This window comes from Camellia sinensis, chromosome 8, assembly GCF_055761805.1.
Source record: "Camellia sinensis isolate YWXY chromosome 8, ASM5576180v1, whole genome shotgun sequence".
Taxonomy (NCBI): Eukaryota; Viridiplantae; Streptophyta; class Magnoliopsida; order Ericales; family Theaceae; genus Camellia; species Camellia sinensis.
The window spans coordinates 19333488-19405576 of NC_138968.1; the positions used below are offsets into that span (position 1 = coordinate 19333488).

The 72089-nt window shown below is 37.5% G+C and overlaps 1 protein-coding gene, 1 long non-coding RNA gene and 2 pseudogenes across 2 annotated transcripts; 3 read left to right on the forward strand and 1 right to left on the reverse strand.

The window, feature by feature from the left end:
- The first annotated feature begins 15934 nt into the window (after positions 1–15934).
- LOC145796842 (uncharacterized) lies at positions 15935–17608 on the forward strand. The gene is made up of 3 exons (XR_014337425.1): positions 15935–16029; positions 16112–16216; positions 17302–17608. It is a non-coding gene; the product is annotated as an uncharacterized LOC145796842 (long non-coding RNA).
- A 5989-nt stretch (positions 17609–23597) lies between these two features.
- LOC114259746 (ABC transporter C family member 10-like) lies at positions 23598–29198 on the forward strand (annotated as a pseudogene).
- A 3327-nt stretch (positions 29199–32525) lies between these two features.
- Positions 32526–34429, forward strand: LOC114259771 (uncharacterized; annotated as a pseudogene).
- Positions 34430–50419: 15990 nt separating this feature from the next.
- LOC114259744 (uncharacterized) lies at positions 50420–51118 on the reverse strand. Its single transcript, XM_028199769.2, has one exon. The coding sequence runs from the start codon at positions 51116–51118 to the stop codon at positions 50420–50422; it is 699 nt and encodes a 232-aa protein (XP_028055570.2).
- Positions 51119–72089: the final 20971 nt, after the last annotated feature.

Below are 72089 nucleotides of genomic sequence, written 5' to 3' on the forward strand. Positions count from 1 at the left end.
TATTCGGAATCCATAGTGACCATTCCAAACTAGGACAGGTTGCTCACCCGATGTTAGGTTGTTTGAAACCGCTGCGTGCGTAGTGAAACCCTAGCTCCTGACAAAATAGGACAGGGAAACCCTACCCCAACATAGGGGTGTTTTGGCTCTCTCTTACTTGCTATGTGCTTTTAGAGTGTATCTCTACAGGAATGTACATACCAGTTTGCAAGTTTGGGGCATCAGGCCTAAGGGCATTGGTATCAGAATTTGAGAATCAGTTATATCCGTGGGTATCAGATTCAGTATTTTGGGAACAGATATTTGGGGAGCAGTGATCAGTGTTGAGCACAATCATTCCACTATGATTATATCCGAGCTGAGATGCTGTCTGTTTTCTCTTTTGCAAGGTAGTCCTGGAACCATAGCTTCAGAAGGCTCCGATATCCCCCGGGTACATTGGACTAGTGCTGATAGACTTTGTTAGGTCAGAAATTCAATTCAAGGGCAACCAGTGTTCTTTTGCCGAGGCAAGGCAAAGAAGGGCCAAACAGGGCTCATTGGTTCATCTGATCCGACAGTCACCAGCCACATCACCTTTGTTCGGACTCAGCAGACCATGACGGCACAGGGTTCAGAAGAATTTGTGGCCGTGATAGCAGCGTTAAATCAGGGAACTGCCATGCAGGCTGAGACCAGTATTGAAACGCAGCGCCCACCTGGGGTATCTGCCTTACATCCAGCTTTGGAACCCCAGCCAAACTTTGACCCACTTCCGCCGGTTAAAGATTTGCAGTGTTTGAATTCTCGGGAAAGGTTGACTCAAGCTCAGGTGCTCAGACCCCTGGTGCAGCCCACTGAGAGGCTTCGACCCTTTCATGTTAATGAGCTCAACCCGACTACAGTGAAGATTGCGAACCTTGAGAAGCAATTCAAAAAGGCCCAGGGCCTTAACTCCATTCCCGACATTGAGGATGGGCACACCGAGGCTGCTGTTCGGCTCCCAGACAGATTCAAAATGCCATGTATTGACCGTTTCGACGGGTCTGGAGATCCAATGGTACATATCCGACTTTTTTTGGATGTCCTAAAGCCGATGGGATTGACTAAGCCACAGAAACTCTCTCTATATGGAAGAACCCTGTCGGGTGTAGCAGCCACTTGGTACACTAAGTTGGAGGACAAAGTGAAGCAAGACTGGGAAGAATTGGCTGAGGCCTTTGTTGATCAGTATTCCTACAATACCCAAGTTGAAATGACCATGCAAGAGCTTGAAACAACCCGCCAGAACGCAACAGAACCTTTTGTGGAATTTGTTGCAAGGTGGAGGGCAAAGGCAGCACAGATGACAGATCGCCCTTCTGAGAGGGATCAAGTGCAAATGATGGTGCGAAACCTCGAGCATGATATGTTGCAAAAGTTGATAGTCGCTCCATTATTCACTTTCAAAAGTTTGCATGAACTGGGGGTTCAGGTCGAGAATGCGTTCAACAGCGGGATCATTCCCAGAACAAGTGAACCGACAAGGAGGGCGATTCCAGGGAGTACCAATGTTGGTAGTAGCGTCATTCCCAAACCCACCAAGATCAATGCAGTCGCCACAGCCAACCCTTTTGCCAAACCAAGCCTACAAACAGCCGGTCCAGCCCGAGCTCAGGGCAGAACTTTCACTCCCCTCTATATGAGCTTGACTAGCGCACTAAAAGCCTTGATGGAAAGAGGGCATCTCAAACCCCTCGATCCTCAACCTCTGCCTGACCCACTTCCAGCCAGACATAATCCCTCCAAGTACTGTATGTACCATCAGCAGCGCGGTCATGGCACCGACCGTTGCTACCGCCTTCGTCATGAGGTCCAAAATCTCATCGACAACCGGACGATAGCTCCACCTTCAGCCCCCGATGACCAAGTACCTCATCCACATCTCAATCTGATCCACACACTGGCCGTCCCTTACGACCCCAGCGTATACATCACCCCGGCCCATCTACCCAAGCCTGAGGTGTTTATCCCGGAAAGCATGGACTTATGCATGATGGGTGCATCTGAACCCCAATTATCTCAAACCCATGAACCCACTACTTCTGAGCTGATGAAAATGATCGAAGATCTTCAGAGAACTGTGGCAGATCTGGCCTTTGGAGTTTTGGCCCCGTCATCAACCGCATCGCATACCAGGGAGTTCATGTCAAAAGGCTCCTCAGGGCGGGCTGCATTGGGAGAAGGCCAATCTTTTAGCAAAGTAGAGGCAAGTGGTAAGAACAAGATAGGGGCAGGCATTGGTCCCCATGAACACCTTCGGTGGGATATTGAGGCTTTGAAAGCTGAGGGACTGAACAAAGAGCAAGTCCTCGCAATTGTTACAAAAACTGTGGATGACACTTTCGCCACTCAGAATGAGAGCAGTCTGAATCAAGGGGCAAGCCAGGAGAAGGGCCTTTGTACGAGGAATGTTCCTTTCAGCCCTAATCCCGTGCTCGGAAACGATCAGAAAACCCAGTCAACGCCTGCCAATCCCTTTGCTGGTGCATCCAGCAAAACTCCACAAACCTCAAAATATCCACCTCGAGCCAAGAGGGTCTTCACTCCAATTCATATGCCTTTGTCAAAGGCTCTAGAGGTCTTACTCCGGAAAGGACATCTGAAACCGTTGGAACAACGGCCCCTACCCGATCCTATCCCTGCAAAGCATGACCAGACTAAGTACTGTGCGTACCACCAACAAACCGGTCATGAGACCGATAGCTGCTTTCGTCTGCGCCATGATGTACAGGATTTGTTTGACAACAAGGTCATTGCCGCGCCAGCTCAGCAAAGTCTATCACCACTGGATCAGTGAACTCGAGGGATAGTACGAATATGTGATCAGGGGATGAACCACCTGTGGGCGGCACTCAGTTTACTCCAGATGTGGCGTTTGGCACGCACTGTTTCGAGCATTTTACGAATGCTAGTTTTTGTGTTTTCCGACTTGGGTATTGGGTCAGTTTTCTCAATTTGTATTGAGTCAGTCTTTTCATACTGAGTCAGTCGGGTCTGTCTTGTTGTATCGAGTCAGTCCTATTGTACAGAAGTCGGGTGATTCCGGGGGTGTTACTTCTGATATCACTATTTTGCTTTGTGTTTGTCCTTTTGAGTCTGTTTCTGCCTTGGAGCCAGTTATGCCAACAGATTTGAATGGAACAGCAGTGATTTTCACACTCATGTGTTTGCTTCCGCCGTGTGCCAGTTGTGCCAGAAGTTTGAATGGAATGACAGTGCTCTTCGCCTGCCTTTTCTGTGCCTTGAAATCATTGTATCGACCTAAGTTTTTTTTCAAAACTTTTTTTGAACACTGCGGTGAAAACGAAGAGGAAGGAATTCCTCGGGATTTGCAAAATTTTGATCAATTGAGAGAAAGAGAGGCGTGCTAAGCCCTTAATGAATGAAATCATGCTTGTTAGCGTGAGTACTGAGAAGGACCCTGGCTTGATCCAGACTGGTTTCACACTATCTTTAGCGCGAGCGATTTGTCGTTTTCTTAAAAAATTTCAAAAACAAAATGTTTTGCGCAGTCCTGCGAAGACCTGTGTGGAATCGCTCTTGAGATTGTGCAGCCTAGGATCGCTCTCAGCCTCGAGACTCAACCCCTTCGCTTCCAAACCTTGAACTTGAATTCAGAAGGTTCAACGGTCAACTACGATGTGAGGCCTGTGTGGCCGAATTTGAAGCAGCCCTCGAACAAGAGGCCAGGAAAATCAGATCAAAAAGATCAGAAGATCAGAAGAAGCTTGCAAAGCTAGAACAGAAGTACCCCTCGAACTAGGGGCAAAGATATCAGACATGCTCGAAGAGCTGAAGATGAGTCCTCTTGCAAAACAGCAGCCATTCTCCTGGATTCAAATGACTTCAGGATCTCAAAACCATTTGACATGGACAAAGCTACACTTTTACCCTTGAGAGGCTCGCTGGGTCGAAAACCCGGAAGGGCGACCCAGGCAAAAGTTAGAGCAAGAAAAAGAACCAAAAAAAAAAAGAACAAAAAAAGAAAAATACAAAAAAAAGAAAAAATGCAAAGAAAAGAACAAAAAAGAAAATCAAAAAGAAATGAAATGAAAAGAAAAGAAATGAAAAGAATTGAAAAGAAAAGAAAAACAAAGCTTGCAAGGTCGAAAACCCGCATCGGGCGCCTTGGCAAAAGTTAGAGCCTAAAAAGGAGAGGTTAATACCCGAGTGTACCTTAACCCCGAACTACGTAAGGCTTGATTCCCATCTTTGGGATACGTAGGCAACTTCATTCCGAAGTCCAGCCATAAAACACTTCAAAATCAACTGTGTCCATGTAATGGTTTTGATTATCTTTGCCTTCTCTGTATCCGAGAGTTCGGTTGTCATCGTTACTCTAAGGACTGATTGCAATGCGCTACGATGCCATCCAAACAAGGGGCAACTTTCCGTTGCCATACAGTGTGCCGCGGTGCCATTCAAACAAGGGGCAACTTTCCGTTGCCGTGCAGCTCTTTTCAAGCAAGGGGCAATTTTCCTTCGGATCTGAAGTTGCGCGTCTTAAGAGTAGGTTCCGTGCTTGTTGAGCATTGGCCGTTTGCAAAAATAATTTTTGAGAATCTTTATTGAGGTTGACTGATCTCTCGAAAATTATTTCGTCTTTTCCAAAACTGGACCATTTCTTAGACCCAAAAAGGAAAATTTTCAGTGCTCATAACCTAACTTGCATGATTTTCAAATCAAAAATTGAACAAGTATGTTAATCTGACTTTCATATTGGTCAAAATTGTTTCAGTAGAAAGCAAAAACAAAAAATGGTCAAAATAATGAACTAGGGGCACAGTTGAGTCAGGCTTCCTGTCTTTCTCCCGTTGTCAATGCATCTACCAAGAAGGGCACTCTACCTGCCAGAAAAGGGCACCACTGAAGCTGACCGCAAAAGGGCAGAAGGCTCTCACATCCTCCACGCAACGAGGTATCAAGCCAAGTGCGAAGCACGAACGGGAACGGATCAAGATATTCCACTCCTTTGTTTGGACAGATCTAATCACGTCCAAACTCCCCAGTAAGAGCATCGTCGCTGCACATCCAGCCGCATCGCATCCCCTCTGTGGGAGAAAGTTCACTATTGTGAGCAGAAGAAGAGAATCTAGCAGAATGCTTGGAGCCAGAACCCGCAACTTCCTGTTTATTCATCAACCACCCTGGGGAGGGATGAAAAATGAGAGATTAAAGAATAGAGAGATGTGCATTGAGAGAAAAAGTGAGAAAAGGGCTTTTTCAGAAAAACAGAGCCTGAGGGCCGAGCGATGTGAGAATCACAAATGAGAAAGGGTGGGAAACAATACCCGGGGAAACAGGCTCCATGTGCACATTTGAGTCTTGTGTTTTTATTTTGTCTGTCTCGATTCTTGTTTTGAGTCGCTTCGAGTGTTACTCGATGTGTTTAGGTTGTTTACCTTTGTTTTTCCCTTGTCAAGTCGTTTTGGCTGTGGCCAGTCGTTGGCTCAATACCCGGTTAAGAACTCATTTCTCAATTTCCAAAAAAAAATCATCTTGTGCTCAGAGTGCTGTGCCATTCTCCACATTTGTGCAAAACAGTATTTGTTCTTTCATAAAACTGCAGGGTCCACCCCCGATAAGTGTGAACAGTAGAACAAGGACCTATCTGAAGCTATGAATGTTCCAGACTGCAAAGCAAAAGAAAAAAAAAGGAAAATTTGAAGCATCTTAGGGTGTTCCAGCTTTGGCAAGATCCGAGACTGCATTTCGGGTGCACCTTTCCAAACCTTGCCATTTCTCTGGAGTATGAGTGTATCTCGACCCCGAGTGTAAGCCTGCTTCAAGTCAGAATGGCAATTAAAGCAGCAGCAGATGTTATCTCTCGTCAATATAAACAGGGTGTCCCTTTTTGAGCTGAGCGTATTGCCAAGTCCTCCGAAAGGTAAATCGGAGGCACCAGAGTACATGTTTGATGCCTTTCCATTGCATAGAATATGTTTTCTTTCGATTCTGCATAGAATATGCTTTCAATATTGCATAGAATATGCTCCTGTTTCTTGCATAGAAAATGCTCGTATCTTTTACATAGAAAATGCACTCTTCCGTACTTGCATAGAAAATGCACCTCATTTGCATGGAACATGCATTCACTCGCACTATCTTGTGCACTTACACTTTGTATCTCACTAGCACTGTCTTGTGCATCTTGTGGTTGTATCTCACTCGCACTATTTTGTGCATTGCATTTCAATCGCGCTGTTTAGCGTATCGCACTGTTTAGTGCATTTCAAATCACTCGCGCTGTTTAGCGTATCGCACTGTTTAGTGCATTTCAATCGCGCTATTTTGCGTATCGCACTATTTTGTGCAACTACATTCGCGCTATTTTGCGCACCTCAATCGCACTGTTTAGTGCATTTCAAATCACTCGCGCAGTTTAGCGTATCGCACTGTTTAGTGCATTTCAATCACGCTATTTTGCGTATCGCACTATTTTGTGCAACTACATTCGCGCTATTTTGCGCACCTCAATCGCACTGTTTTGTGCAGTTTATCATTCGTGCTATTTTGCGCATTGCACTGTTTTGTGCAGTTTATCATTCGCGCTGTTCTGCGCATCGCACTGTTTTATGCATTGTATTGTTCGTGCTGTTCTGCGCATCGCACTGTTTTGTGCATTTCAAAGTTGTTCGCGCTGTTCTGCGCATCGCACTATTTTTGTGCATTTCAAAATTCGTTCGCGCCGTTTTGCGCATCGCACTGTTTTGTGCATTTCAAAGTTATTCGCGCTGTTCTGCGCATCGCACTGTTTTGTGCACCTGACTTGCATCTTGCATGTATCCTCTCGCGTTATTTTACGCACCTCACTTGTACTTGTTAGTACATTGCATTGTTTTGAATACAAACTGGCTTTGCGTGGCGTATAAGTCCAATTATCAAAGTCTTCCTGCATATCATTTGCATCCTGCCCCTGAACTACGCTGGTTTGATTCCTTGCAAAGGGATACGTAGGCAGCCTGTGGGCACAACCATTTATTTATTTGTATTTCGTTTGTTTGTCCAAGTCTTCGGCCTTGTCAAAAATGGGTCGTCTCTGGGCTTTGACATTCACTCCCGTCATTGTTATGACTTTCGAGTTCTGTCAAAGAGGGGCAACTGTAGACACCCCATTTTTGACCGCCCTTAAGACTTGGGCACTACTGATGGTTTGCTCGGTGTTGAGAGATATGCAGGGCAAAGAATCAGTTTCTTCGGCAAGAAGAGAGGCAAATCTTTCAAAACACTTTGTTTAGGGTTTTGGAGTTGAAGAAAAGAGGAAAGGAGAGGAGAAAACTAGTTTGGGAGAAGTTCGGCATGAATCCGGGTAGAAGCGAGTCGAGCAGCCCTCGCTGAATCGGGCTTATCTATCTGTACACTTGGATTTTAGCTATGGGGCCACCACTGTCGGAAAGCTTACTTCCGGGGCTTCATTTTGCACTCAAGAATCTCCTAGAGCCAAGTCCGGGTGGGGGAGATATGATCAGTTGAAGTCGGGCATCATCCCGGTTGGATCGAATCTGCGCGGCTTCACGGAAAAGGGCATAACTTTTTGCACAGGAGGAATTTTGATGCAAGGTTTGCGCCATTGGAAAGCTAACTTCCGGGGTTTCAATTTGGACACCAATCGGAAGTTTTTTGACCTTACCGGCCATCCACCGGCACTATATTTATCCGGCCGGCAATTTATTGTGCCGACCGGCACTTTATTTTGCTGACCGGCAATTTTTGCTAGCCGACGACCTTCCGGAGCATTCTGCAGATTGAGTGGATTCCAGCTGTGCCAGCTGGAATGCACAGAATCGATCCCCCACGTGCATGTGTGTTTGTTTTGCACCTTGTGAGCCTTTGAACCCCTTAACCTTCTAGAAGCTTGAACCTTTTGGCCAAGCTTGGCCAGCTGTTTTAGCTTCCTCTAGAAGCCTTGCACCCCCCTTGAACCCCTTTGACCCCTTTCCCTTGACTTAGCTTGTAAGTTAAGTGTTTTCCTTGCCTTATATAAGCACCTCTCCTCCTCCTTTGTTAGGGTTGGATTCTTGGAACAAAAAACCAGAGATATATAGATATATCTGATATATACATACATATATCCATATACCTCCCTCTATCTCTCCCATTCAACCATCAAACACCCTTGTTCTTGGGCCATTTCTTCATCAACTCATAGCACAAGGCATCCAACGCCTATTCCAGCAGCTTGAGGCTGTCCTCCAGAGGTTAAAAGCTCCCAAACTCAGTCCAAAGGTTGCTAAAGATTGGTTCTACAAAGGTGAGTCCTACTTTCCCTCTTTTGCGCATTTTTTTAGCCTATATCTTAGCTCCTTGTGGTTACATCTTTGGGCTCCGACCCAAACTTCAAATCATCATATTTTGTGGTCCTCTTCATGTTTGATTGAGGACCTCTTGCTTTTTGAGGACAGTAGCTTGCACTTGCTTCATTACCCCTCTTAAATGCCATAATCTCGCATGTATTTTTTGGCCTGTGTATGATCTATTTTAGAGCCTGATGTAAACTGAAAATAGGCTTATTTTGAGCCCCTCTTAAACATTGAAGAAGGGCTCAACACTGTTTGGGACTTCCATGTTGTACTTCCCTTTATATCCTCTTTTTGGTCCCATTTTTGTATGTCTTGGCAGCCCCTGATGTTGCTGTTTTTGGACTTTGGTCCGAACTAAAAACAGCCATATTTTGACCCCGTTGTTATGTTTCATTAAGGGTCTTTTTCTGTTTGATGAATATTTTGTGTACTTCATGTTATAGCCCTCTTGTGGCCTTAATCTTGCATAAATTGTTTGCCATGCTTGTATCTGTTTTCGAGCCTTGTAAACTACTGAAAAACATCATATTCTTGGTCCCTCTTCAGTCTTGTAGAAGGGTATTTTTCTGTTTGGGTTTTTCATCTACCACTTGCTTCATTACCTCCCTTGCGGAGCCATTTTTGCATGCCATTGTTGCCCTATCTTTGCTTGTTGTTTGGCCATGACTTGTACTAGAAAAATGCTTATTTTGAAGCTGTTTTGCTTCTGTCTTCATGCTCCATGTCCATATTGTGCATGCTTTGTATAGCTGTAAGCCATTTCGGGTGCCAAAAGTCCATGTTTCGGGACTATTCCGTGCATCGGGTGTGTTTTCGCCTCATTTCGGGGCTGTTTTCCCCCACATTTCAGTGTTTAATACCCATTGGTATGCTTGCATATCATTTTCCGTGCCATTGCATTGCATATGCCATTACCTCGGTTTGCGTGCCCGTGTGCACGCATTTCGAGGCACTTCATTTTCATCCATCGGCCTCTTATGTGAGTGTGGCTGAGGCTCTCTCATGTTAGTATAAGTCCATGTTGCATTCTATATGCCATTTTAGCCATTGCATTGCATATGCCATTGCCTCGGTTTGCGTGCCCGTGCGCATGCATTTCAAGGCACTTCATTTTCTTCCATTGGCCACTGTTTTAGGCCTAACTAGAGCTGCCTAATTCATGTTTAAGACCATCCTTTGCTTATTTGCATGCTCACCTTGCATGTTTGAATGTATCGGCATGCTGCATCCTTAGCTCGTATGCCTAAGTTGCATTGCATCTTGCATGCATCACCTTGCCTCTTGAGATGAGTATGATAGAGGTTAGGCCCCCTTGTGTGTTTATTTGGTTTGCATGCATTTTGAAATTGAAGTTGCACACTTGATTCTTTGGGCCATCATGCATGGAAATGCGTGATTGGTGGTCCGAGAATCGGGGCACATCCTCCTTTGAGTCATTAACATGATAAGGAATGTGATTGGTGCATAAATTGTTTGAATTGCATTGCCATGCAAGATTTTGCCCTCTGCTGCTGTGAGTTGCAGGTTCTGCAGGAATTTATTGCCGGCCGGCAGTATTTAATGCCGGCCGGCAGTCAATTGATGGCTGGTGGATCTATTTTGTGCCGGTGACTAAATTCTATTGCCGGTGGAAATTCTGCTCGGCCGATGATATCCCCCAGTGTCCTGAGAGGTATCCCTGAGACTTTGGCAGTTTTCAGAGGAGCAGAGCAGGGAAAACAGAGGCAAACTATGCATGGCAGTGCGATTCCGAGCCAGTCCCGAGCATGTGTTGCATCTGGCCCTCGCCCCGAGGCGGTTTACTGTTTTTCTTTAGTTTAGTTAATTTGTTAATTAATTAAGCAATTTGTAATATTTAATTAGCTTACGTAGTTAATTAATTTGTATTATTATTTTGGTCCCTCCGAGTGAGGGTGTGTCTGTAATAAGTGTGTGTGCGTGGTGTGCATGTCTTCCAACCTCCACTTCTTTCTTCCCTTTTATTTACCTGCTTATGATGGTAGATTAGGGCACATTTATTTTAGCATACCTTATGCTATGCATGCGTGCATTCATGCATTTGTTGACATACACCAGGCTCGGTACATCATACAAACTACATTGTACTTTTCAATTCCAAATTGAATACATGTTACTTGTAGCATTTCACATGCCATGTTAGGGTTAGCCGAGTCTGTTAGATTGCATCTTTGCATGTGTTGCATTAGCCATTTTTAACATGAACTAGGATCATGCATATGATTACTGACTAGTTTCTGTTTTGGCTCGGAGTACTAGGTAAGCTTTTATGCTTTAGCATATCGCATGCGTGTGAGTGTTGCCATGACAATATGATTACCATGAGGCTAGCTGCTTATGTGATATAACTTCTTGAATGCCTGTGGATGGAGGTTGAGTTACCTAAATTGGAATAATGCATTAAAACTGTGAGTTTTAAGCCCACTAGATAGTGGCAAAATTATCTTTTCTAAAAGCCCACTTGAGGGTGGCAAAATCTGCATTTTAGCCTACTTGCGAGTAGCAAACCATTTTCAAAAACAAACATGAAATGTTTTGTTCCAATTTGGGCGATTTGGTCTATACTTGTTTGCTGCGCGCACAAAATAGTAACTCTAGGCTAATAACCGGTTTAAGAACACATAACGTTTTCAAAATTGGATATCACGGTTAGTAGAGGCCGGTCTTCAGACCGGGCGAGAGGGGGTGCTCATAGCTGACCTTCCCCGATCGTACCCAAGCTCCCGAGCCGAGACAACTCCGGTGATGACGGACATGTGGCCTTCAGCACCGAGTCAGGGTTTCCTAAATTTTCCCATTTTAAAAATATTTAGGTGGCGACTCTGTATCTGGCAAAGCAGTCCATGTTTGGCACTACTTTTTCAAAAATCTGTTTCTCAAAACGATTTGCCAGATTTGGACTCTTTGGTTCAGATTAAGAACCGTGACACAAATCGAGTCCAAACTGTAGCAGCGAGGCCCACGCGGGCGCGTCTACAGCAAGAGAGGCTAGAATCAGAGTTCCATACATGGTTTCTAAAATACGTAAGAGTTATAATTTTTGAACATTATTTGTGTATTGAAATAATGAATTTAAGTGTATGCTAATGCGTTTCATATTAACAATGGAATTAGGTCACAAAGCTGCAAGTTGAAGGGACAATGGATGCTTCCAATCAACTTATGAACTTAGCTCGAGGTCCCAATTACCGAGTGACATGCTACAATGGTTGTATCATCAACGGGATTCGGTTTCGCACTCAAGATTGTAACATGTACCGAAAAACTCAAAATAGTGGCATGGTTGTGAAGGGAGATCATAAAGGGAAACCTATTGATTTTTATGGTGTTATTAGAGAGATAATTGAGTTGAAATATCTAGGTGGGAATAGTGTGTTTCTTTTTAAGTGTGATTGGTGGGATGTTGGTAACGAAAAAATTGGAATAAAAGTTGATGAGTTTAACTGCATTAGTGTAAATGTTACGAAGACTTGGTACAAAGATGAACCATTTGTGTTAGCATGCCAAGCGGAACAAGTGTTTTATTTGAAAGATACGAAGTGGGGCAATAATTATCAAGTTGTACAAAGAGTATTACCACGGGCTATTTATGACATCTTAGTGAAAGAGGATGAAGAGGAAGCGGAAGAGGAAGACAAAGACAAAGATGAACCATACCAACAATTTGAGTCGTATGGACTTGGGGATGTGGTGCACATTGATGATCAACCCATAGAATTATGCAAAGAAGACATGGAAATGACATGTGTTGATATTACTAGCGAATTTCACGAGGAGGAACTTGAAGTTGATGATGAAGTGCTCATTAATGATAATAATGCGGATGATGATGACACTAACATGGATGATCAAGTTGATGATGATATGATTGATGATGATAGTGATCCGGAAGATGAAATTGATGAAGATTATATCTATCGATGAATATTTTGTCTTATTTGTCCTTTAAGATGGAAAAGCTTGAGAAAAGATACTGTGTGCTTCTGTTTCTAACTACCTTATTTTGAGGATGTATGCTTTGTTTTGTTGTTTGTTTTTAGTATCATATTTGTCCTTTAAGTTTTTAGTTGTATTGGAAGAGTCTTTAACCAAGTTCTGTGTTTATGAATCATTTGAAGCGTTTATGGTTCAATAATTGTTATGATGTATGATCATTTGACTATCAGCAATGAAATAGGCTTTACATTTTTTTTATCATCTATTCAGCCTTTAATGTAATGTTATCCTTTTTCAAAACAATTTGACTAATTTTCTTGCGGATTTTAGGGATCTTGCGGATTTTAGGATGGGCATCAATCTTGGACCCCCCATCATGAGTAGAGAGGAATTTGAAACTTGGAAAGCTGATCTATGGAGGAAGCATGCAACGGAATCTGTTGCTGCAAAGGTACTATCAATAAGCATCATTCCTTATTATCTATTAATAAGGAATCTTTAGTAATTGCTGCAATTTCTTCACTGGTGTCATATTTAGACTGTTTTGCAATTTCTTCATTTTTTGTCTTCTTTTCTTAATTTCAATGTTCAATGGTTCAATCTTTAGTAAGAAGGTGTTATGCATTGCTGAAATGTTCATTTTGTTAAATATGTGAAATGTGAATAGTTAAAGGCCAATTGAAAGACGTACTTGTAGCCAACAACAGTTGATGACCTAAGAAAATAAATGGATCTGTTGTTGTTTTCTGCATTTCAGAATTCATATGAATTGTAATGGCATTGTATGTATTATTTGTGGCTGTTTTGTTATTTATTATCCTCACTTGGCTTTTGTTGTTTTTCATGTGATATGTTCAGGCACTTGCACTTGCACCTGCAGCTACTGCAGAAAAGGTCCTCAAGAAGACAAATGCAAAAGCGAGTGTACAGAAGGGAAAAATTCTTGAAGTAGTGAAGGAAGTGCCACTGGATCCGATGGCAGAAAAACTTCGCCAAGAAAGGTATGGCAGAAAGAAAAAAAAAAAAAAAAAAAAGACAGCTGAAACCATTTTATAATTTGGTTTTTAAAAGTGGGCCTTAACAATCCCATACGACTCTTAGTCCCCCCATTATTTTTTCCAACCAACTGTGATTTATATGGAGTTAACTGGTTTCTAATCCGATCCCACCTATGAAACTAAATAAACACGACTTTCAAATTGTTGGGTTTTTTTTTGTTTTATTTTTTGAACTGAATACCTTCTTGGTGCTGATTGGTTAGTTCATCTGACACCAACATTGGTGAAGGTGAAAGTAGAGCTAGTTAAAGCTAGATACAATTAGATTAGACTAATTACTTGGAGTTGAAGTGGCTTTGCAACACTAATTTCCTGCACAGACCTGGCCTCTATATCTTATTTGGAATTCGATACAGTAAAGTAATGTTATGTATTCAGAATTTTCATTTAAAAAGTATTCATAATTTAAAAATGTATAAATTAAATTTATTCTAAATGCAACTCACATTACATTCAAAATAAATTTGAAGAGCCTTGTTACAGCCACATTTTTTTTATAATATTTTTATCACTTACTTACAATGAAAGTGGACCCACATGTGATAGTTGTAATCTTACTCAATTATAGTTAAAGCTGATCACAAGGATGAAGCACCAGTTCAAGTGTTATGATAAAGATATAGGAGATTCAGTCCAAAGTTTTGGAAGTTAGCAATAGAATTGGAAAATAGAGCATGAAAATGTAGAGTTTATCTTTTTCTTCTAAGTAGAAGGCTGCAAAATTTGTTCAGAAACTTCATTTCTATGTAAGACAGCTGAAACCATTTTATAGTACTAAACCTACTAAGATCATCATTTAGATACACTAGACATTTCTATGTAAGACAGCTGAAACCATTTTATTGTTCTTGTTATTGATTTTTAGAGGTAGAGGACAAGGAGGCTATGTGCCCAACAAATTAGCAGCTACATCTTTTGCATCCACATCTACTCAGTCAATTCCTTCATTTACGTCAAAGTTTGTGCCCCCAACAACATCTGCATCAACATCTGCAGCTGCATCAGCATCAGCATCAGCATCTATGCATGAAGTTACATCACAAGCCTCATACTTGGATACTTTTAGCACGGGTTGTTGTATTGCTGGTACGTTTGTAAATATTTTAGTTTTATATTCTTTTTTGGTTGGTTGTTTATTCTTTTCATCCAATGCATATGTTAGACATTGATGTGTTTTTTCTATATGTTATTTTTAATAGATACAACAGAGCGTAAGAAAGGACGTAGGAAGTCACGAAGCCTCGCATTACTCAAGATAAAAAGTCAAGGGAAGCGATTGGATGTTGAAATTTGTAGGATTACTGGGAATCCATTGGGACCATGGTCTGATAAATTCACCACCGAGTTGGGGATCGTCACTAGGCAATTTGCCCCACAAAATGTGCCTAAGTGGAGTTTTTTTAGCCCTGGGGATAAAGAAACGCTAATTGCATACCTTCGAGTAAGATAGTTTGTTTTTAGTCTAGTTTAATATTCCCTTTTAGTTTATGAATTATGTTGCTTAATGTTTTGAAGTGTTTAATTTTATTGGTATGGCAGGAAGGTTTCATTTTTAGTAATGAACCTTATGCTATTGCCTCTATCCTTGGAATGATGAAACTCCGATACAAGACCTACCGCTTTAATCTACGCCAACATTTTAGAAGTTTCCCTACGACGGAATGAGCCCTTGCAAACCCACATGAAGATATCAAAAAAGAGGTGTGGCGATACCTGTGTCAATTATGGGATGATAAGACGTACCAGGTAAATTAAATAATAGCACATCCTACATATTTCTACCCCTGGTTGGACGGCAAACATGATTTCGTTTAGAAACAAATGAGGTTAAAAACATGGTTACTCAACATATGATGGAACAAAATGTGCAAGATTGTACTTGTAGAATCAAGCATCTTTTATTAATTGCATATTCTATTTTTGGTAAATATATTTTAAATTAATCATTGCAATAACATCACTACTCAAAATGAATGCAATTCCATGACAGGAGAAAAAAAAAACACCTTACAAAAATACCATGTTGTAGAAACTATCAAGCATTGAGATAAAATTTTCATATATGTCGGTTGGATAAGAAATATGGATTATATGATTTAGTTAGAAACATTGAAAAATGAACCAAGCTTGAGATAAGATCGGCTCATTATGTAAGCAAATCAAGCTTGAACAAGTTTTGAATGAAAGCCACCAGTACTTAAATGATACCTTTCTATACACTAAAGACTTTATTGGTTCCCTATCCATGATTTAACATCAAAAACCTAATGTTCTTGGTTTAGTATAGAAAAGACAGAGTAAAACACACCAGTCGAGAGAAACCATAGTTAAATATGGTAAGAACATTGAACTGAATGCTTGTTGGCAGCTGATCTATAGTGAGCATAACAAATGACCATAGATAAACCAAGAAATAGGAAATCAACAGTTTCATTGATGATTGCAATACTAAGACATTCTTGCACATTTTGTACTTGGGCTGCTGATGATGCTACAGCTGCTGCTGTGGCGGAGGCTGCTGCTATGCATGTAACTGCTGCTGTTACTAAGCATTTGGGCACATGGACTTGATTTCTTTTGAATATATTTTTACAATTCATGCAGGAGAAATGTTAGAAAAACAAGGAAAATCGGTTTGAGCTTAAAGTCCTCCATACAGCTGGCTCAAAGCATTTAGAAAGGTGCAATACGATGAGGTAAACAACTGACCTTTAAATCATAGGGTCTACATGGTGATGTATGTACTCCATAGGATACTAACTATAAAGGTTTTGACAGCGAGACAAGGATGGAAAGGAGCTTGGACTTGTTGATTTGTATTACAAGACACACTTTAGTCAGAAAAGGCAAGCATGGGTCCATAATGAAGCTGAAATTAGACGTGTAAGAATTTTCTAATGTTAAATATAATTATTTTCCTGTTAATGATTACTTGTCTAAGGCTCATGTGTTGTGAATCTTTAGCACTAAGAACGAACAATGTAAATGATTATGAATGTAACTGATTAGGACTAGATCAAGCGAATATTAGAAAATTAGAGTAAGATTCACAAAACAATTGATGTTGACTTTTTTTGGTCTCAATTGTCTCAATCAGATTCATAAAACAATAATATTATGATGGTATGTTTTATTATTTGATGTATAAGCGTGTTGTCGTTAAATAGATATAATGTGACATAAGATGATAACTCTGTTTCATAAATGTGGGTAATTATATATTACCTTATTATATATGTATTATGGCCGTCGATTATGCCACAAAAATCTCAAAACATGATTGCTTATATTTTCTGTTTAATGTGTTATTAGCCAGATTTCAATGCAATTCTATCGATGGGGTAGTTTATTTGTCCCTAGTAATTAATCTGATCATTCAGCATGATCCGAAAAAAGCAGAGTGATGCTTTCTGGGTTTTAATGAATTTAACCAACCAAGGTAGCCCAATTAGTTGAGGGAGGAAAATTATGGGATGAGTAAATAGGAAAATCAATGGGTTCAGTTGATTGTTTTTTGGGATTTGGGTGGCTTAATGTTGCTGCTCTCCATGAAAATGTTTCACTCTTTATGTTCAACTAGATTGGACTTGGAGCCTTTTAGCGGTGGTGACTGACCTCAGGGATACCAAAGGGGGCTTCAAAATATATACACCTGCTATTAGACCTAGTCCTAATCATTTTCTAATATTAGGACTAGATCAACTGAAAACGCATGTTTGAAGCGAATATTAGACCTGTTAATACTTTAAAGTTAGAAAATTCAAGTTAGAAAATTCAGCTTTTGGGAAATGCTACTTTGAAGTTAGAAAATTCAGTTAGAATATTAGACCTGCTACTAGATTATGGTGCTTTCTCTACCAGTTATTATGTTCTCTCTAGGATAAGTAAATAGGAAAATCAATGTGTTCAGTTGCACTGTTACAATGTATATATAAAATGACTATATTTAATTTCATGAACAATTGTAGAAAAAACTTAAAGAGCGGGAGAATGAAGCTATAGAAGATAGATCTGGCCCGCTATCTGATGAGCAGCTTTCCATTGAGGTGTTTGGGCGTAAGTCTGGCTACATAAGTGGTTTAGGATGTGGTCCTAAACCTAGTACAACAGCATCTGGTCGACGTACTCGTGCTGCTCTTGAGATAGAAAATGAGGAAACTAGAAGGGAGCGCAACGAAGAATCAATAAGGAACTGAATGCAAGAGTGCACAACTTGGAGTCTAATAGCGTGGAGGTCAATGCCAAGATTGATTTGGTGCTGCAACAGATTAGTCGGGGAGGTTTAACTATTGATTTACCAACATAGTAAGTACCTTTTGCTCTAGATAGATCTGTCATTGTTATAAATTTAGTGTGTTTGTTATTTAGAACATTTGATTATGATAACATGCTTAGATTATGATAGCCTTATTGTGTTGATTCTTATTATAGCTCACTAATACTTCAAGTACACTGAGATAACGTGTTTTTTCATTATTTGTAACTTGTTTGATTATGAATGACTATTGATTATTTAATGAGGTTATGTTGTGTTGATTCTTATTATTTGATTCTTCTTTTTGAATTTTGGGTTGCAGGGATGTCCAAAGGGTGTCACGCCTAAGTACAACTTGAAGCCTCTTGTGCCAAGCCTGTCTGATATAAAGCCTGATATTGATGTTGAGAAAATGCTTTTTTAGATATTTTCTTTGAAGAAACTATTGTTGCTATTCTTCATTTGAACTGTTACTACTTTGATTTGAATTTGGAAACTTTCAGTTTTAATTTTTGTCAAATTTACTTTCTATAAACTCATTATGGTTTGGGAATAGAGTGGGTTTGATATGTGGATGTCATTTTTTTTTAAATATGATTGGATGACATTTAATTTTGTGCATTTTAGCTATGAGATTAAATGATTACAAAATTTAACTTCGATTTTTAGCGACGAAAATGTGTTGTAGAGAAAGTTATATGTCTTTTAGCGACCAAATATCATAGTCGTTAAAAGTGTCATTATTTTGTTTTTTGCGACCAAATTGGACATTTTATGACGAAGTATTAGCGACCAAATGTTTAGTCTTGTAAAATTAAACATTTTGTGACAATATAAAATTGGTCGCTAATTGTTATTTTTGGGGACATTTTCAAAAATTGGTCGCTAAAGACTTTTCCAGACGCACTTTTAGTGACTGTTTTAGTGACGAAATTAATTTTGTCACAAAAATTATTTAGAGACTAAAATAATAGTTTTAGGGACCAAAATAATTGGTCGCCAAAAGTCTTATATGTTGTAGTGTAATATATCTTTTTAAAAAAAAAACTCACTTTAAAATAATCCCCACCAATTTGAAATAGGTTGTATAAACTTTTCTTAATTTTCGCTTTGAATTAATAAGTTTTATTTATTTGATAAATTTTGACATTTTTAATTTCTTCTTTTTTCATAGCTAAATATTTTAAATAACTCTCAAATTTTAGTTATGAAAATCGAAGAGACATGAATTTTATATGATATAATTTACTAAAAATAATAAATATTATTTATATTTAAGTTTAAAATATCAAAAGTCTCACAATAAAATTTTACTTTAGGCCTCATGGAAGCTTAAGATGGCCCTGGTTTATTTCTATTATATCAAACATATCAAAAATTCATTTATATTTTTTTATTAATTTTTTTTAAACAATTTTGAAGACTTTTATGTAAAAGAATTAATTGAGATATTTTAATTTGTAAAAAAAAATTACAAAAATATATTATAGTGGTATAATGGACAAACAACTTGAAATTATGAATGAACATAATTATCATAACGTTTTTTTTTTTTGGGTGGGTAATTATCATAACGTTGCTAAAGCTAATTTCCTCGAATAAGCATGACATAACTTCTAATGTTTTATTGAGGTATGTTTTGGATCGTTTGATATAACTTATACGAGTTATTTTTCTATACATATTAGCGGTTGGCATACGTGTATAATTTAAATAAATAATAATAAAATAAATTATTCACCATATATTATATCCCATGCAAGTGTTAAGAGTTTTCTTCATTTGAGTCTCACTCCTTTTTGTTTATCTAATTTTCTATTTTACGTTTAGTTTGTTTTGGTAAAAAACATTTTTCAACAAATGTTTTCCGTATTTTTTTGTATTTGGCACAAGAAAAAAAAAAGTCAATGAAAAATATTTTTCATAATCAAGGAAAAATATTTTCTATGGTTAACGGAAAACAATCCTACTTAGGCAGAAAATAAAATTTTTCGAACTAAACTTTTACTAATGCCATCACATTGCCACCACCGTCACCACCACCATAACACCACCACCACCACCACCACCACCACCATCATCGTCATTGTCACTACACTTCCACAACCACCACCACTACTACCTCCACCCTATCACCAATACTACCACCACCACCGCTACCCCAACGCCTCCACCTCTACCTCTATCACCACCTCCATCCCGCCATTACTACTATCACCACCACTAATGTAACTATTAATGTATTAGTTTTAAAAATGCAACTAAATATAGGAAATCGTTTTCTATAAACAAAATAAAATAAAAAATTGGAATTTTTTTTGTAGAAAATATTTTTAAAGAGAGAGGAAGTTTTAGAACACCAATTGGCTTCGTTTGTTTTCAGAGATAAAATGGAGGGGATTGATAGTGAGGGGATTGTTGGTGAGAAGATTAAGTAAAATTATGTTTATTTTGATGGTAGTTGTTAATGTTGAGATTGTTAAATTATTACTCTATAAAAGAAATATAAAATATTAAACAAATAAAATTATGATTTTTACTTAACAAAAAATACAAAAACATTAAACATTAATGTTAAAAAAAATGCCCAACATGTAAATAAAAAAATAAAAAAACCTAATCCCATGGGACTAATTTCCTAATATCATCTCTACCTCCATCTCAATCCTAACACTAAGGCCTATCCTAATCTCATAGGATTATGAATCTCATCTCCATCTCCCAAAACAAACACAATATATAATGTATCTTACCTTCATCTCAATCTCAATCTCACTCTATCTCTCAAAACAAACAGAGCCATTAAGTTGTTCACTTTATTAAGTTTTAGAACACCAAGAAGCATGAGAAGTGCTTTATTTTTTATTTTCTGATAGACCTACAATTCTGTTTCCTTTTTTTTTTTTTTGTGTGTGTGTGTATATTCTTCTATTTTAAGAACTTGTAACATATTTTAGGATAATCTAAATTGAAGTTTGGAGAAAATATTATAAGTCTTACAAATTTAACATAATTAAATATCTCTTTAATTTTTAAAATAAAAATAAATAAATAAATAAAAGTGGCATCGACCTCTTCTATAATAAAATCAACTAGAGTATACTGATACTATTAAGTAGCATAATTAGAGATCATCTCATTATATATTGTAAAAAATTAATGAAGTAGAAAGTTAAAAGAATGGTTGTTTTTAAAACAAAAGCTGTAAGTGTAACTATTTACATTCAAAATTGTGACATGTGTCACACTTCGGATTTACAGAGGTCAGCCCATGTGAAAATATCCAAAGTCGATAAGTAAAAAGATGACAATTAGATAGAAATAAATAATATCTCTCATGCAAATGGGTAAAATAGTGTCACACAATACATGTGTTATTCCGATTTCATACATTCTACATTCATATCTACGTAGAATGGATGTTCTTTGACTAAAACGTACAATAGATGATATATATATATATATATATTTCAAATTAAAATGCCCAAAAGCTTACGTCATTTACAAAGGGTGTAATCCTTACAAGAATGACACATGACCAAATAAAGGAACAAATGGCCCAAGGCCTATAAATAATGGAACCACCCTACCCGGCTCTAAACACAACTTCGAGTCCACATCCACAAATGTCATATACCTGAAAAATATTTTCAACCACGTAGGGTGAGTATAAAGTTCAGTAGATAATATTTTAAAAACTAAATATGCCCCACTAGCATAAATGATTATGATGTAGTACATATGTACAATATGCTCAATGCATTGCCAAAAACCGTTTGATTTCTCAACAAAAATCCTTTTGTTCCAATCATCAAAACCATTTGTTTATTCAAAATGTTTTCGAGTTCAAAACATTTGTTTGAATAAAAATCCATTTCCAAAACAAGTTCGGTAGACCACAAAACCAACCAGCAGTTACATTGCTAAAACCAAATGCGAATACATCACTAAACAACAGCAAATACATTGTTAAAACCGTTTTGAAAACATCCTTTTCAAAACCAAAGCGATAATAAATAAAATGGGTAAATCTCCAAAGCTAGTGTTCATAATAATATGCTATACAAGCCACTATGCCATTTTATCGGGATTATACGGATGGGATCAGCACCTACTATGCGGGTTTTAGGTCTTTCACCATGGACACACAGGCCAACTTAATTCTGCTTAACACCCCCTTAAAGCTTTACTACTTTATTCAACATTTCAAATTACACAATAAATGTGTTCCAAAAATAACATTTTCAAATGATGATTAAGGCCGAATTGTGCAACATTGAGGCTATTAATTAGGATCTTTTAACGTACTTACTTGTCAAACTATATATTTTATGTCTGTTTAAATGTCAATCAAGTTGTACATAGTCGGAGCATAAAATGGACAAAAATACAGAATTTGGAGAGAAAAGAGCTTCCCGCACGTGCATTGACTTTTCCCGCACGTGCGGCCGTACCTCGGAAAATGGGCCCGATGTTTTGAACCTGTTTGAAAGACAGCAGAGATATAAAAAGGCAAGAAAGAGGCTGGATTAGGGTGATATTTTTCAAAGGAGAGAGAGGCTAGGGTTTGGAGGAAAGGATTCTCAAGCTTTCAATCCAACTTCCATGGGGTCTTCCACCTCTTCCCACTCCTCCATGAGTGGCTAGGCTCTTCTCTTCTAGGGTTTTGATGAAACCCTAGCTATGTATTGAGGTTTTCTTTTTGATTTTTGATTATATAAAGGTTTGAACAATTGTATGGAGCTGTAGAAGTTTCAAATACATATTTTTCATTATTTCTTTGAGTATTTGGCTTTCTGTGATTGTTGAATGCTTTCCATACAATTATTTTCTTTTGTTTCATATTCAAGGTATGAGATGAGCCATACAACGAGGGACGAGTCGTTTTCCTACCCTAGTTTAGAGCGAACAATTCGTACTACTTGAGATAGTTCGTGCCTATACATTAAACGTGATGATTTTCTTGATAAATGCTTTGAACTTGTAGTTTTGAAGTATTATTTAGTTCGAACCGTAGCATAATTGACTTCAAATTGAATCCTTATTTATGTAGCTAGTGGTGAACTCATTGCCCTAGGTTTTTCCCAAATCAGTAAATTCCAATTTTATTTATAATTGCTAGTTTCATCGCTTTGCTTAATTTAATTATTATTAGTTTATGAATCCCTCATCTTTTTCATCAAAGTTAAATTAGGAATTTAACAATTAAATTAGTTTAATTTCACAATTGTCCCTATGGATCGATACCTGGACTTGCCATTATTCTAAAAGAATTTGGTATAGTTTAGTATTTAATTTTAGTGTGTGTAACGTCCCATCTAATGATAAGTAATGTTTTCAAACACAATGTGACAATTCTAAAAAATAACCTTTCCAAAACTTACAATTTTGAGTTCCAAATCCATGACATGCATCATGCTATGTACATTTTCCGAAAATATTCCAATTTGCCTAATTCACATGTAATTTCTAACACAGGGCAATGCTATACTCCACCAATAGCCAAAATAGTTATCTCTAATGCAATAATTAAAAGATAACAATACGGATATACAATCTAATATCCCAAAACTCATATATATGTATTTCCTAATAACCCAATGTTTGTCCAAAAAGTAACGACACTGGTTGTTTCCAAAATCTTAGACTATTTTTTTTTCCAATCAAATCCTTTTCTGAAAATCAGTCCAACTTCCAAAAACAATATCATTTAAGGTTTTCACAAATTGGGGCTTTTCCGCTTTTAGAAACCCACATCCAATTTTATATATCAAAAATAGATTTAATAGCAAAACTATAGCCCAACAACCTCCAATTTAGCAAAACACTCAACTCACAAAACATAACTCTAAAATCAACCAAATAATCACCAAAATCTAAATATAAAATACATCATAATTACACTACCAAACTCACATCGAGTTTAAGAAATAGACCCTACCTCTTGAAGCGAAGAGGAGACAAGCCGGAAAAACCGCCAGCGACAAAAATACGAGCCGCTCAGATTAAATGGAAGCTCTTGTTGAGCTCTACGTTTTGGTATATGGAATTAGGGGGCAAAAAGTGGGTAAAAATAGATGAAACCCAAGCTTAAAAGCTTAAAAAGGTTAAAAATGGTGAAGAAGAGAGAGAGGAAGGAGATGGAATCAAGAAAAATAGATATTTTCATCTTTTGGAGACTTTTATAGGCAGACAGGTCGCGGGTGTGAAAACTACACCACGGTCGCAAACAAACCGACACAAGTTGCGGGCACGACCAAAGCAACCACAGGCGCGATGTGGACTCGCCTTTTTCTACGGCCCCGCCTTTCGGAAAGGGTTTGAAAAGAAAGGCCTCACAGTTCGGACTCCCATAGTTCTGAATCTAGTCTCACGAGTGCAATGTGAAATTGATAATCACCAAAGAGTCCAATCCGGCAAATTTTTTTGGAAAATCGATTTTAAATCAAATAATGTCAAAATTGGACTGCTTTGCCAGATACAGAGTCGCCACCTAAATATTTTGTTTTGAAAAAATTTAGGAAACCCTGACTCGTGCCAAAGGCCGCATGTCCGTCATCACCAAAGTTGCCTCTTCTAGGAAACTTAGATACGAAAGGGGAAGGTCCTGAAATGAGCACCCCCACTCGCTCGATCAAAGATCGGCCTTTACTAATCGTGATATCATTTTTTATAAACATTATGTGTTCTTATTTCGGTTATTAAACTAGCTTTACTATGTGACGCACACATGCAAGTATAGACTAAATCGCAAGAATTGGAACATTTCAAGTCATGTTTGTTTTGCAAAAATGGTTTGAATTTGCCACCCTCAAGTGAGCTTAAAACATGATTTGCCACAATAAAGTGGGCTTAAAACGCACATTCAATCGTTCCAATTCAAACAACAAAACCTTCATCCACAGGCATTCATACAGTTAATCATTTAAGCACATAGCCTCATGACAAACATGCTATCATGGCATCATGCACACTCATGCAAGTATGCTAAAGCGAAAAAGCTTACTGCGTACTCCAAGCCAAAACAGAAACTAGTTAGAAAGATGCATGTTCCCTAACTATACAAGATACCTAATGCAACACATGCGATAATACAATTAATAGGCTCGGTTACTAATATGACATATGAAGCATTTGATAACATGCGGTTAAACACATATTAAAAGAATTATTGAAATTGCAATGCAGTTTGAATGATGCGCCGAGCCTTGGTGCATGCAAGACAAATGAATGGATGCAAACATGCAAGCATAAGGTATGCTAATTGAAAATGTCCCTAATCTAACCATCAAAATAGGATAAATAAAAGGAAGAAAGACGTGAGGTTGGAAAACATACACATACGCACGCACACTTATTACAAGATTATGCCCTCGCGAAGGAGGGTCCGAATAAATAAGCTAAGCTAGTCTAAGCTACGCTAATTAATCTAATTAAACTAATTAGACTAATTATTACAAACCAATGAATAACTAGCCAGCTCATTACTAATTATTACAAACACTTTAATCCACTAGTAAACTAATTAATTAAATTACAACATTGAGGCGAATAAACTAAGCAATTAACATATTAAACTACGTTGCCACTGCTCCGCCTTAGGAAGTGGAATATGCATGCGCTTGGTTTTCTCCCCAAAAAGACCTCCGCTATGCTCTCAAGAGGCTCTGTTTGCAGGGTTGAGCACACTTCAGAATCTTTTTGCTCCAACTTACTAAGGATTGCATTAGTGGCCTGCCGGCCATGGATGGCTATTGCCGGCCCTCTGCCGGCCAAAAGGGTGCCTTGCCGGCCATTGATGAAGCCTTGTCGGCCATTAGTGAGGCACTACCAGCCATTGATACTCTAGAGATTGTTTTGTCTTCATTGGGTTTGTGCTTTGAAGCATAACTTGGTTCGTTATTTTGGGTCTTCTACAACTTTGGTTTTGAAGATTTTGGTTCTTCTATTTGGTGAGGTCTTTCCTCTTATTTATTTGTGATTATTTGGAATTCACCTAAGGATGGTTTTGTGAGACCATTCGTGTCTCGTTTGTAATCATTTGAAACTATTTGGTTGATAGTGGAATCGGATTTCGATCCCGTGGACGTACCTCACATTGAGGGAACCACGTAAAATTCTTGTGTTGTTTTTAATTTAATTTTTCCGCATTAGTTTTTATTCCCATTGATTGATTTACTTGTGGGGAATCATATATTTTCCCTAACTTGTAGAAAAGGTAAAAATGTAAAAGCATAGCTTGTCATAGTGATGTTTTTCACCAATTCATATGTTAACATTATATTTGACATTATGTTTGCTTGAAGTTAAGTATGCATCAAATTGGAACTATGTAAGTTTCAACTATTTTGTGACTACAAGGTTCTGGGGAATCCTGTTGGATCCATGGAAAAAAATAAAATTAATGTTGCATAAAACTCATTTTTATTTTTATTTTATATAAATCAGATGGTTTGCATTAAATATGATTAAAATGGTAAACTCGCATTGATTATTGACGACAGAGATAATACTTTAGCGCTGCGAAAGAATTGATGTGAATCAATGGCACAACAAAGTCTTTTGTGGCAAACCATCTTGCTGAATCCATAGTAGGATTTATGACAATAAGAGCTTTTGGGGAGGAGGAACGATTCTTCGTAAAGAATCTTGACCTCATTGATATAAATGCCAGCCCATTTTTCCACTGTTTTGCAGCAAATGAGTGGTTGATCGAACGGCTTGGAGTACTTACTGCAGTTGTTCTCTCCTCATCAGCACTCTGCATGGTTTTGCTTCCTCCTGGAACTTTCAGCTCTGGTGGGTGGTACTTTTCTAATTTTTTATTTTTATTTTTGTTTTATATATAGTTATTATTGCTATATCCCAAGCAAATTAGAGTTCATTTGAAAACAAAAAGTTATTTAGGGTATGTTTGGTTACATTTATATTTATGGTTTTCCTTTTAATATTTAAAAAAGAAAATTGAAAATTGGAAACAAAAACTAGTTTGGCATCTATTTTTGTTTTCAAAACTTCACAAAATGTACTAAATTCTTGTTTTAAAATAAGAAGTTAGTTTCACTGGTTTAGAAGGAAAAAAAAATTCATTCTTTCGTCCGGCTTTCATCGCCTCTGGCCACCACCCATCACTCATCACCCCCACCCCTACCGGCCACCCCCACCTCTAGCCACTGTCACCAGTGAGGTCTTTTGACAATCACCATCTCCTGCAGCTGGAAACTACCTCTCGCCTCTGCCAACCACTTCCCACGGGCATCAACCACCTTTGATCACCTTCTCGTAATGAAAATCACCTTTAGCCACCGCCACCACCTCCTACTAGTGGAAACCTTCTCTTGGCATAAATGTTGCCAAACAACACATTAGGGTACTGTTTTGTACTTTTATTTTTCAAAAAATTTGCAAACTATTAACCTAAATGAAAACTGTTAACTTAAATAAACACGTCTGATAACGGATTTCACTTCCCCCCAAAAAAATGTAAATAATTTTTCAAAATTTACAGTGCTGCTCTTTTCATAAGCTGGAAGTGATGGAACTATAATCCACTAATGATTCCTTTTATATGGAATTTCTCATTACCTCATCTTATTTGCAGGATTTGTTGGAATGGCATTGTCTTATGGTCTCTCATTAAACATGTCCCTTGTTTTTTCCATTCAAAACCAGTGTACTCTAGCAAACCTCATTATCTCTGTAGAAAGGCTCAACCAATACATGCACATTCCAAGTGAAGCACCTGAAGTAATCGAAGCGAATCGCCCCCCGGCCAACTGGCCAATAGTTGGTAAAGTCGAGATTCAAGATTTGAAGGTAATTTTTTTTGTGTACATTAACATTAAATCCGACAGATTCTTAACGTCCCAACTGAGAAAATCTGATGTTGAAACAGATCAGGTATAGGCCTGATGCGCCAATCGTTCTTCGTGGAATAACTTGCACATTTGAAGGAGGGCACAAAATTGGTATCGTTGGAAGGACTGGTAGTGAGAAGTCTACACTGATCGGTGCTTTGTTTCGTCTGGTGGAGCCTGCAGGGGGCAAGATTGTCATAGATGAGATTGATATTTCTACCCTCGGACTTCATGATTTGAGGTCGCGGTTTGGGATTATACCTCAGGATCCTACTCTTTTTAATAGGACTGTGAGATATAATTTGGATCCATTGGGTCAGCATACTGATCAGGAAATATGGGAGGTAATATATCAATCCCTCTTGTTTATTCAAATTAGTTTTTCAATTTTCTTAAATATGTGATTGTTTTTACTGTTTTAACAGGTTCTTGGAAAATGTCAGCTTGGAGAGGTTGTTTAGGAGAAAGAAGCGGGCATGGACTCGATGGGTAAGAAGCCAAAGATTTTTACTCTCCATTTACCAGGAATTATTGCCTTGTTTTTTGTTTCTCATTTTCTACTTTTGTTTTTAAATTTCTTGGAAACAAAAAAAAATGAAAAAAAAGAGGGTGTTTTCTTTTGTTTTTAAGACTGATTCACTCCTTCCTCCCTCTCCCACCACCTTTGGCCACTATCCACGGTCGACCACCAAATAAATAATCATATGGGTCCCACTTGGGTGGACCAATCCCTTTTTTTTTGGGGGTGAATAGGCGGACCAATCCCAAAACTATTTTCCCACCAGCAGATCATGGAGGGTAGGGTCAGGTCAGCTCTGCCCATGTCATGACTATCGATTTTATTAGTCTGAGTGCATTATGTCACTATGTTGAGTTGGTTATACATTTCCTAGTAAACTACGAAGCACAAATACTCCAAAAAAGGTGTCGTACGAGTATCAGATACGTATTGGATACAGATAGGCGTTTGATATGGTGGGAAACGTATTGAATATGACAAATAAGCATCTGATTTTAATTTTTTTTTTTTTTTAAATTTGGATACAGTAAGGATATGGCAGAATACGTGAGGGATACACCAAAAAAGTATTTAAATTTTTTTATATTTTAATATGCCAAATAAGTTGGATGCTGACCTCATTTCTATACCCCTTTCTCATTTCAGTTGTGCAGGATGGTTCAAATTGGAGCATGGGACAAAGGCAATTGTTTTGTTTGGGCCGTGCCCTCTTGAGGAGAAGCAAGATATTGGTGCTCGATGAAGAGACTGCCTCAATCGACAACGCAATAGACTTAATTTTGCAGAGAACCATTAGGATCGAATTTGCTGATTGCACTGTGATCACAGTAGCGCATAGAATACCAACCGTCATGGATAGCACCATGGTTCTGGCCATCGGCGATGGTTAGTTACTTAAATTTTGTTCCTTTCTTCCTCACCCAATAGTGGTTCCTGCAAATTCTGAAGCAACGTGCTTTGATTAATTTTTTCCAGGAAAATTGGTAGAGTATATTGAGCCATTGAAGCTGATGAAGCGAGAAAATTCACTGTTTGGGCAACTTGTGAAGGAATAATGGTCTCATTATCAGTCTACAGAGTCACATTGAAGCTTATGGTAATGTCTTATGTTTCATAATGGGGATTTTGCAACCCCATAGAAATGGAGAAGATTAGAGACTAGAAATACCTAATCCATGCTATGCATCGCCCCGTGCCTATTTTTCGAAAGGCAATAATGATCAAGAGTGCTTTTATTAAAATATCTTGAGAGCAAGAACTTTTACAACTATAAATTTAAGAAAGATGAGGTGCACACACTATGCATGTGTAATTATATATAAATTTATGGGTTGATTTTGAAAATTAATCAGAAGTTACTGCGAGTAAGTGTCAAAACAACATTATTGCAAGTTTAATTTTGTTAACTCTATTCTAAGGGCATCTATTAACATGTTTAAAATGGTTGTACATTATTTATAAAATCATGTATTGTAAAAAATCTATAATCATTGTAAATTTTGTTCTTTAATGTTCTTTAGCCTTGCACCATCGATTTCATGTTTGTGACACGGCCTTCTTTGTGTATCAACCACACCATGATTATTTGTTTTGATATACTGCTCGTGGTCATGTTCTTATTCAATGTCATTCGGAAGAAACCATCAAATCACTTTCGTGGTGTTACGCGTTTGCAAATGATATCTGCCATTTTCAATGGGGTTTTGGGATTGGTATACTTGATTTTGGGTATTTGGATGTTAGTTGATAAAATCAGGTTGTCCCGGTCTGTTTCACCTCTGCATTGGTGGTTGCTAGTTTTGTTTCAAGGACTAACATGGTTGCCAATGGGCTTAATGATTAGCCTTAGAGGAAAACATTTCCCAAAAGCATCATCGTGGGTTTTGTTAATTCTTGCCTTCTTGTTTACTGCAATTGCTTGTTGTTTATCCCTCGTCACCGCCATTTTTATCAAAGAAGTTTCAACTAAGGTAGCTTTGGATGTACTGTCCCCTTTTTAGGGGCAAGTTTATTGTTGCTACGCACTTACAAGGTTACAAATATGAAGAAATTGATGAAAATCTATGTACCCCCTTGAACAGTGAGGTCAATGGAAGTAGTAAAACTGAGTCTGTTGTCACCATTACTCCATTTGTGAAAGCTAGGTTTTTCAATAAAATGACCTTTTGGTGGCTGAGCCCACTGATGAAAATAGGGAGGGAGAAAACACTTGAGCATGAAGATATGCCCAAATTGCGCGAGGAAGATCAAGCACAAGCTTGTTACTCGCTATTCACAGAGAAATTCAATAAGAAAAAATAACTCGACCCATCATCCCAACCATCGGTTTTGTGGACAATAGTTTCATGCAATTGGAAGGAGATTTTGATGTCGGGATTGTTCACGCCGCTAGCAGTCATTACTCTATCTGCCGGTCCACTTATTCTCAACACCTTCATTGAGGTTGCTGAGGGCAAAGAAAGTTTTAAAAATGAGGGATATGTGTTGGCCATCTTACTTTCCTTTTCAAAGAGCGTTGAGTCCTTAGCACAAAGGCAATGGTATTTCTGAAGCAGACTTGTCGGTCTAAAGTGAGGTCTTTGCTAACAGCAGCCATTTATAAGAAGCAATTAAAACTATCCAATGCTGCGAAAATGATGCACTCAGCCGGTGAGATAATGAACTCTATTTCCACTGATGCTTATCGGATTGGAGAGTTTCCTTTTTGGTTTCATAAAACTTGGACAATGAGCCTCCAGCTATGTCTAGCCTTAATAATCCTATTCCGTGCAGTGGGCTCGCAACAATCGCATCCTTGGTGGTGATAATTCTTACTATGCTTTCATCTCACCTCAGCTTATTAACCAATTTGTTACTAATTTTTCATTTTAATTATACCCTGCAGACCCTGTCTCTCTCACTCACCTCTCTGTTCTACTTCTATTATTTTTCACTTGTATGCTCTTTCTCATTACTCAACCGCAGATCTCGTTGCAGCTCTTCGTTGTTGACAGATTCACCAAGGATTTGCCAAATCTCATTGCAGGTGGTTTGTTTATGTGTGCAACTTGAGCTAATCAGAGTGTTAATCATGATGTAGAAATCATTTATTGAAATAATATTAATTGAAGACTTCCTTGTTTGGCACTGTTGGTTTAAGTTTCAAGTTGGTTTATAGTATTAATCCAAGACTTTTATACCTGTATTTAAGCTTGTGAGTTTGGGAATAATTAAAAACTTATAGCCTGTGTAGCTATAGATGTTAGCTTAAACTGCTTAGTATTTGTATATCCTAAAATAACTGTTTCACTGGAATAGTCCTGAGATTTGTTTAAAATACGAATTGCCCCTTATAGTTTTGGAAATTATATCCCGCCCCGTGAAGTTTATAATTTTATAACAAATGGCCTCTTTTATCAATAAATCAGCAAGTCAATTAACAGTTTTTAATGATATCATAAATATATTTCAATTTTATAATTCAACTAATTTTATTATTGTATATGAGAACAATTAAAAATTTTATTTCGTCAATTAATTCTGCTAAATAAAAAATTCTTACAATGGGGTATTTGTAATTTTCCAAATTACAAATTACAAGGGGCAATCTGTATTTTAAGTAATCGTCAGGGGGTATATTTCTAATTCACCCTATTATTAGGCAATACTAATTGGTTCTTAGTTGGAAGAATATTAGACATGTATATAATGAATAATATATATGACATTTATTTTATTTACTTACTCTTCTAGTCTCTACTGCAAAACTGTCCTAGCATAAATATTGTCAAAACTAAGTTTAGCAACAAAATGGAAGTTGATTTTATTGAAAAAATTAGAATAAGGTAAATCATCGAAGACTGTTGGGATTGGAAGGAACATTGAGTTCCATCATTTTGAACGATGATTAAGTTGAAATTTACAAAGGGCAAATTGTTGTATGATAATTCTTTTATTAATTTGTTGTTAATGTGAATAGATAATGGTTTTATCTTTTATGTAGTAAACTAGCATTAGTTTATTTTCCATTCTTGAATTGGAATCTCATAGCTTATATCAATTGGTAAAAAAAATATTATGCATGTCTTGTTTCACAGAGATGAAGTGCAAGTTCTGTCCCTGAGTGCACAGTTAGAGGGAAGGGTGAAAATTGATGAGATCAACAAGAAAAATTCTTGCATTTTCAATTCGGGATGTGCTAAATACACCCAAAAAAAATTCTCTCCACATCCATCAATTCGGGATGGTTGTTTGGGTTAGTAAGAGTGTCACCGTAGAGGTTGGTGGTAGTGGTGGCTTTCAAGTGGAAAGTGTTGGAACCACTGATAGTTTTGATAATCTTGGGGTAGACTAGATATTGCGTGGAACGGTTCATACTTGTTTGATTGAAGCGATTACGTGGCATTAAATTACTAGTTATTGTAAATCTGGTGTAGTTTATATTCTGACATTCCTGAACATTTCCTTTAATAAAAAGATTAGCGTCATCAGCAATGAAAATGTGGGAGAACAGTGGGCAAGATCTCTTAATTTTGAACAAGAAATTGTGTTGTTGAAAACAATTTAGAAGGCACATTGGCAACAAGCAGAAAAAAGTATGGGGACAAAGGGTCTCCTTGACGAAGACCTCTGGAGGGAAGTAAAGAAGCTTTTCTCAATGAGCAAACACCAAGCAGGAAACTGTTGAAACACTTTACATAACCCATTGCACCAGAGCTTCTTCTATGTTCCTGGGGCCAGAGCTTTGAAGCAATTGGAAAAGAAACCTGGATATGCACATTGATGTCTTCATTCAAATTGAACCAAACTCCACTGCTATCATTCACCCTGATTAAATGATTCTGCTGACATCTCTAGGTTACAACTGCATGAAAGAAGGGTCATACTTTAGCCATCAGAGCCGAGAGCATTGATGAAAAAACATTTCTTTCCTTTTCATAAGAGTCTCCTTTCAGATTTCAGCATCTCTTGGGCCTGAAGGTTAGATTCCATAGGGGGTTGAAGCTGAATATCAGCGAACTGAGACTTTATATTAGCAACTTTAATCTTGTTATTTCCAAAAGTCATCTCAACTCCACGTTTACGGCTGCTCTGACACCTTTTGAGCTTTTGAGATTGTCTTCACCCAACTATAGCAAAAGCACGATCTAGTTATTCCTGAATATTATCCTTCTCATTATTTTATTTTATATTTTACCATGTGTATGAGGGCCCTTGAACAAGTCCATAAAAGCACAATGCAAGCAAGAGCTTTTGAAAATGTTCAGTCTGTCCTTACTTTTCCTGCACCGAGCCAACTTCATTGAGATCACCCAAACATAGCGAAGGGTGTTGATTCTCAGCCGCAAAACCTCTAAGATAGTCCCAAAACTTCATAGTTTGGTTCGAAGCATATTTTTGTCAGGCAAGGTTCATGATTTCCTTCTTGTGTAACCCTTTGTTTTAAATAGATATTATTTCCTCCTTTATGCCCTTCTAATAAACAGTTTCCTTGCTTTTTAAGTAATACGGTTGCAGGAGGGAAATCGTAGCTGGGATTTAATGAGTGTTGCATCAGCCTCTGGTGGCATACGGACGGCTTTCTCCTACTGTGTACAGCAAATATGAAATTATGACTACCATCATTATCTCTGCTTTCTTGAACTTCCCCCGAACATGCGAAAGGCTGCATTTGCTCTCCGTGCTTTCAATGTTGAAACAGCAAGAGCCATGGATATTGCTTCCGATCCCAAAATCGGCCTTATGTGCCTCCTCTGGTGGCAAGAAGCTATAGACAAGATATTTGCCAACAAATTAATTGAGCACCCAACAGCTCAGGCCCTGTCATCAGTAATATATGAGCATAATATCAACAAGGGCTGGCTGACCCGATCCATTGAAGCTCGAATGAATGATGCAAAAAGAGAGGTTATTGAAATCCCAGAAACTATTGAAGAGTTGGAGCAGTATGCTGAGGACACTGTTTCAACTATCTTGTACAAGATTCTTCAAGCAGGTGGTATCAAGTCCACTGCTGCAGATCATACAGCTTCACATATTGGCAAGGCTAGTGGCCTTCTTTTGCTGCTTAAGCCGTTGCCGTACCATGCCAGCCGCCGCCGTCAGTTTTCTTACATACCTGCTAAAGTGGCAGCCAAACACGGGTTGTTGGTTAACCAGGGAGGCCAAATGGAGATTTGCGTGGACTCTCGCGAGCGTTTGTGTGATGCTGTTTTGAGATGGCATCTGTAGCTAATTCGCATCTCCAGAAAGCTCGTGAATTGCTTTTGCCGGCTGTGCCTGCCTAGGTTCTTTTGGATTCTCTGAGACGTGAACATTTTGATGTGTTCGATCGAAGATTGGCGCGAGGGATTCTGGGTATTCCTCCTTTGTGGTACCGGTTGAAACTAAATTGGAAAGTACTGCAAGTTTGTTCTGTTTTTTTTCCAATTGGTTGGCAGAGTTCAATAGAAATTTTAAATTCTTAAAAATGTTATGAAAAATGGAGAGACTGTATATTGAATTGAATGAATAATATAATAGGAGAAGCTTGTATATATAGGCAGAAAGGAAACCTAGATAGGTACAGAAAAGGATAGAGATAAGACTAGAAGGAGATAGAGATAGAGATAGAGAGAGATACAATACGAATAGATAAGATACATCTATAATAATATACGGCTAACAAAAAATAAATGGGTTTGCCACTTTCTTTGAATGCATTCTTTGACCTCTCAAGACCACTTATGTGTGTTCTTGATATTAGCATGCATGGAATGGTCTTGAGAACTTTTAGAAGCGATTAATGTGTAGTGGGAAATTTTGATTTTTGCAATTTACTAACTCGTAAGCATATGAACAAGAAATTTTGCGTCAGAGAGATCATTGTATTTTTATTGGCTTTGACTACGTCAAACTCTTGTTGATTATCTGCATGCTTGTTGATATTCCAAGTGAATCTAATTCTCTATGTTCAGTGCCAGTCCGGGCATGGGCCAACAAGGCCATGCCTAGAGCCCCTCAAAATAGACTTAAAAAATTGGGGCCTTTTCTATTATGGTTTAGTGTAATATATTAGGTATATTTTAAATTTAAAAAAATTAAAGAAGACCCAAATTAACTTAAAATAAGTTGATCCATTAAAAAATTGAAAGGCTCATTCAAAAAAATTAACATTAGACCCAAAAAAAGGATCCCTCCTATTATAGTTTATTGTAATATATTAGGTATATTTTAAATCCAAAAAAAAATTAAGGAAAACCCAAACTAACTTAAAATTAATTGACCCATTAAAAAATTGAAATGCTCATTTAAAATAATTAACATTGTTATCCATTGAAAATGATTTTGCAAAAAAATTAGATTATGCAAGTATGTGTAACAACCCTTGCTTTATCTTGGTCATGCTCACATGCATACACATGAATTTGTTTTGTTAAGTTGCATTTACAGATCTTGATTTGTTTTGTCTAAGTGTTGCTTGCATGTTTTGTTTCTCGCTTGGTGTGTGTTAAGCCGAGGTCATCTTAAGCCTAGGTCACACATTCGAACCTCTTATACCTAGGACCATCTTGGAACCACTTTGGTTGACCTCCATCTTCACCCTAGCGTCTTGGCCGAGATGTCATCATCTAGGCATCCGACATCCTTGAACCTTGCACCTAGTGATCTTGTACCGGGACTGGAATGACCTAGACCGAGGTGTGGCACATCTAGGCCGAGGTGTGGCACAGCTGGGCCAAGTGTTATCCTTCCTAGCCGAGATCATTGAGACCTTACTTGCCGAAGCCTTTGTCCTAATCTGAGATCATTACCTGCCGGAGTGCCCATGTCACCTTGCTTGTTGTATACACTTTGTCATGCTCATGTCTTGTCAGTCAGTCACCTTTTGAGAAGAGCCAACCAGCCGTTGCCACGTGTCCCAGCAGAGGGTTAAGTCAGCCGACAGTAGAGAAAACACATCTTTTGTCATATCTTTGTTCTAGAAAGAGAGAGAAGCTCTAGGAAGAGAGGAAGAAGAGTTCTTAGAGGGAGATTAGATTTCCAAGCTTAATCCTTAGAGTTTGAACCGTTGGATTCGTGTTTTGAGGTTAGATTCTTGTTTTGCTCTTATTGTTCTTTATGTTCATCTAACTACATTGCATGATCTAGCATGATTCATGAGCCATGCATTGCTTTGAAATTCGGTTTTAGAAAGAGAAAATGATGTTCTTGTGTTCTTGAAAGAAAACCATGTTTTGATCCGAAAGTTTGTAACAAGTTCCATCTTTTTGTGTTTATTTTCATAAGATCTTTAAGCATGGTCCATGTTTTCGAACTCATCTCATGAAATCTCAGATTTTGAATAAAGAAGTTATGATTTTTAGCATTCACGTTCTTCAAAAAGAAACCCAGAATTTCCAGACTCCATTTCTGTAATAACCCTCGTCACTGTTTACCGAATAACCACTGATTACCGTTAAACTGAACCGATTATGACTGATAATTGAACTGATTAAAATACTGAACTGACTGACTGGAATCTGGAATTAATTGACTGACTGTATCTGTTTAAATACATAATCTATCTATTTGACTGTTTGACTATCTGTTCATGTTTTATGTTAAACTGCTAATCGAAGGCCTTATCGGCGGCCGAACCGGGAATTGGTTAGTGTTTTATGATCATTGTGATTTATGTGATTTTATAGTGTAACTACCTGAAAATTGATTAGGTATGATTAAATTAGATTAAATATTGGTTAAATTGCATTGTTACACTTATTTACCATTAGTGCCATTTAGTGGCCACTACCTTGCACATTATGAGACTTGTATACACATTGAATCAAAACATTTCACCAGCTCATTTCATTGTTTTGCCGACTAGAGAGAGGGAGATAAGGGAGAGAGTTAGTTTTCATCTCATTTTGCTTGCCCTTGCTTGGAAAATTAAGAGGATTGAAGTATAGATTGCATATTTGGGCTCCCTTCTTGGACTACAAGACCTAAGGTAGATCATTGACCTTCTTTATTGTGTATTTGAACTTATTCTTGCATAATTTATGAGCCTCTAGTGATTTAAGTCTAGAATTGGTTCATTATTGTTGAATTGAAGCTTAATTGTTGCATGCATGGCATACTCTTGCATTTTTGAGCTTGTTCTTCATGAAATTGTACATGCATGCTCATATTTTTACAAGAGACCATGAACTCATCATGTTTTTGAAAGATTTGGCTCACTAGAGCATGAAATTGAAGCTTTGAATTGGTTTGAATTCATGCATGTTTGCATGTTCTCCATGTTCATGAAATTAGTTTGAAATTGAGTTTGAATTAAACACCCTTGGGCTTTGATTTCTCAAATTGAGTTTTGAATCATGTTTAACTATGAGTTTATAAGAGTTTTCCAGAAAATGGGCCTAAGAGGATCGGTTTTGATGCATTTAAACTTGAGTTTGAGCTTGGAGGTGCAATCTGGGTTTTCCAGATTTTGCACTCTCGCTCGAGCGGGGAAAGTGGCGCTCGAGCGGGGAATCCGAGCATCCAGCATCTTGCATTGTTTTACAGTCCACTCGAGCGGAGCATTGGGCGCTCGAGCGGAGGCATGTGTCTCAAGCTCAAGCGGGCGTCGAGCGTCCGTCAAGCGGAGATTTCACCCATCCAATACTTTTACAGTACGCTCGAGCGGGGTATTTGCCGCTCGAGCGTGTACCTTTGTTGCATGTCCGCTCGAGCGGGGAAACCTAAGCTCGAGCGGGACTCTGTTTTTCTGAAAATCCTGAAACTGTTTTCTGATCACATCTTTGCATCCTCATTCCATTCTAGGCATTTTTAAGCCTAGTTTAAGACATCTTGTTGAGGATATAGATGTAGAACATACCGAGACAATTAGGGATTAAGTTATTATTTTCCCACCTGTGTAGCTTAGTGTGTGTTCAATCTGTAAACTGTGTAGGGTTGGCGACTGGGGACGCGCTCTAGCTTACTGTAGCCCAGAACTCTATGAGTAACAACTATGTAAAGATATGTTCAAAAATGATTATCTTCTGAACAATTGATTGTACTGCTTCCTGAACTGATTACTGTTAACTGATTGAATGTATGTCCTATATTCTGAACTGTATTGTGGCATCCTTAGCACCTACTGGTTACTGTTACTGTTATAGAGATCTCTGTCGGTTCCCTCGTTGGAACCACTACTGTTTACTGACTGATGGCCATCATTTACTGTTCGGTCTTTTAAGACCTACTGTTTACTGTACTGCTATGCTAAGGGATGTACCACATATGACTGAATGACTGATATACTGAATCAATGAACTGTTTTCATTGCTGTAAGGACATTCATTCTTAACCCCTTTACGCACTGTGTTATTCACTGGGCTTTAGCTCACTGCTCATATATATATGTAGGTGTACAGGCACCAGAACGCGGCTAGAAGCGTCAGGGTAAACTCCAGTTTTGTCAAGCCAACTACTATGCCTCACTGCGAGGTTCCGAGCCTGCCATGCTATGGCTTAGGGGTCTTTTATTTCCCCCTTCTGTCTCTGTACCTGTTTTGTAAACTGTATAGACCGATAGCACTGTACTGTACTGTTATATTAGGGATTGAGTCCCTATTCTGAATGATTATATATATTGTGTATACTTTCCTGTACTGAATGTATATATGTATGAAAAGTCTTTTTGCATACAGACTGTCACAGCTCATTGGACATTGTTTATTTACTGTTTTGGCTTCCGCCAGGCCCTGTACTTTGTTTTACTGTATTACTGTTAAGCAGGCCTTCGGTAATCTCGGATTACTGGCCGGTTACGGTGCTAAACCCATAGGGCCGGGTTTGGGTCGTGACAATTTCCCTGAATGTGGTCATCGGGACCACACCTCGGCCAAGAGGTGTGGGATCTCGGCCAAGACCTGGTTGGTACCCAACATGTTTTCCCGAGATGAGAAATAGTGTTTTAACTCCTAGCGCGTGTTTTGCTTTGTCTTGACTTAGTTTTGAAAGAAATGCCAAGATCATTTACACTCATGAAAAGCTTGTTTTAAGGATGCATTTCATACCCATCTTTGAGCATATCTTCTTGTTTTTTTGAAGTGCATTCAGTGGACTTTGCCATGTATTTGTAGGTCTTGGATTCTTGCCTTAATCCCTACACCCGAAGAGCTATGTGAGTGGTATTTTTAATAAAGCTATGTTATAAAGTTTTGATAAAGCTTTGTTTCGTTTTGGAAAAGTATTTGATCAAGCATGAATGATTATCCCTAGTTTTTTATCAAGTATTATCTTGTTTTGATGACATTCTTGGAAAGTCCTTACTGCTAGGGGACTATAATGCAACTAGAGCGTTTGTCTTGGAAAGTCCTTAGTGCTAGGGGACTATAATGCAACTAGCGCGTTTGTTTGAGATATCTCCTTTGTTTTGCCGCCGACGGTTTTCCGCGTGGATTTGTCCGGAATGTCATCCCTTGTATTTTATTGATGCTAATAAGCTTCCCTTGAAGTTTTGAAAGACTTGATAGATGAACTTGATTCATCCCTTGATTTTGTACAAGCTATGATATGTATTGTTTTGATAAAGATATCGGATATCATTCATTAAACTTTCATTACTAATATCATTCACTGAGTATCCAAGCTCACCCTCTCCTTATATATATGTAGGTGACGAGCAAGAAGGCGGTGACGCCTAAATGATTATTTGCAAGATGTTTTGGATTCATGTTTTTGCTAGCATCTTGAAGATTATGCTTCTTGACTTTGTATTGCATGTCTTTTGTATATGTCGGCTTGAGAAGCCTTTTGGTCAAGATGTAATATTTAGTTTTAATTCATTTGTATTCAAGTTGTAAAACCGTGTTATGTATATCATTCCATTTGATCTATGCACAGTTCTTATGGACTATTTAGATTTAAATTTATTGCTTCCACACATGTAAGCCCCATATGTATACTCTAATTGTGTGTGACTTTGTAAGTTGGCCTTTGGTAATCTCGGATTACTGGCCATCATGGCACCATTCTACTAGGGGCGGAATGTGGTCGTGACAGTATGATTGATTTATTTGCTTCTAAAAATGCAAGAAAGGCGAGAATCAAGCGACACTTATTAATTGTTGTAATGTAATATTAAGTATTTTTTGTGATTTTGACACAATTTTTTTGTCTTTTATCTTCATTTTTTTTTTCCATTTTTTTTCATTCAATGAAAAAAAAATGTGAAGGGCCTAAAAAATTTATTAATTGATTATTGGCTTTGGGCTCGGAAATCTCAGGGCCGGGCCTGTCTATGTTTCAAGCTGTTGTAGATTAGTTGTCAATTTGTTTAATGATATAAATCACTGTGTTTGGTTTGAGTTTTTTGGATTAAGTTTTTTAAAAATTGAGTTTTTTGATTTTCGTGTTTTTTTGTTTTTAGTGAATATTTTTAAAATTTTAAACATTTTTTTACTTTTTTAGATGCACCTTACTTAGATGTGTCTAAAAAGTAAAAAAATTGTGAAAAAATATTTTAAAAAATTAAGAAATACAAAAAATGTACTAAATTCTTGTATTTTTTTTTTTTTGTATTTTTGGTATTTAGTGAATTTTTAAAAGATTTTTTTTACAATTTTTTTACTTTTTAGGTGTATTTATATTAGGTGTGTCTAAAAAATAAAAAAATTGCATAAAATATTAAAAAAATTCAATAAAAACAAAAAAACACGGAAAATAAAAGTACAGAATTTTCTGAAAACTGTTTTTAAAAAATGGGAACCAAGCAAAGTGATTCATAAGGTAATTACTCTAAGGGGTGACTACCTATAAGGGGGGAAGGAAAATTATATTAGAAAAATGCTATAAACTTTAAATATTTTATCAATATTTTTACGACTTAACATTTGAAATTCTTAACATTACTCATTATATGAGAATCTTGTTCTCATGCACCCTCTACCTTTCTTCCTTTTGTCTTTTTCTCTCTCTAGCAATTATGCCCTAAAGGCATTGGTGTAGTCATGCCACAAATTAATATCAATAATTCATTGGTGCGAAGCCCATGTAGATACCCCACCAATAAATGACTGAAATTGATTTATGAAATTGCCACGTGGGGTATGGAATAATTTTTCCCCTCTCTGCCTTTTCAGTTGCCGCTTCCGTTCTTTCAAGCTTTCTCTCTTTCTTCTTTCTTCTTTTTTCTTTTGTTTTTTATTAAAAAAATTATAAATTTTAATATATAAATTTAATTTTTATAAAATTAATATCATTAACAAGATATTAATAATATGTTTAAAATGAGACTAATATTAAATCTATATAATTTTAAAATTTAAAATAAATAAATAAATGAATTATTTTTAAAAATTACATAATTAAAATATAATTAAAGTTGATATGAATAATAAGACTTCCAAAAATTACTTAAATAAACAATATTATTTAAATCTCTAAATAATATTATCTTTGGCATTCCTGTCAAATTAGCTTTGGCCATTGGAGACCTCTTTTTGCCATTCCTGTCAAATTTTAGCTATGGCAGCTTGAATAGCAACTCCATTGGAGATGCTCTTAGTCAGAATATAAAAAGTTAAAACAACACAATTATGCTGAATGCAAATGATAAAACAAAAAATTAAAAATAACACACTGTGTTTTATGTTTTCAAAATATATTGTAAAAATATATGTAAACTAGTTTGACGGAAATAAAAAAATATATATTGACTCAAATTATACAATTAAAAATAAAGATAAAAATATTCAAACATAGAAATATTAAAAAAATTATTTTTGTTCAAAAAAGAAAGAATCGTATGAAAATGAAAATGATTTTTTAACAAACTATATATTTTTATTTTTTTAGAAAAAAAAGAAGACAAAATTTAAAAATTCAATTAAATATTTTATTTTTCAACTTTAAAAATAGTTACAAAAATTAGTTTAAAAAAATTAATCGCACACCATATTTTAACTTTATAAATAGTTATAAAAATAGTAAAATTAGTCATAAAAAAGAAAAATTCACATAGAATATTTTAGCTTTACAACTATTTGTGCGAGTACAAGTTCAATATATGTTCAAGTGCAAGTTCAAACTGTATGGGGTGCAATTCTATGCTGTGTAGGTGCAAGTCGAATTTACGTGGAGTGCAAGTCGAGTCTGCGTAGAGTGCATCTTAAATAGACTGACATGCACTCCACACAATTTTTTAAAAATTTTAATATAAATTTTAAATTTGCACTGCACATAGACTTGCATCCCACATAATTTATATCTGCACAGATTCAATTTGCACTCCATACAAAATAGACTTGCACCCCACGCGAAGTCGACTTGCACTCCATACTAAATAGACTTGCACCCAACACAGACTCGACTTCCACTACATCCATTTTCAACTTGCACCCCAATAGAAATTGAACTTGCATTCGGACACAAATTAGACTTGCACTATGCATAAATATTTTTAAAGGTGAAATATACTATATGAATTCTTCTTTTCTGTGACTAATTTTTGGTATTTTATAACTGTTTATAAAGTTGAAATATACTATGTGATTAATTTTTTTAAACTAATTTTTTTAATTATTTTTAAAGTTGAAATATAAAATATTTGGTTAAATTTTTTAATTTGTCTTCTATTTTTTTTTTTTCTCAAAAAAATAAAAATAGTTTGCAAAAAAAAAAATCATTTTCATTTTCATACAATTCTACCATTTTTGAACAAATTTTTTTTTAAAAATATTTGTATGTTTGAATATTTTTATTTTTATTTTTACTTGTCTAATTTGAGTTAATATTTTTTTTATTTATTTTTGTCAAACTAGTTTACAATATTTTTAAAATATCTATTTTTATAATATATATTTTGAAAAATAACAAAACAGAATGTGTTATTTTTAATTTCTTTTTTTATCATTTGCCCTCAGCATAATTGTGTTGTTCTAATTTTTAAATTTTAACTTAGAGAAATAACTAATATTTTTTATTTAGGTAATTTTAGATAGTCTTATTGACGCCAACTTTAATTATATTTTAGTTATGTAAGTTTTCAAAATGTGTATTTTTTATTTATTTTAAATTTTAAAATTATATATTTAATATTAGTCTCATTTTAAATATATTATTAATATCTTTTTGAATGATATTAATTTTATAAAAATTAAATTTATATGTTAAAATTTATACATGTTTTTTTTTAAATAAATGAAAACAAAATAATAATAAAAAAAAAATTAAAAAAAAAAGAAGAAAGACAGAGAAAGCAATAAAGGACGAAGGTAGGATTGACAACGGGCTGGGGCGAGGTCGGGAATTACACTCCTCGTCCCCGATCCCTGAAGGTATAAAATTCTCCGTCCCCGCCCTTGATCCCCGGTATGAAACCCATCACCCTTCCGCCACTACCTTCGCCCCCTAACGGGGATCGGGTTTCCCCGACTCCAAAAAATCTCTGACCTTTTTTTTTGTTTTTTTTTTTTTTTTTTGAATTTTGCATATCCCATTTTTTTTTTTTTGAGGCAAATAAAAATAATATATATAAAAACATAATCAAATGATGTCCAAACATAATATTAGTTAACTTAACTTCTAAAATCAATAAGTATCTCTTAAACAATAGGTAGTTTTCAGTGCAACAAGATTTCTAATTCCCAAATCCACAATACCCCAAATTTTACCAAAACAAAACCCTTAAATTTCCCAAATGATGCAGACCCAAATGCCCAAAACTGAAGCCCAAAACGCTTGTTATATTTAGGATAAACTACCAATAGGTTCTAATAGTTAGACTTAATTTCCATCAAGTCTTATTGAAAATAAGTCTTGGTAAAATTGTTGCTAAAAACAACTTTTTTGTGACAATTTTTTACATACGTCACTAAAAATTGACAATTAGTGACTTCTTTTTATCATGATTTTTATAAATTGTTGCTAAAACTTACAATTAGTGACTTTTTATGACAAATTTTTTCCATAGGACCTATTAGACAATAAGTTCACTTATTAGGACCTACACGTAAGTACCCTTTGTATTTAAAGCACCAGATCTATGTCTATCTAAAGCAATGTGACAATATACAAGAGCAAAAAAAAAATGAAAATACATGAACTAAAGATTGAAACTTTGTGACATGAAAAAAAAAAAAAGTCAAAAGTTTCTCAGTGGCATTACCTCAAACAGAAAGAGAGCAATGTATAAGCAGTAGATTGAAATGGGTATTTGTATAAAGTTGAGAGAGAGAGAGAGAGAGAGAGAGAGAGAGAGAGAGACGTTGATAAGAATGAAGGCAGGACCAACAGCAACAATAGCCGTGAGAGAGAGAGAGAGAGAGAGAGAGAGAGGCGAGTCGCCGTAACCGTAAGCATAGTTGTCAAATTACGATTCGAATCGAATCGTAAATCGTAAAAATTCAGTTACGTTTTCTAAATTACTTAAAAACATATATCTACACATTTATATGTCAAATATATCTTATGAATATGAAATATTTAGATTTAAATCAATAAAAATGTTATTTTGAATGATAATCACGTAGTTTAATAGGTAATAAGTTAACAAAGGTTCCTATGTAAGATCACCATCTTACCTTTTTTTTTTTTTTTTAGATATTTCTTATCAATTATTCTTAATAAAGATAATAATCAAATAAACAAACTATCAATTTCCAAACTAACAATAATTAGCAATGATATTGATATTTGGACAATAAACATACATACTTTTCTAAGTAACAGTGAGAAAATAATAAGAAAGAATTATTTAGAATATTTTATTTTAAAGCCTAAAATATTTTAAAATGTATAACTGACCTCACACATGTAATATTCAATTTTATAAAAGAGCAATAGATAATTCACAGTGTAACTTTAATCATAAACATCTTTAGAATATATATTATGATTTTTTAAAGGGAAAAAAAATGAGAAGAGGCGTTAAAAATATGTTGGGTCTGACTGAATCTGATTGGATCCTATTAAAAACTCCATAATCACTAAAATAACAACAAATCATGTATATATGTTGGTTATTTTGGTATTAAACGTTATTAAAAGTTGTATTATGTCATTCTCACTAAAAAGATATAGAAAAAAAGAGTCAAAAATATGTCGAACACAATATAATTTTAAAAACTACATGAATTGTGAAAAGTGAATTGAATCGCGATCGATTGTGAATCGTACAATTCACTAGAGATTCACTTCTAAAATAAATTCACTTCTAAAATAGATTCACCTATAGATTCATATCGATTTTGCAAAAATCGCAAATCGTAAGATTCTGATAACAGAGACCGTAAGAGAGAGGGAGAGCCGGTGAGGGAGAAGGGAGATGCCGATGAGGGAGGAGCGACGTCGGCGGTGAGGGAGGAGCGAGCGACGGCGGTGAGAGAGGAGCAAGTGACGGCGGCAACGCAAACACAGACGAGAGAAGAGAGAGAATGCGATGTGAACCTAAACTAAATCCCTAAAATGAGTCAGTAATAGAGGGGTATAATATATATATATATAGGGGTATAATAGTAATTTTTGTTCGAGGACGGGAACGGGGCCGGGCAGAGGAACCTACCACCATCCCTGCCCCAAAAATAGTTGGGGATTCATTTTTCAAATACCATCTCCAATCTGTCGGGAGTATTTTTTTGGAAAAAATCCATTCTAATCGGGGTCAAAAGATCGGGTTCCCGTCAAGTCGGGTTTAAATTACCATCCCTAAAGAACGGGTAAAGAAGGAAGAGAGAGAGAGCAAAAGTTAGAAGACAAAAGGAAGGAAGCAAGAGGGTGCGTGAAGAACAATTTCCACACATTTGTAATTAAAATTATATCATTCATCTGTCTTGTAATTATAAATAAATAAAAAATTCCACCGACTTATAATATAATTTTCTTACCCACACAGTTACCCCCACTAATAAGTAATTGTCCCTTACTCTAAACCGTTTCATTCAAAAAAAATTTCCCTGCTAGAATGGAAACACCTTTCAGAACCTTAGAAAGACAGCAACACATGTCTTTTGCAGAGAAACGTAAGCCATGACGGTTTCATCAGCTTTTGCCTTTTGGCCCTTTATGTTTTTCCTCTTCCACTGCATGATAAAACTCCACTACTTGAATATTGTAACTCTCTTTGTCAATTCAAAATACAATCATCAATTCTTGTTTCTTGGAAAATGTTTTTGTAATTTGTTTGGGGAAATTACTGAAGCAGAAAAAAAAATTATAAAAATATGGGATGCAAATTATTTTTTAAGGGGTATAAGTCAAAAACTATGAGGTAGTTATGTCACACCCCAAGTTCCGTGACAACGCCGCACACTCGTTTAAGTGAGCATGCAAGGCTAAGAGTCCAATCACATAAACCAATAATGTAAAATACTTAAATTAAATCTTTAATTATCATAATGCCAAAATCCATAAAAATAAATAATTCTTATATGAAATTGTCCACCAAGTCCACTAATTTAATCCACTAACAAAATAATAATCCAAGTACTTAAATCATAGTTATACTCTCGTTACTCCCACAAGTAAAAACCCCGCGCAACTCCACTCCTCAGAATCTAAAAAAAAAAAATTCAAATAAGGGTAAGCTAGACAACCCAGTAAATAACCAACCATCACTGCTAGCTGGATCAAGTATACAAAAAAACATAGTCGATAACCAATAAATATATTTTTGCTACAATTCAATAAATAAACAATTATTTTGTAAGATGGTTTCATAGTTGAAAATAAACAATGTAGCAATACATTCTAATTGAAAAGACAATGAGATAATTCGAAGAAATTTCGTTGTCCAAATCGATGGTTTAATATTCAGATGGTTCAATGATGCGATTCACAAAACCTAAGTCTTGGTGACTACGGTCCCTTAGCCCGTGACAAGGCCCAGAACCACACATAGGCCGGCGGTAAAGCCCCAAAAGAAACTAGTTTTGTGCCAATAAATAACCCCCATTGACTAGGGTCCAAATCGTAGTCAAACTAGAGTGATGTTCAAAATTCAAACAATACACAACTTTTAAATAAAATATTTGATATTTTTAGAATAAACCTTTGGTACAATTTTCAGACTAGTTTCACAAAATATTCAAATAATTTTCATAATAGTATTCGATGTTGTTTTATACTTGACCCATATTTTATTTTAAGGGAACATGATGGCTATAAATAAATATTTATAATTTTAAACGATTCAATAGGAATAAAAATGAACCAACAGTGACAGAGGGTTCTTACCTCAAACGCTTAAAAAAATAATATTTCCCAAGCTAATCTCAAATTACCAAGATCCACCTCAATCTCACAAATCTAATAAAATATTACACTACATAAACAATTATTATTGATCACCATATTGTATCCATCATTCTTTTCTTTATGATAGAAAAAGCTAATCCTATAGTCTATCAGTAATTCCCAAACCTTAGCACCAAAACAGAGCCACTACGACTTGAACAAATTTTCAAAGCTTAAATTATTCTATTGTTGTTTATAAACATATATAAGTTTTTAATTACTACCAGCCAAACTTGCATCCCAAAATTACACCACCATTAACCTTAACTTATCACATATCAATCCCAAAATATGAACCACCCAAAAGGAATTCAAAAATACACTCTAAAGTCGGGCAAACAGACACGAGGCTCTGTTTTCTTTTTCTTTTTTCTTTTGTTTTTCTTCTTTTACATAAAGGGTTATTAACCTAATTTCTTAAAATTACTAAATTACCCATACAAATTAATTTAACTACTACTTTATCGAAAAATAATTCTACATATAACTTGGGTTTTACATTCTTCCATCCTTAAAAGAAATTTCTTCTTCGAAATTTGACATACCTGGAGTCTCAAAAGGTTGTGGATACTTTCATCTCATTTCATCCTCGAGTTCCCAAGTTGCTTCTCTTTCTGAGTGATTGCTCCATTGAACCTTAACATAGTGGATGACTCAACGCCTCAAAACCTGTTCCTTCTGATCAACAATTTGTACAGGGCGTTCCTCATAGGTCAAATCCTCCTTAAACTGCAACGGTGCATGATCAATCACATGACTAGGATTTGGTATATACTTCCTTAACATTGAGACATGAAAAACATTATGAACTCCAGCTAGTGAAGGTGGTAGAGCAAGTCTATAAGCTACCTCTCCAATTCGATCTAAAACCTCAAATGGTCCAACAAATCTAGGACTCAGTTTACCACGAACACCAAACCTCATTACTCCTTTCATAGGAGACACCTTAAAAAACACATGGTCTCCAACCCCAAACACCAAATCGCGTCTCCTGTTATCTGCATAACTTTTCTGTCTACTCTGTGCAGTGCGAAGTTGCTCTCTAATAAGATTGATCTTGTCTACTGTTTGTTGCACAATCTCAGGCCCTAACAACTTCCTTTCGCCCACATCATCCCAACAAATAGGTGATCTACACTTCCGTCCATATAAAGCCTCATATGGTGCCATCTGAATGCTCGCATGATAGCTATTATTATAAGAGAATTCCACTAAGGCCAAATACTCATCCCAAGAACCTCCAAGATCAATAACACAAGCCCTCAACATGTCTTCAAGAGTCTGAATCGTTCTCTCTAACTATCCATCAGTTTGAGGTGAAAGGCCGTGCTAAAATTCAAACTAGTACCCAAAGCTGTATGCAACCTCCTCCAAAACATAGATACAAATCTGCTATCTCTGTCAGGCACTATGGTCACCGGAATACCATGCAACTTCAAAATCTCCTTGATATACAATTTTGCAAACCTCTCTAAGGAGAACCCCACCTTAAAAGCTAGAAAGTGGATGGATTTTGTCAATCGATCAACGATAACCCAAATAGCATTGTTACCACCTTGGGTTCTAGGCAACCTTGTCACAAAATCCACGGTAATATGTTCCCACTTCCACTCGGGAATAGGAAGAGGTTGTAACTTACCTGCAGGTCTCTAATGTTCAACTTTCACTTGTTGACATACCAAGCATTGAGCAACATATTGAGCAATTTCCCTCTTCATATTATTCCACCAAAAGTTTCTTTTCAAGTCTTTATACATTTTAGTGCTCCCTGGATGTATAGTATACCTCGAGGTATGAGCTGCTCTTAGGATTTCTCTCTTGAGCTCTAAATCATTTGGTACACGCAACCTCTCTCTAAATCTCAAGGTTCCATCTTCATGCATACAAAATTCCATCTGTAACCCTATTTCCATTTCATCCTTAAGTTTTTGCAACTGAGGGTCTCTTCCCTAAGCATCTTTAATTCTATCAATCAATGTGGGTTAAACTCTAAGGTTTTCTAACTGCACTCCATGGTTATGCCATCTAATCTTAATATTCAACCTCCGCAAGTCCTCCAAGATATTCTTTTGGTCAACGATCAAGGTAGCGAAATTACTCAGGGTCTTTCTACTCAAGGCATCCGCCACTGGATTTGCTTTTCCCGGGTGATAATTAATAGTTAAATCATAGTCTTTTAATAGCTCCAACCATCGCCTTTGCCTCATATTCAATTCTTTTTGAGTGAAAATATACTTCAGACTTTTATGATCAGTGAATATCTCACATTTTACCCCATACAAGTAGTGCCTCCAAATTTTCAGTACAACCACCACAGCAGCCAACTCCAAATCATGCATGGGGTAATTTTGCTCATATGGCTTCAACTATCTAGACACATATGCCACTACCTTATCATTCTGCATCAGGACGCAACCCAAGCCCATCTTCGATGCATCACTATAGATGGTAAAACCTTCATCCCCGGACGGAACTATAAGTACTAGAGCAGACACCAATCGACTCTTTAGATCCTAAAAACTCTTCTCACAATCATCAGACCACTCAAATTTAATCCCTTTGTGTGTTAAACAAGTCAAAGGCATAGAAATTCGGGAAAATCCCTCAACAAACCTTCTATAATATTCTGCTAAACCCAATAAGCTATGAATTTCAGTGACACTAGTAGGCCTATTCCACTCTACCACAGCCTCTACTTTCTTGGGGTCAACAGACACCCCGTCTTTAGATATCACATGACCCAAAAATGATACACCCTCTAGCCAAAATTCACATTTATTTAATTTAGCAAATAATTTATTCTCCTTTAATATCTGCAACATGATTCTCAGATGTTCTTCATGCTGCTCTTTACTCTTCGAGTACACAAGAATGTCATCAATAAAAACTACCACAAACTGATCTAAGAAGGGTTTAAATACTTTGTTCATTAAATCTATAAAAGCTGCAGGTGCATTGGTCAACCCAAACGGCATCACTAAAAATTCATAATGCCCATACCTAGTTCGGAAGGCTGTCTTAGGTATATCTTCTGCCTTAACCTTCAACTGGTGATAGCCAGAACGAAGGTCAATCTTAGAAAAGACTTTTGCTCATTGCAACTGATCAAACAGGTCATCTATTCTGGGCAAAGGATATTTATTTCGAATTGTTACCTTGTTTAACTCTCGATAATCAATGCAAAGGCAAAAACTACCATCATTCTTTTTCGCAAATAAAACAAGCGCACCCTAAGGAGAAACACTAAGCCTAATAAAGCCCTTATCTAGTAACTCTTGTAACAGTTCCTTCAACTCTTTCAACTCTGCTGGGGCCATCCGATACGGAGCCTTGGAGATAGGACCCGTACCAGGTATCAATTCGATGGCAAACTCAATCTCTCTATCTGGTGGCAACCCCGGTAACTCTTCAGGAAAAACGTCGAGAAATTCTTTCACAACTAGAATATCATCTAACTTCAATTTAGTCTCACGGGTATCTCTCACAGAAGCTAAATAGCCTTCGTAACCATTCCTTAACAACCGTTTAGCTTGCAGAGCTAAGATTACCAGAGGAGGAGTGTTAACTCTACTACCCACAAAGCAAAATTCTGGTTGATCAGGAATCTGAAACACTACCCTTTTTCCTCGGCAATCAACAAAAGCATAATTGGTTCCTAACCAATCCATTCCAAGAATTATGTCAAAGTCCCGCATATCTAAAATAGTCAAGTCTACAAGCAACCTCTTGTCATCTATACTAACCACACGAGATTTGTAAATTAAGTCAGTAACCATAACACCTCCCACACATAAGTCGATCTCTCTAGAGACACATTTCCATCCATGTTTCTCAACAAATCCCATAAACACAAATGAATTTGTAGGGCTAGAATCAAATAACACATGTGCATGAATAGAAAACACTAAAACAGTACCTGACACCACCATGTTTGACGTCTGAACATCTTGTTGCGTGAGTGCGTACACTCGGCCCTGAGTCTTTGGCTTATGACCTCCGTTTTTCTTTTGATTTCCTGAACTCCCTTTGTCTGTTGATGCTCTTTTATTTGTCCATGTTTTCTGTTCAGTCTTACGCCCCTTCTAATTAGGGCAATCAGCTATCATGTGTCCTTGTTGCCCACAGGAGAAACAAGCCCCAGTATTCCAGTGACACTCACTATCCCGATGGAACCCATTACATCTAGTGCACTGTACCCGATCATTCTGCTTGTCAACACTACCACCCACCGTTAGACTTCCCCAACTCACAACTGAAGAAGTGGTTTGTCTCTTAGCATTGCCCTTCGAACTATTGTTAGTTTGAAAGTTGGAAGAACTAGGTCTCTTCTTATAATTCTCTTCTTTCTCTTCTTGGGCTTTAGTGAGGCCCTTCTCAACCAACAATGCATTATTCAACACTGCTCCAAAAGCAGGTAACTCGAAAGGAACCACCTGTTGCATAATGTTCGTTCTTAGCCCACCTTCAAACTTTCGTGCTCTGCTATCCTCGTCTGCTTCAAATACTGGTGCAAATTTAGACAACTTCGTAAACTCGGCTTCATATTCTGCAACCGTCTTATTCACTTGCTCCAACTTTGAAAATTCCCTATGTTTTTGTAGACGAACACTCATAGGGAAGTATTTCCCATTGAATGCATTCTTAAACCTTTCCCATGTATACGGGTTGACATCATGCTCATGTACGCGCTTCTCCATCTGCCACCAATCATTAGTTATCCTTTGTAGCATAAACGTAGCATAGGTCACCTTCTGATCATCTGTACACTCAAAAATGGGAAACAACTTTTCCATTTATGTCAACCATTTTTCAACCTCCAAAGGGTCTATGGCTCCGTCAAATGCCAAGGCTATCTTCTTAAACTCAGTAATGTTACCACGTGGTCTCGGTTTTGGCCCAACACCTAGCTGCATCCGTTGTTGTTACTCCATAAGTCTAGTCAAGTTATTCCCTATGATGGTTTGTTGTTGCACCACCCCGGCCAAAGTCTGAAGCACTTGAACCATTCCAACTGGATTGGGGATTGCAGCTTGTTCTTGTTGTGCAATAACCCCAAACCCTGATTAACGTTAATCCATGGTTAATTATGCTTAATTGGTAATTAGGACGAAATTCTGAATTAAATTGCATGTGTGTATTGCACAAGTATGTCTATATCTGTTTAACGTAGGAAAATCTGTTTATGTTTTCCTTTCAGTTTGCAAATTGAAGGCCTTATCGGCATCTGAATCAAAAATTGGCTTAATTTATGTGTTAATTAGGATTTTTAGAAATTTATGGTAGGCTTAATTGAAATTCGATTTGAAACGATTAAATTAGATTAAACTAATGTCCACTAATTAGCCTTAATTAAACACACTTTTGTTTAATGGCCTAATTAAGGCCTTAGTGGCCTCATTGATCTCATACATTCTCCCACTCACTCCTTTCTTCGTCTATGTGCATCCTTGAGCTCTCAAGACCCAAAAACGTGAGAGAAAGTGAGAGAAGGGAGAATTGGTTCAAGACTTGAGAATTTGGGCTCAAATCAAGGGATTGCTAGGAATTGTTGTTATTTGAAGAAGATTTAAGAATTTTAACTTCACCTCTTGGGAATTCAAGCCCCTAGGTAAGAAATTGAACTCTTCATTGAATAATTGAGTTGGATTCTACAAGATTATTGGTGAATTAAGTGAATTCATGAAGGAATTGCGTTAGAATTGAGATGAATTAGGCCATACCATACATGCATGTGCATTTCTTCACAAATTGGGCATGATTTCAAAGGATTCTTTCATGCATGTGTTTATCTCATCTATGTTTTGAGAGTTCATCATGTTTTCTAGCAATTTGCCAAATTTGATTTAGTTTTCAAGTGCTTGAATTCAAGGGAGTTCATGCATGTTACACTTATGAGTTATCCATAAAATTTATGTTATAACTTTATGCAAAAAGGCCAAACTCTTGGGCCATAATTTTGTGAAATAATCCTCAATTCATCATGTTTTACAAGTTTACTATGTTATCTCTAGTTTTGGGGCCCAAAAGATGCGTTTTGAAGAGTTGAATTCGTGTTTTGAAGATTGGAAGCAAATCTGGAAAACCCATAATTCTGCTTCCTCGCTCGAGCGAAGGATTCCATGCTCGTGCGACCAACTTTATTTCACACTTCCGCTCGAGCGATAAAAAGGTTGGCTCGAGCATAAATTGCATGCTTTCAGGTGTGTGTGCATCTGGAAGAACGCTCGAGCGACAAGAGTTACGCTCGAGCGAAGGATTGTGTCTCACGCTCGAGCGACCGTTGAGCGAAGATTTCATGCATCCAAAACTTTTCACAATTTGCAGACCGCTCGAGCGAAGGAGTGTGCGCTCGAGCGACAACTCACATTCGGTAAGCCCACTCGAGCGAAGAAGTCCACGCTCGAGCAAGACCCCTGTTTTTGGCAAGTTTTGAAAAGTTTTGAAAAATATTTTCAAGTGCATTTGGACATCCTCATTCCATCCTAGGCACTCCTGGGCCATGCTTAAGACTCCATAATGAGGTCACAGGCTAGAAACACACTAAGCATAAGCGAAATAAGTTATGTACAATCTGAGCTTGTGCATTCAACGTATGAATCTACCATGTTATGTAGGTCATGCGCTTCGAAATAAGTGAATTGCTTACCTTGCCGTCAAGTTGGGGCTACCAATTATCTGTGAGTAATAACTTAGTAAAGTTATGTTCAAGTAAATTATTTTCTGCTCACGGATTAAGAACTGTTTTATGAAATGTTATGTTTTATGCTATGAATGATTGTCTAAGTCTAACAAGCAATTATGACATAATGCTATGATTCAAGTATATGCAAGTTCCCGGTCCGAAGGTCCCTTACGGGACTGACAAGCCATCTATGCCCGGCTGGAGGTTCTTTAGTGGAACTAACAAGTTTACAAGTTCCCAGTCCGGAGGTCCCTTCATGGGACTGACAAGTTATTCTTACCCGGCCAGAGGTTCTTATATAGAACTGACAAGTATGATTTAAGATATTCTATGTGTGATCTATCAGCGCTGATGGATGTATTATGTAAGACTAAGCATGAACTCTGAATTCTATATATACTCAAAATAAGAATATGAATATGAGTTTCAGTTTCAGTTGTAGTTAGGAGACATCATTCATTTAAGTTTTTACTCTGTTATTATTCACTGGGCTTTAGCTCACTATTTATATTATATATGTAGGTGAGCAGGCACGTGACCAAGCCCAGAATTGATGGCCTATGTTTCAGTTTTGTCAGCCAACCTTTGTGCCTCAATAGGAGGTTCCGGATCAAGGATTGCTTAGTGGCTGTGTCCATATAAATGTATAAGACTGGTCCTTTTGCTCTATGAACAAGTTCACCTTTTTATATGTGCCTGATAGTGACATGTAAACACTGTACCTATGATGTCACTTATTTGTATATAAAGTTTTAAGGTCTTCAGTTCCATGTACGTTTTCACAGCTCAATGGACTGTATATATTCTGTATTTTGCTTCCGCAGCCCTTAGCTATATGTCTTTATGTCAAGAGGCCTTTGGTAATCCAAGGATTACTGGCCGGTTACGACGCTAAACCTATGGGGGCGGGTTTGGGTTGTGACATGTTGTCCCAACTCTTGCCCCTGATTTCCTCCGACTGCTTGAGAACCGCTACCATTATTAGCCACATTCCCTCGCCGATTGTTATTACCAATCTGTTGATTCGTTTGACCCTAGCGTGTATTCCTAGCCATATTTGCCAATGTCCCATCATGTTCCATTGCAACCTATATGCATCAATAATAAAACCTCATCTTATTCTATTCTCAAGTCCCTATAACATGTAAATAAAATTAACATTATACCAAATTATAAGCGTTCCCAACCCTACATCTATCCAATCTCACCATTATTCTATACTAGCCTTTAAAATTACAACCTGGCTCAGATACCACAAAATTGTCACACCCTAAGCTCCGTGACAACACCATACACTCATTTAAGTGAGCATGCAAGGCTAAGAGTCCAATCACATAAACCAATAATGTAAAATACTCAAATTAAATCTTTAATTATCATAATGCCAAAATCCATAAAAATAAATAATTCTTATATGAAATTGTCCACCAAGTCCACTAATTTAATCCACTAACAAAATAATAATCCAAGTACTTAAATCATAGTTATACTCTCATTACTCTCACAAGTAAAAACCCCGCGCAACTCTACTTCTCAGAATCTGAAAAAAAAAATTCAAATAAGGGTACGCTAGACAACCCAGTAAATAACCAACCATCACTGCTAGCTGGATCAAGTATGCAAAAAAAAAAAAAATAGTCGATAACCAATAAATATATTTTTGCTACAATTTAATAAATAAACAATTATTTTGTAAGATGGTTTTATAGTTGAAAATAAGCAATGTAGCAATACATTCTAATTGAAAAGACAATGAGATGACTCGAAGAAATTTCGTTGTCCAAATCGATGGTTCAATATTCATATGGTTCAATGATGCGATTCACAAAACCCAAGTCTTGGTAATTACGGACACTTAGCCCGTGACAAGGCCAAGAACCACACATAGGCCGGTGGTGAAGCCCCAAAAGAAACTAGTTCTGTGCCAATAAATAACCCCCATTGGCTAGGGTCCAAATCATAGTCAGACTAAAGTGATGTTCAAAATTCAAACAATACACAACTTTTAAATAAAATATTCGATATTTTCAGAATAAACCTTTGGTACAATTTTTAGACTAGTTTCACAAAATATTCAAATAATTTTCATAATAGTATTCGATGTTGTTTTATACTTGACCCATATTTTATTTTAAGGGAACATGATGGCTATAAATAAATATTTATAATTTTAAACGATTCAATAGGAATAAAAATGAACCAACAGTGACAGAGGGTTACTTACCTCAAACGCTTAAAGAAATAATATTTCCCAATAATCTCAAATTACCAAGATCCACCTCAATCTCACAAACCTAATAAAATATTACACCACATAAACAATTATTATTGATCACCATAATGCATCCATCATTCTTTTCTTTATGATAGAAAAAGCTAATCCTATAGTCAATCAGTAATTCCCAAACCTCAGCACCGAAACAGAGCCACTACAACTTGAACAATTTTTCAAAGCTTACATTATTCTATTGTTGTTTATAAACATATATAAATTTTTAATTACTACCGGCCAAACTTGCATCTCAAAATTACACCACCATTAACCTTAACTGGTCACATATCAATCCCAAAATATGAACCACCCAAACAGAATGCAAAAATACACTCTAAAGTCAGGCAAATCGACACCCTCAACATAGATTATATCAATATATTTATATAATCATATATGCCCAAAAAATCATCTAATGATATATTGATACTAAATTCATAGATAGGAATATAATAAAATAAATCTTACCTAAGTGATGAATAAAGCAAAACCACCACTCTATGAACCCTCCCTCTTCTCTTTTTTTTTTTTTTTTTCAAACCCTTAGCAGCAGCCTCCAAACCCTCTGCAGTGCTTTCACGAGGTCTGTTTTCTTTTTCTTTTTCTTTTTTTTTCTTTTTTTCTTCTTTTACATAAAGGGTTATTAACCTAGTTTCTTAAAATTACTAAATTACCCATACAAATTAATTTAACTACTACTTTATCCAAAAATAATTCTACATATAACTTGGGTTTTACAAGTTACACCTCTCTAAATTTGTGTTATTTTTTTTTTGGGGGGGGTGTTAGGGAAGCAACTTGTCTCCAGTTCACTGTGGATTGAAAAGTGTTGTTAGGTTCCTAAGGTTCATCACGAGTCCTGATTTGATAATTTGAACTATTTAATGTGTAAAACTTATCGAGTACTTTATCTTTCTAAAAAATCACGTTAATCGGGTATCGATAGCTACTTGATCAGATCAGATTTTTGTCAACAATTTATTTTAAATTACATTTACATTGACATAAATCTGATCCGATCAAGCAGCTATCAATATCTGATCAACGTAATTGTTTGTAAGGATAAATTACTTGACGAGTTCTATACATTGAATAGTTCGAATTATTGAAACAAGACCCATGATAAGCCTCCATAAACTCAACAGTACACTCTAATCACGCACTGGAGAAGTTTAGCTTCTTTTTTTTTTTCTTCTTCTTTCCAATCTTCACTGAGTAATGATTTTCCCATTTGTTTTTGGTTTTTGTAAGTGTGTCTTCTTGTTGTGTTAGAATTTAGATAATTGTTTCCATTGCATTCTCTGATTTGTAAGATTGCTAATTTGAACTAACAAGAAGTACACAACACTAAGCTTTCGCATGGAAAGAACTTTTTTAACTTTATTTTTTAATGTTTTTGATTATTTTAATTTGATTAAAAATGTTCAATTTGGGATGAACTTTTAATTTTTTTTATATTTTTTGTGAGAAAAAAGGTAAAATAATAATGATTTGGATATAATATTTTGTCTTATTAACTTTTTAATTTAAATTAATCCCAATTATGTTACCAAATGAGATCTAATTACTTTGTGGGTACTAATATTAAGTATTTTGGAGTGTATTTTTTAATTTGTATTTTGATTAAATTTAAGTAAAAAGTTTGATTTGACAGGAACTATTCGAATTTTTCATTAATTTTTTTTTTCATTTTTTTTTAAAAAATTCTCCACTTACTCCAAAATTTTCTGTCATCAAATTTGATATTAAAAAAAAAAAAACAAATCAATTCTTATAGCGACCCCGGTCTTTTCCCATTTGATTATTGTATCCGGACTTAGGTTCCGTAGATTCTGTCATTGTATAATTGTTGTTGTTGTCCCTTATTTTCTCATTTGGAATTATAGGATGTGTTGGGCAGGTTTGTTTCAGGTTGGTTGGGTTTAGAAACCAAGTGTTGCTGTCCAGGTTTTTGGTTCTTCGCTCGAACGAGGAGTTGTTCGCTCGAGCGAGAGGTTGCGTTTGATTTGGACCTGTAGCTATGCATTCTTGGCTCGAGCGAGATTTTCTTCGCTCGAGCGAGTTAGTTCGTCCTTCGCTCGAGCAATAGTTCCTTCGCTTGAGCGTGTGTCTTGTTGCAGACCTGAGGGTTTGAGTTCTTCGCTCGATCGAGCTTTCTTTCGCTCGAGCGAGCTTTTGAGTTGTTGGCTCGAGCAAGGCTTCCTTGGCTCGAGCGTAGTTTCTCTGTGTCTGGTCGCTCGAGCGACCAAATCTTCGCTCGAGCGAGCCTGTCCAGTTTATATACGCAGCAGCGGGTTTTGATCAGTCTTTTCTTATTCTTTTTGGTTCTAAACCCTAGGTCCGACTTCTCTCCCTCAAAACTCATCTTCTCTTTAGGTGTTCATCTACTTCAAGTGTGAATCCATCTTAAGTTCTTTGTAAGAAAGATAGAGGGCGGCTTGGGCTTCATTCTAATCTGAACATTTGGTGATTTGGAGCACATTGGAATTTGGGCATTTATCTCTATCTTCTCCATTCGGGTTATTTTCTTTGAGGTAGGGATTTCCTACTCCATTTTATAGGTTTTGTTCTAAGCTTTGGTAATTTGATATGTTGGGGATACTATAGCGACCCCGGTCTTTTCCCATTTAATTACTGTATCCGGACTGTTCCGTAGATTCTGTCATTGTATAATGGTTGTTCTTGTTATTCCTTATTTTCTCATTTGGAATTATAGGATGTGTTGGGCAGGTTTGTTTCAGGTTGGTTGGGTTTAGAAACCAAGAGTTGCTGTCCAGGTTTTTGGTTCTTCGCTCGAGCGAGGAGTTGTTCGCTCGAGCGAGAGGTAGTGTTTGATTTGGACCTGTAGCTGTGCATTCTTGGCTCGAGCGAGCTTTTCTTCGCTCGAGCGAGTTAGTTCATCCTTCGCTCGAGTTATAGTTCCTTCGCTCGAGCGTGTGTCTGGGTTCAGACCTGAGGGTTTGAGTTCTTCGCTCGACCGAGCTTTCTTTCGCTCGACCGAGCATTTGAGTTGTTGGCTCGAGCAAGGCTTCCTTGGCTCGAGCGTAGTTTCTCTGTGTCTGGTCGCTCGAGCGACCAAGTCTTCGCTCGAGCGAGCCTGTCCAGTTTATATACACAGCAGTGGGATTTGATCAGTCTTTTTCATTTTCTTTTGATTCCAAACCCTAGGTCCGACTTCTCTCTCTCCCTACTCACCTTCTTTCTTAGATTTGATCCACTTAGGGTGTGTTTCTACCCTAGATCCTTCATTAAAAAGATAGAGTGAGGCAAGGGCTACCATTTAATCTGAGCATTTGGCGATTTGGAGCACTTTGGTATTTGGGCACTCATCTCTTTCTTCACCTTTTGGGTTGTTTTCTTTGAGGTAGGGATTTCCTACTCCATTTTATAGGTTATATTCTAAGTTTTGGTATTTTAATATGTTTGGAATACTTTGGTAAATTTTGGGAAAAACCTTAGTTGAATTATTGAATTGATTTGTATAAGTAATTCATGGAATTGGGAAAAGATGGTTAAATTCATGGAATTGGGAAATTCATTGATTAAATGGCATAATTGGATAATTTGAATCATTTGTCTATTGAATTATGGACATAGTTATTTTCAGTTTAGAAATAACTGTTTTGGGCTATCGGTGGAGGATAGTCATGATTGTTGTAGACATTGCATGTGGATTAGGAATAACTGGAACTAATCACATTGGTTAAGTCATTAATTTTGACTGTGGCATTGATACAGAAAATACGTGTATTGATTGAGCATTGCATTTGCATACAATGTTTGTGTGTGGGAGGAGATAGGGGATGTACTCCACGGTTTAGGGGAAGATAGGGGATGGACCTCTAAACCGGATTTTGTTTGGGAGGAGATAGGGGATGGACTCCATTAGCATCACTTTTATGTGTGCTTATTTATATAGAAGTGTTTTATTGATACAGCACTAAAATGTGTATCAATCTGGAAGTATGAAGTGTTTGATTTGAGCTTGAGTCTCATTTGTTTGTTGATATTGGAAGGATGTGAATATGATATATGTGATTCACTGTTGTAAGTTTGGCCAGGTTCTGAGCCATGTTGATAAAATTGGAAAGTAAAACGTATCTTAGACAATAGTGTCATGAGACTGTAAAATAAAGTAATTGATTATCTTGGTTAACCAGCTGTTGAATGCTATTGCTTTATTCATTGCTTATATGTGGTTTAGTATATTTCTACTGGGCTGTGGCTCACCCTTTATGGGAACATCATTTTCAGGTTCAGGTGATAAACTACCTCCAAGGAATTAGCTTGGGAGGGTTTGGCTTCTGGATTGAAGAAGACTACTTTTAGTTAACTGTCTTAAATTATTAGTACATGTAAACATTCAAGCCTGTAGGGCATTTTATTCGATGATACATGTAATGCTTTATTTTGTAATACTCTGATGAATGAATTAATAGATTGTCTTCTTTAAATAATGAATGTCAATGATATATATAATGGGTTAATTTTGAGGGCGTTACAACTTGGTATCAGAGCGTACCGGGTTTGAATACTTTGGGTACGTGGGAAGTGATTAGTATCACATTGGGTTCGTCTCGTTTGATAGAGACTTAGTGTAATGTTATATGCTTATGTGATAACATGTTTATGTGATTATGTGGGTATGGAATGTAGTTTCTAGGATGTTGATTGGACCCTTGAGTTTCTTGTAGTCTTGTTGGAAAGGCACTTGATCACTGCTGCTTCCAACCGGAACTATAGTAACGCATTGGGACTATCATTATTCGGGAATGAAATTCGTAGGTGCTTATGTGATTATGTGCTTACGTGGAATGAATTATTGTTGTCCATTGAATTAGGACGCGAGTGTTTAGCTTCGGCACATTTATTAATGTGCTAATGTCTTTGTTTCCTTTATTAGGATGTCAGGATGAGGACGAGGACGCGGTAGGCGTGGTAGGCCGGGTAGGCAGGAGGTGCCTGTGCCAGAGGAGATTCCGGCAGTTCAAGAGGGAATTGGCCAGGCCAATGTGGCCGAGCCAGTAGGCCAGCAGGCTATGGGCACTCTAGCCCGAGAGATAGCAGGGGCATTCAGGGAGTCAGTAGCCATTCTTAGAGCTGAGAATCAAGCTCAGGCTGGTATTGCGGATGCAGGACCTTCCTTTCTGAAGAGGGAGTTCTTCCGGTCCAATCCAGATGAATTTGTGGGTGATCCTAAAGAGCCACTTAAGGCAGATGAATGGCTCGAACAGACAACGAAGACGTTTGAGATGCTTGGCATCGAAGACGAGGGGTTGAAAGTGACCTTGCATCTTTCCAGTTGAAGGGGGATGCGGGTCAGTGGTGGAAGTTTACTAAGGGGCGTATAGGAGGTACGTGGGAGGCTTTTGTGAATGCATTCCAGGAGAAGTTTTTATCTCCGGCAGTCAGGGAGAAGCTGCGAGACCAGTTTTGTCAGCTTAAGCAGGCGAGTTCTTCAGTGGCCGAATTTGAGGCTGCATTTACTAGTTTGTCCAGGTTTGCACCTGAGTTGGTGGCGTCTGAGGAACGCCGTTGTATTGAGTTTGAGAAGAAGTTGAGGCGTGGCCTCAAGCTGAGAGTTGGGGGAACTATGATTCGGGATTATGGGCGTATGGTTGATGCTGCAGCCCATATGGAGATCATGATGCAGGAGGAGGAGGAAGGGCAGAAGGGCTCCAAGAGGAGTCAGGATAGTCAGAGTGATGGTAGGAGACAGAAGGGTTTTGATCCCCAACAGTCTCAGGGTAGCTTTTCGAGATCGACTTTTCCTGTACCGAGTGCTAGTTCGGGGAAAGGCAGTCAGGGAGACATTACCTGTTTCAAGTGTGGCCAGCAGGGCCACAAGTCTCCAGTTTGTCCTCAAAGGGGAGGAGTTCAGAGAGCAGCATCTTCTTCGGCTCGATCTCAGAGCCAGAGTCAGGGTAGAGGTCAGCCACTCTCGTGTTATCAGTGTGGTCAGCCAGGGCACATGAAGAGGTATTGCCCACAGTTGGGTGGCACACCTGGTGCATCTGGTTTGAGGCCGATTCAGGGTCAGCAGCCAGCTCAGTCGGGTCAGGCCTCAAAGGCCAATCAGGGGGCTTCATCGTCTCAGTCGGTGCAGCAATCTTATGCTCCTAGGGTTGAGCAGGTTGATCAGAGGTCGTCTGGGCGCGTGTACGCTGTTACCGCGCAGGATCTTGTACCGACTCCATCAGTTGTGAGAGGTACCTTCTTGTTTTGCAACTCGGTTGCTAATGTTTTGATTGATACGGGTGTATCTCATTCCTTTGTGTCTGCTGCATTTGCATCTGTTTTGGAGTTGGAGTTAGCACAGTTAGCATCTCCTATATGTGTAGTATCACCTCTTGGGGGTGAATTGATTTTGAAACAAGGCGTTAGGGGTTGTGATATAGAGGTTGATTATCATAGAATCCCATTTTCCTTTGTAGTTATGCCTATGAGGGGTTTCGATGTTATTTTGGGTATGGACTGGTTATCGTCATACCGGGCAGTTATTGATTGCTACCGCCAGAGGGTCACTTGTTGTACTGTGAGCGGAGAGTATTTTCATTTTCTGGGGGACCGGGTTGGTGATGTGCTGCCACCGGGGTATGTTCCGCGAGGACGAAGTGAGCTTAGTGGTCTACTTGCTAACCTTTCGATTAATGAGGATGTTGAGACTCAGATTGAGTTGCCAAGGGTGGTTTGTGAGTACTCGGACGTCTTTCCCGAGGATCTTGTTGGTTTGCCACCGCATCGAGAGACTGAGTTCTCTATTGACCTGGTGCCCGGCACGGCGCCGATTTCTATGGCACCTTATCGTTTTGCCCCAGCCGAGTTAGTTGAGTTGAAGATCCAACTCCAGGAGTTACTAGACAAGGGTTTTATACGCCCTAGTGTTTCGCCGTGGGGAGCACCGGCCCTCTTTGTTAAAAAGAAAGATGGTGCTTTGAGACTTTGTATAGATTATCGGAAATTGAATCGGGCTACGGTTAAGAATAAGTATCCTATGCCTCGTATAGATGATCTATTTGACCAGTTGAAGGGTTCCCGTTGTTTCTGTAAGATAGACTTGAGATCGGGTGACCACCAGTTGAGGGTCAGGGAAGAGGATATTCCGAAGATGGCATTCCGTACGCGGTATGGCCATTATGAGTTTTTGGTGATGCCATTCGGGCTCACCAATGCACCGGCAGTTTTTATGGATTTGATGAACCGGATCTTCCGGGAATTCTTGGATCGGTTTGTAGTCGTTTTTGTGGACGACATCCTTATCTATTCGCCTTCTGAGGAGGAGCACGAGGCACACTTGAGGGTGGTGCTTGAGTTACTTAGAGCCCATAGGCTGTATGCCAAGTTTGGGAAGTGTGAGTTCTGGCTGAGGGAAGTCAAATTCTTAGGCCATGTGGTATCCGGTGAAGGAGTGTCTGTTGATACATCCAAGGTAGAGGCAGTGCAGGATTGGGCACAGCCTAAGAGTGTATTTGAGATCCGCAGTTTTCTAGGATTAGCTGGGTATTACCGTCGGTTTGTGAAAGATTTCTCCAGGTTAGCATCACCGTTGACTAGACTGACTCGGAAGGGAGTCAAATTTGTATGGAGTGAGACTTGTGAAAAGTCGTTTCAGGAGTTGAAAGTCAGACTGACTACCGCTCCAGTATTGATTATTCCAGAGAGAGGGTTGGGTTATGCAGTCTATTGTGACGCCTCACGAGAGGGTCTGGGTTGTGTGTTAATGCAAGAAGGGAAAGTAGTTGCCTATGGCTCTCGTCAGTTGAAAATTCACGAGCAGAATTACCCTACACATGATCTAGAGTTAGCAGCTGTGATATTTGCCTTGAAGATTTGGAGGCATTATCTTTATGGTGAGAAATTCGAGGTGTTCTCGGATCATAAGAGTTTGAAGTATTTATTTACACAGAAAGACTTAAACTTGAGGCAGAGGAGGTGGATGGAGTTCATAGAGGATTATGACTTTGAGTTGCATTATCATCCGGGAAAGGCCAATGTGGTGGCCGATGCCCTTAGCAGGAAACCTGTTGGTGACATAGCTAGCATAGCCATCCGAGAGTGGGAGATGTTGGGTGCACTTGGAGAGTTTGATTTACTTTTGGGCGAATCCGTTGAGGCTGCGGCCTTGTTTTCTGTTATTGCACAGCCTTCACTTGTGACTCGAGTGTTAGAGGCTCAGAGAGGTGACTTTGAGGTAGAATCTCTCCGTGAGAAGATTTCCGGTGGGAAGGTTGAGAAGGGTTTGATGGTATTTTCCGACCTGAGTGTGAGATACCGTGACCGTCTGTTTGTGCCGGAGTCTTGCCGAGAGGAGGTACTCCGAGAGTTTCATCATTCACGCCTTGCGGTGCATCCGGGAGGCACTAAGATGTATCGGGATTTGAGTCGCCAGTTTTGGTGGCGGGGTATGAAGAGAGATGTAGCAGCTTTCGTATCTAAGTGCCTTACTTGCCAGCAAGTGAAGGCCGAGCATCAGAGGCCAGCGGGTTTATTGCAACCCTTGCCTATTGCTGAGTGGAAGTGGGAACACGTCACTATGGACTTCGTTGTGGGTCTTCCGAGGACTCAACGGGGTAGTGATGCTATTTGGGTGGTTGTAGATCGGTTGACTAAGTCGGCGCACTTTATTTCTATGCGTGTGAGAGATTCGGTAGATCATCTTGCCGACTTGTATATTCGGGACATAGTGAGATTGCACGGGGTCCCAGTGACGATCGTCTCAGATAGAGATCCTCGTTTTACTGCCAGGTTGTGGCAGAGTTTGCAGAGTGCCTTAGGCACTAAGTTGACCTTTAGCACGGCTTATCATCCTCAGACTGATGGACAGTCCGAGCGTACTATTCAGATACTTGAGGATATGCTTCGGGGTTGTGTTCTTGACTTTAGTGGGTCGTGGGAGAGGCACTTACCATTGGTGGAGTTTGCCTACAACAACAGTTTTCAGTCTAGTATCGGTATGGCACCATTTGAGGCCTTGTATGGCCGACCGTGTAGATCACCTGTGTGTTGGGCCGAGGTGGGTGATGCACCTCTGTTGGGTCCAGAGTTGGTGAGGGAAACGACGGAGAAAGTTGAGCTTATCCGTAAGAGGCTTGTTACAGCACAGAGTCGTCAGAAATCGTACGCCGACCGTAGGAGGAGACCTTTGGTGTTTGAGGTGGGTGATCATGTCTTTCTGAAGATATCACCTAGACGGGGTTTGATGAGGTTTGGGAAGAGTGGGAAGTTGTCCCCTCGATTCATTGGTCCGTTTGAGATCCTTGAGAGGATTGGCGAGGCTGCTTATCGTTTAGCTTTGCCGCCGCAGTTGTCCGGAGTACATGACGTGTTTCATGTGAGTATGCTTCGGAAGTATGAGCCGGATCCATCACATGTGTTGGCTTGGACCGATTTAGTAGTTGATGAGGATGTTTCATATGAGGAGAGACCGATTCGAGTCTTGGATAGGCGGGATCAAGTTTTGCGAGGCAAGACCATCCCTTTGGTCAAAGTTTTGTGGAAACACCACGGAATGGAGGAAGCCACTTGGGAACGTGAATTGGAAGTCCGCGAGAAATATCCGGACATGTTTGTTGATTTGTAATCTTATAATTAGATTCTGTTATATTGTTGAACTTAAGAGCTTTACATATGTCTTAAGTTGTAAAACATTGAGTATGTTTTGGTAAATGGGTGTATCTTGAAACTTGTTTCATTATAGAAAGATTAGTGTAACATTGTATATGTTGATTACGTTGTTGGATGTGGTATATATATCATGCAGTTGAATATGATATGGAAATTGTTAACATTGAAAGGAATAATGCATAATAGTGGTGCAGGTTGAAATATATGTTGTTTTATATATATTGTGGATGCCTGTTGATAAAGAGATAAAGTGACCAGTATTGGGTCAAGTTGTTTGTTATTGTTATATACTATCTTTGGGTATTGAGAAAAAAAAAACCTGTTTTCAAATTTGTGCCTAATTTCGGGGACGAAATTCTTTGAAGGGGGGGAGGTTATAGCGACCCCGGTCTTTTCCCATTTAATTATTGTATCCGGACTGTTCCGTAGATTCTGTCATTGTATAATGGTTGTTATTGTTATTCCTTATTTTCTCATTTGGAATTATAGGATGTGTTGGGCAGGTTTGTTTCAGGTTGGTTGGGTTTAGAAACCAAGAGTTGCTGTCCAGGTTTTTGGTTCTTCGCTCGAGCGAGGAGTTGTTCGCTCGAGCGAGAGGTAGTGTTTGATTTGGACCTGTAGCTGTGCATTCTTGGCTCGAGCGAGCTTTTCTTCGCTCGAGCGAGTTAGTTCATCCTTCGCTCGAGCTATAGTTCCTTCGCTCGAGCGTGTGTCTGGGTTCAGACCTGAGGGTTTGAGTTCTTCGCTCGACCGAGCTTTCTTTCGCTCGACCGAGCATTTGAGTTGTTGGCTCGAGCAAGGCTTCCTTGGCTCGAGCGTAGTTTCTCTGTGTCTGGTCGCTCGAGCGACCAAGTCTTCGCTCGAGCGAGCCTGTCCAGTTTATATACACAGCAGTGGGATTTGATCAGTCTTTTTCATTTTCTTTTGATTCCAAACCCTAGGTCCGACTTCTCTCTCTCCCTACTCACCTTCTTTCTTAGATTTGATCCACTTAGGGTGTGTTTCTACCCTAGATCCTTCATTAAAAAGATAGAGTGAGGCAAGGGCTACCATTTAATCTGAGCATTTGGCGATTTGGAGCACTTTGGTATTTGGGCACTCATCTCTTTCTTCACCTTTTGGGTTGTTTTCTTTGAGGTAGGGATTTCCTACTCCATTTTATAGGTTATGTTCTAAGTTTTGGTATTTTAATATGTTGGGAATACTTTGGTAAATTTTGGGAAAAACCTTAGTTGAATTATTGAATTGATTTGTATAAGTAATTCATGGAATTGGGAAAAGATGGTTAAATTCATGGAATTGGGAAATTCATTGATTAAATGGCATAATTGGATAATTTGAATCATTTGTCTATTGAATTGTGGACATAGTTATTTTCAGTTTAGACATAACTGTTTTGGGCTATCGGTGGAGGATATTCATGATTGTTGTAGACATTGCATGTGGATTAGGAATAACTGGAACTAATCACATTGGTTAAGTCATTAATTTTGACTGTGGCATTGATACAGAAAATACGTGTATTGATTGAGCATTGCATTTGCATACAATGTTTGTGTGTGGGAGGAGATAGGGGATGTACTCCACGGTTTAGGGGAAGATAGGGGATGGACCTCTAAACCGGATTTTGTTTGGGAGGAGATAGGGGATGGACTCCATTAGCATCACTTTTATGTGTGCTTATTTATATAGAAGTGTTTTATTGATACAGCACTAAAATGTGTATCAATCTGGAAGTATGAAGTGTTTGATTTGAGCTTGAGTCTCATTTGTTTGTTGATATTGGAAGGATGTGAATATGATATATGTGATTCACTGTTGTAAGTTTGGCCAGGTTCTGAGCCATGTTGATAAAATTGGAAAGTAAAACGTATCTTAGACAATAGTGTCATGAGACTGTAAAATAAAGTAATTGATTATCTTGGTTAACCAGCTGTTGAATGCTATTGCTTTATTCATTGCTTATATGTGGTTTAGTATATTTCTACTGGGCTGTGGCTCACACTTTATGGGAACATCATTTTTAGGTTCAGGTGATAAACTACCTCCAAGGAATTAGCTTGGGAGGGTTTGGCTTCTGGATTGAAGAAGACTACTTTTAGTTAACTGTCTTAAATTATTAGTACATGTAAACATTCAAGCCTGTAGGGCATTTTATTCGATGATACATGTAATGCTTTATTTTGTAATACTCTGATGAATGAATTAATAGATTGTCTTCTTTAAATAATGAATGTCAATGATATATATAATGGGTTAATTTTGAGGGCGTTACAGATACTTTGGTAAATTTTGGGAAAAACCCTAGTTGTATTATTGAATTAATTTGTATAAATAATTCATGGAATTGGGAAAAGATGGTTAAATTCATGGAATTGGGAAAAGATGGTTAAATTCATGGAATTGGGGAATTCATTGGTTAAATAGCGTAATTGGGTAATTGGAATCATTTGTTTATTGAATTGATGACATAGTTATTTTCAGTTTAGAAATAACTGTTTTGGGCTATCGGTGGAGGATAGTCGTGATTGTTGTAGACATTGCATGTGGATTAGGAATAACTGAAACTAATCACATTGGTTAAGTCATTAATTTTGACTATGGCATTGATACAGAAAATATGTGTATTGATTGAGCATTGCATTTGCATACATTGTTTTGTGTGTGGGAGGAGATAGGGGATGTACTCCACGGTTTAGGGGAAGATAGGGGATAGACCTCTAAACCGGATTTTGTTTGGGAGGAGATAGGGGATGGACTCCATTAGCATCACTTTTATGTGTGCTTATTTATATAGAAGTGTTTTATTGATACAGCACTAAAATGTGTATCAATCTGGAAGTATGAAGTGTTTGATTTGAGCTTGAGTCTCATTTGTTTGTTGATATTGGAAGGATGTGAATATGATATATGTGATTCACTGTTATAAGTTTTGTAAAACCCAAGTTGTGTGTAAGATTATTTTATTGGATAGATTAGTAATTAAATTAATTTATATGGGTCATTTATTAATATCAAAGAATTAGTTATGAGATGGCATTATATTTCCTATTACTTAGATGGGTAATTTTGTAACTTTGTGAAATTAGGTTAATAAGCCCATCTATTGTGGCTTTAAGTCTTGGAAAACAAACAAAACAGAGGCTATGAATTGCTCCATAGGCGGCTAGGGTTTGAGAAGGTAAAAGAAAAAAGAAAAGAAAAAGAGAAGAGAGGTTCAAGTGAGGCTACAATAGGGTTTGAAGGCAGCACGTTGGTGATTTTGGGACACCCATTGGTTAAGGTAAAATCTGTCTTTACTGTTAATTATTAAGTTTATGTTGAGGAATTTAACAATCAATGCATTAAGGAGATTTGGAAGATCTATAGGTGCCTACTTAGGTTTTGAGAATTGGGTGCAATGTGTAAGTGTAACTTTGGGTGGGTAATAGAAACAATGGAGTATTGTATCATGGGTAAAGGTGTGTTTGGCTAGAAAGTTGGGTTGAATGGTTTGATCTCTTGGATATTAAAGTAATACATTAATTTAATATAGTGGTGCTTTTGTGGGTATTTGTAACATGTAAAAAAATAATTAATTTATTTGAGATTTTATTTATTAGGTTTGTGTGATTGAAGTGATGGAATTGGGTGTTTGGAGTTGGTGTTGGAGTGTTATTTCTAAGAGTTTGAGGTAAGTAACCCTCTATCACTGTTGGTTCATTTTTATTCCTATCGAATCGTTTAAAATCATGAATATTTATTTATATCCTTCATGTTCTCTTAAAATAAAATATGGGTCAAGTATAAAACAACATCGAATATTATTATGAAAATTATTTGAATATTTGATGAAACTATTTTGAAAATTGTACTAAACATTTATTCTGAAAATATCGAATGTTTTATTTGAAAGTTGTGTATTGTTTGAATTTTGAACATCACTCTAGTCTGACTATGATTTGGACCCTAGCCAATGGGGGTTATTTATTGGCACAGAAACTAGTTTCTTTTGGGGCTTTACCACCGGCTTATGTGTGGTTCTGGGCCTTGTCACGGGCTAAGTGACCGTAGTCACCAAGACTTGGTTTTGTGAATTGCATCATTGAACCATTTGAATATCGAACCATCAATTTTGAACAACGAAATTTCATCGAATTACCTCATTGTCTTTTCAATTAAAATGTATTGCTACACTGTTTATTTTCAATTGCGAAACCATCTTACAAAATAATTGTTCATTTATTGAATGGTAGCAAAAAAATATATTTGTTGGTTATCGACTATTTTTTTTGTATACTTGATCCAGCTAATAGTGATGGTTGGTTATTTACTGGGCTGTCTAGCTTACCCTTATTTTATTTTTCAGATTCTGAGGAGTAGAGCTGTGCAGGGTTTTTACTTGTGGGAGTGCCGAGAGTAGGACTATGATTTAAGTATTTGGATCATTATTATTATTATTATTATTTATTAGTGGACTTGGTGGACAATTTCATATGATAAGAATTATCTATTTGTATGGTTTTTAGCATTATGATATTTAAGGATTTAATTTGAGTATTTTTACATTGTTGGTTATGTGTTGAATTCTTAGCCTTGCATGCTCACTTAAATGAGTGTGCGGCGTTGTCACGGAGCTTGGGGCGTGACAATTTTATGGTATCAGAGCCATGTTGTAATTTTAAAAGTTGGTATAGAATAGTGGTGAGATTGGGTAGATGTAGGATTGGGAACACTTATAATTTGGTAAAATGTTAATTGTATTTACGTGTTATAGGGACTTTAGAATAGAATAAGATGAGGTTTTATTATTGATGCTTGTAGGTTGCAATGGAACATGAGGAGACATTGGCAAATATGGCTAGGAATACACGCTAGGGTCAAACGAATCGACGGACTGGTAATAACAATCGGCGAGGGAATGTGACTAATATTTGTAGTGGTTCTCAAACGGTCGAAGGAAATCAGGGGCAAGAGTTGAAGGAACAATTATAAGAGTTACTAGATAAGGGCTTTATTAGGCCTAGTGTTTCTCCTTGGGGTGTGCCCGTTTTATTTGTGAAAAAGAAGGATGGTAGTTTTCGCCTTTGCATTGATTATCGAGAGTTAAACAAGGTGACAATTCGAAATAAATATCCTTTGCCTAGGATAAATGACCTATTTGATCAATTGCAAGGTGCATAAGTCTTTTCTAAGATTGACTTTCATTCTAGATATCATCAGTTGAAAGTTAAAGCGGAAGATATACCTAAGACAGCCTTCTGAACTAGGTATGGGCATTATGAATTTTTAGTGATGTCGTTTGGGTTAACCAATACGCCTGCAGCTTTTATGGATTTAATGAACAGAGTATTTAAACCCTTCTTAGATCAATTTGTGGTAGTTTTTATTGATGACACTCTTGTGTACTCAAAGAGTAAATAGCAGCACGAAGAACATCTGAGAATAGTGTTGCAGTTATTAAGGGAGAAGAAATTATTTGCTAAATTAAAGAAGTGTGAATTTTGGCTGGAGAGTGTATCATTTTTTTGAGTCATGTGATATCTAAAGACGGGGTGTCTGTTGACCCCAAGAAAGTGAGGCGGTAGTAGAGTGGAATAGGCCTACTAGTGTCACTGAAATTCGTAGTGTCTTGGGTTTAGCAAGATATTATAGAAGGTTTGTTAAGGGATTTTCTCGAATTTCTATGCCTTTGACTCGTTTAACACAAAAAGGGGTTAAATTTGAATGGTCTGATGATTGTGAGAAGAGTTTCCAGGATCTAAAGAGTCGATTAGTGTGTGCTCTAGTACTTATAGTTTCGTCCGGAGATGAAGGTTTTACCATCTATAGTGATGCATCGAAGATAGGCTTGGGTTGTGTCCTGATGTAGAACGATAAAGTAGTGGCATATGCGTCTAGGCAGTTGAAGCCATATGAGCAGATTATCCTACGCATGATTTGGAGTTGGCTACAGTGGTGTTTGCATTAAAAATCTAGAGGCACTAATTGTATGGGGTGAAATGTGAGATATTCATTGATCATAAAAGTCTGAAGTATATTTTCACTCAAAAAGAATTGAATATGAGGCAAAGGCGATGGTTGGAGCTATTAAAGGACTATGATTTGACTATCAATTATCATCCAAGAAAAGCCAATGAAGTGGCTGATGCCTTGAGTAGAAAGACCCTGAGTAATTTGGCTACCTTGATCACTGACCAAAAGAATATCTTGGAGGACTTACAAAGGTTGAATATCAAGATTAGATGGCATAACCATGGAGTGCAGTTGGCAAACCTTAGAGTTCAACCCACATTGATTGATAGAATTAAAGATGCTCAGGGAAAAGATCCTCAGTTGCAAA

Excerpts from the sequence above, each read along its gene's own strand:
- LOC114259744 (XM_028199769.2), bottom strand. The coding sequence starts at position 51,118 with ATGGTGGTGTCAGGTACTGTTTTAGTGTTTTCTATTCATGCACATGTG.